This window comes from Amblyomma americanum, chromosome 1 (assembly GCF_052857255.1).
Source record: "Amblyomma americanum isolate KBUSLIRL-KWMA chromosome 1, ASM5285725v1, whole genome shotgun sequence".
Lineage (NCBI taxonomy): Eukaryota > Metazoa > Arthropoda > Arachnida > Ixodida > Ixodidae > Amblyomma > Amblyomma americanum.
In genome coordinates this window covers 232,129,902-232,201,990 of record NC_135497.1, presented here as the reverse complement: position 1 = coordinate 232,201,990, position 72,089 = coordinate 232,129,902, and the positions used below count along the sequence as shown (strand labels likewise).

The 72,089-nt window shown below is 45.6% G+C and overlaps 1 protein-coding gene across 1 annotated transcript; it reads right to left on the bottom strand.

Annotated features, from left to right (window-relative positions):
• Positions 1–43,032: 43,032 nt before the first annotated feature.
• Positions 43,033–70,666, bottom strand: LOC144114776 (uncharacterized). Its single transcript, XM_077648728.1, has 2 exons — positions 70,544–70,666; positions 43,033–43,832 (listed from the first exon to the last, which is right to left on the bottom strand). The coding sequence occupies exon 2, from the start codon at positions 43,633–43,635 to the stop codon at positions 43,207–43,209; it is 429 nt and encodes a 142-aa protein (XP_077504854.1). The 5' UTR covers positions 43,636–43,832; positions 70,544–70,666; the 3' UTR covers positions 43,033–43,206.
• Positions 70,667–72,089: the final 1,423 nt, after the last annotated feature.

The following is a 72,089-nucleotide window of genomic DNA, read 5'->3' as shown; positions in this document are numbered from 1 at the left end:
CCTCAGTCGTCATCGCCACAGTCAAAGGGGGATTCACACTGGTGAGTCGTCGCGCGGCCGGTTTTGGTCAGTTAGTTACGCTTTCCAAAGCAATAGGAAAGCAGGGAGGCAGCGCAACAAATCAATTTAAACCTGCCGGGCGTCTCCGCGACTCGTCATTGTGAAAGGCGGGTTCACACTGGAGTATAGCTGGTCGCGCGACAGGTTAAAATCGATTTTTACGCTCGGTCCCTCCCTGCTTTCCTAGTGCTTCGCAAACCAAAACCAATGAACTGAAATCAGTCGCGCGATGTTTGCGACTCCCTGGCCTTCTAACCGGTGACAACCGGCCACACAACGATGCCTGCCACCATCCCACGCGCCTCGCGGTATCTCATCGACCCCTGCAAAATTATTTGTGTATAATACGTTTGTCCGCAAAGTTTCGAGACTGATTAATTTTCTTCGCTAGAAATGATTCTCCGAAATAAACGTTGGTGCTGGTGCGTATGTGTAGCGCCATTTTCTCGGGCTACCCTGAGCTATTTATGTTAACTGCTGTGGCAGCTGCTAGATTTCACTACATGTAGAAAAATAAGTTGTCACTAGTCGCCTGCGCATTCTACTGTTAGTGAATGTGGAGAGAAGGACGTCTACCTCGAACAGCGTGTAAACATATTCAGTATGAAGCTTGGCAAGACAACCACACAGACGTATGAGCTCGTTCGTGACGCTTACGGCAAAGAGACATTATCGCGGGTGCGAGTTTTCGAGCGGCACAAGAGGTTCGTTTCGGGGAGAACGTCGGTGGAAGACGACACAAGGCAGGGGCGCCCTTCAACCTCACGGAACGAAAAAACGTAGCTAGGATCAGGGAAATCGTACAGAAAGACCGCACCATTACAGACCGCATGCTATCAGATGCTCTCGACATTAGTAAGACATGCCACGAAATTTGGCGTGAGAACTTCGAGAAGCGAAACCTGAATGCCAGACTTAATTGTGCCGCACTCCCTCAAACAGGACCAGAAGGATATGCGGGCATCAGTGATCGCTGATTTGCTCTCCGAGGCAGAGAAGGATACTGCATTCGACAGCATCATTGCTGAAGACGAAACATGGTGTTTGCAATACGATCCTCAAAGAGGCAGAGCACCGAATGGCGGTCCACAAGCTCTCCGGCATCGAGAAAGGTGCGGCGACAGAAGACCAAAACAAAGACCATGCTGATAGTTTTTTTCGAGGTCAGAGATGTCATACACCACGAGTACGTCCCACAAGGGCAGACGGTGAATCAGGAGTTTTATATCCGCGTGCTCCAAAACAGGCGTGATGCACTGGAACGCCGTCGCCCTGACTTATGGGCACCTAGACAATGCAGCCTTTTCCACGATATGTTATGTTATGGTTTGTTATGGTTAAATGTTATTTCAATGTGCAATTAATGTCCTTTTTTTCTAACGTTGCTGTAATGTTACATATAAACATATAACCTTCCCCAAATTTTAATAAAACATGTAAACAACCTAAATATAACATAAATGTAACAATCGCGAAAATGGTGAAGCAGCCCTCCACAAGCACGTAGGCCCGCCGGTTGTGCTGGAACACATCCTACAACGCTTTGGAAGAACCAGCAATGAGGGTGACACTTCAGTTCCACTGTATAACACAACATACAGCTTGTATTCACTCACCTCCGAATGGATGACATGGAGTTAAGCTTATATACCCATTACTAAGGAATGTCGCCCGAGTGATAGTGGCGAATGGGTAATAACCACAGTTTTCTGACAAAATAATGGGACTGTGCATGCAATCCAAGGTGAGTACTATTTAAGAGATGTGGTTGCAAAGTACTGCTAGTTTAAAAACATCTTTACAGTAAAAACACTGGGAAAGGTTCTGGAAGTCAGTGCGCCAAATATATTTGTAATGTTCTATAGTTATGACTCTAACATTACAACAACGTTTCGAAGACTCTATTAAAGCAGTTTCTTTAGAGCGTTAAAATAGCGTTTTCTATACAGCACACAATGTTACATGTTAATTTTTAACTTTATTGTAACATTGCAATGGAACATGTAACATTACTGCAAATTACATAACATTTTTATAACTGCTCTCAGGATGACAAAATTTCTCGCCAAGCACAGCATTACTGTACTTACTCATCCGCCGCACTCGCCTGACCTCTCCCCTTGCTGTTTTTTCCTGTTTCCTCGCGTGAAGAGAGCCCTAAAAGGACGCTGGATGGGAAGCGTGGAGGCCATTCAAGACGCCACGCCAAAGGAGCTGACAGCTCTGCCAAAAGAAGCGTTTTCCAACGGTTTCCAAGACCTCTAGAAGCCTTGGAAGCTGTGTATAGACTGCAAGGGAAACTATTTCGAAGGGGTGCTGCACAAATGATTTCAATGTTAAACGCATTTGTTTTAATCGAGAGTCTCAGAACTTTACGAACAAAGGTTGTATTCTCCCCCTTCCTTTCTACCTGTCCCCTCACCTCTTTCATTTCATTTCTCCATTCTGCCTGCTATTCTTTGTTTCCGCTGACCCAGCTCAGGTGCTTCCGAAGGGATGGCATATGCCGGGGCTAGCAAAATTCTTTTCGTTCCTTTTTATTTCGTAATAAACCAGTAGTGTTGAAATCTGGATCAGTTGGTACATGTTCAGGAGTAAAACCAGTCAAAAGACGGGACACAGCGAAGAGACGAGGCACACACACGACGACTGGACTAGCAACTGTGCTTGTTAGAAGCAAACAGACTTCCAGGAAAAGCGGCAAAGTTTGCGCAGCTCAGTTAACAACAATCTACATCAAAAGATAAGCTGTAATCTAACGTCGTTGCGAAAGGAAGATAAGTTCCTTCTGCATGAGGTAGATAGAAGGACTGCTGATACAAGGACTGCTGCAGACCTCATGCAGAAGGAACTTAGCTTCCTTTCGCAACGACGTTAGATTACAGCTTACCTTTTGATGTAGATTGTTGTTAACTGAGCTGTGCAAACTTTTCCACTTTTCCTGGGAGTCTGTTTGCTTCTAACAAGCACAGTTGCTAGTCCAGTCGTCGTGTGTGTGCCTCGTCTCTTCGCTGTGTCCCGTCTTTTGACTAGTTTTACTCCTGAGAATGGTAATAAACCACTTGCGTCAGCGGCACGCTACGCCGCCCCCCCCCCCCCCCCTCGCTCCAGGCGCGCGAGCCATCGGCGCCGTAATCACGCCGCGTTCTTGTGGCAAACCCGCCGCGGTGGCTCAGTGATTAAGGCGCTCGGCTACTGAGCCCGAGTTGCCGGGTTTGAACCCGAGCGCGTTTCGACGGAGGCGAAACGCAAAGGCGCCCGTGAGCTGTGGGATGTGAGTGCACGCTAAAGAGCCCCATGTGGTCGAAATTATTCCGGAGCCCTCCTCTACGAACCTCCTTCTCTCACTCCCAACTTCCTCGCTCGTACCCGCCGCGGTGGCTCAGTGGTTAGGGCGCTCAGCTACTGATCCGGAGTTCCCGGGTTCGAACCCGACCGCGACGGCTTGTTTTTCGGGAGGAAAAACGCTAAGGCGCCCGTATGCTGTGCGATGTCAGTGCACGTTAAAGATCCCCAGGTGGCCGAAATTATTCCGGAGCCCTCCTCTACGATACCTCCTTCTTCTCTCACTCCCAACTTCCTCGCTCGTACCCGCCGCGGTGGCTCAGTGGTTAGGGCGCTCAGCTACTGATCCGGAGTTCCCGGGTTCGAACCCGACCGCGACGGCTCGTGTTTATGGAGGAAAAACGCTAAGGCGCCCGTGTGCTGTGCGATGTCAGTGCACGTTAAAGATCCCCAGGTGGCCGAAATTATTCCGGAGCAATCCTCTACGATACCTCCTTCTTCTCTCCCAACTTCCTCGCTCGTACCCGCCGCGGTGGCTCAGTGGTTAGGGCGCTCAGCTACTGATCAGAGTTCCCGGGTTCGAACCCGACCGCGACGGCTCGTGTTTATGGAGGAAAAACGCTAAGGCGCCCGTGTGCTGTGCGATGTCAGTGCACGTTAAAGGTCCCCAGGTGGCCGAAATTATCCCGGAGCCCTCCACTACGGCACCTCTTTCTTCTTTCACTCCCTCCTTTATCCCTTCCCTTACTGCGCAGTTCAGGTGTCTAATATATGAGACAGATACTGCGTCATCTCCTTTCCCCCCAAACCAATTATTTTATTATCCCTTGGGGCGCGGTTCGAGTGTCCACCGAGATGAGAGACAATTACTACCCCATTTTATTTACTAAAAAAAAGCAGCTCTTCAGACACCGTGCGCAAACGAGTGGCACATGTAGCAAGGAAAAGAAAAACAAAGAAACGAAGAAGGAACGCACGCAGCTAATCGTGCTTTCTCCCGCCCTGCCCTGTTTTACGTGAGAACCCTACCATTTTTTTCGACTGCAGGTGCGAGTTTTCGGTGTCTCCTCGTTCGCTATAACTGAGTGGTGCGGACAGAGTTGTTCGGTGTATCTGAGATGTATCGCCATTACCCTGATACATATTTTGATGGTAGCACCGCCCTAGTGCGTACTGAGCGCTGGTTATAGCTGCGGCTGTTACAGATGGTCTCGACTGTACTTTTTTACTACCAATAGGTGCCTGATAGCAGTTACAGATTTGTAACCGCCGACAGTAGTAGTCATATCAGCTTTTAAAATTTAGAAAATGTGATTACCCTCGGCGCTGTGGCTCAACAAATTTGGGCCATTTCTCGCGCCATTGGAAAGCCCCGCGCCTGTGGGGAGCGCAAAGCGACATCAATTAAATCGCGCTGGTTAGGCGCTTGGCTACCGGGCCGGAGTACCCGCGCGCGTTGGCCACGTTTCGATGAAGACGAAATGCGAGAAGCGCCCGTGTGCATCCTAAGATGGTCTAAATTACTCCGGAGGTTTCCACTACGACTACTCGTTCACTCCCACCTTTCCCCCACAGCGCGATTGACGTGTCCACCAAGTAGCGAGCTAGAGCGTCTTTCCTTTTCTCAAAACCAATTTTGAAATCTCATCACTCCATGGAGGAAGGTTAGGGGAGGCCGTTACGCGACATTTTTTTTTTTTTTTGCAGCCGGACGCGAGAGCTTCCCCTCGCTAGTTCGCCGCAGTCTCAGCACGCTTGCACATACGCAGTAGCCACTGCGCTCAACGTTACTGTCGGCCGCGCCATTGGCCAGACTCCCAGTAGTCCTTGCGAGAGCTCACGACGTCCAGCACTTCTTTTTTATCGAGTCATTCCGTGCCACATTCCCTGCCACGCACGCGCTGGAGCGGCGAAGTAGAGAGGAGCGGGGAACACCGCAGCGCGGGCGGAGCAGTCATGTGGTACATGCAGCATAGTGACGAGATTTTAAGGACGCCGCTTAGCACTCCCCGCAGGAGCGCGGTTTTCGAATGGCGTCAGAAATGGCGCAAATTTTTTGCGCCACAGCGGCGAAGTTTTTTCGAAATTCTAAAAACTGATATGGCTACTACTAACGGCCAGCTACAAATGTTTAATTGGAATCATGTGCCTATCTATACCAGCTAAAAAGGCAACTATAAGACACCTTTCTAGTTACCGATTCACCAGTTTTCTGACATCCGTCAAGACTGGTATTGATACGCCACGAAAAGCCTCTCTTTATCCGAAAAAAAATTTATACCTTAGGGGCGGGCTGCCCTGAAACAACTTCGTAGATGCTTTGAACAAGCACCAGCAGACAAAAACATCCTTCAGCGGGAAAAGGCAGCCCTTTGCCAGAGAAAGAAATAACGCACCATTTTAAGTGCAGAAGAGTAAAGAAAATGCAGCATAATACACTGAAAAAAATTTAATATAAAGCAAACACCTGCACTCATGGTCAGTATGTTTGCTACGTTCGCACCACTGTTCCCAAGTAGAAAACCAAAATTGCTCACTAGACCTCGCATTTCAAATCTCATGTATAGAAACATGGTACAATGCAAGAGTCAGAATGCCCCTGTCAAACTATCCTCTTAGATCCCTTTGAACAAAACCTTGTAGGCAGACTGGTAGGCCATACAATGCACAATGGCAGCCAAGGACTAAGAAAGTAGATGAGATACTCCTCTCAGGTGTCTCAGGGAGGTAGCCTTCCACGTGCAATATACTTCTTGTGAAGAAAAAGTCAGAAAAGGCTATGTGGAGATATATGTGGAGATATTAGGTGCCTGAATGAGCTAGTTTCAGACTCACAGTCAAGACCAAAAGCAGACATTGTCTTCACAATGAAGAAAGTTGACGAGATGCTCCTCTGAGGTCAGGAGGTAGCCTTCCACCTGCAATGCACTTGTCTTGAAGACGCAGTTTGAATAGGTGCGTGAATAACCCGCTAGTTTCAGACTCACAGTGAAAACCAAAAGCAGACATTGTCTTCACAACGATGGAAGTTGACAAGATGCTCCTCTAAGGTTGAGAGGTAGCCTTCCACCTGCAATGACTTCATTCCATGAAGACGCAATATGAACAGGCTTCAGATATTAGGTGCCTGAATAGTAGACTAGTTTCAGACTCACGGACAAGACCAAAAGCAGAAATTGTCTTTGCAGCGAAGAAAGGTGAAGAAATGCGCCTCTGAGGTTGGGTGGTAGCCTTCCACCCACAAATACTTCTCTTGAAGACAGTTTAAAGAGGCTTCAGAGATGAGGTGCCTGAATAATAGGCTTGTTTTAGACTCGTAGTAAAGACCAAAAGTGGACGTTGTCTTCGCAACAGTTGCTTTAGCTAAGTTAGACATAGCTAAGTGGAAATTTACTGATCTCCATTTACAAGCGAGCTGAGGAGACAAAAATGCATTTTCATGTACATGAAGAAATGTTCCCCACTTCGTCTATTTTGTTATACAGGCCCTGCAGCACACTTCGCAAAGTTGAGGAGAGTTATATGGGCTCCACCATGTTGAACTGCATACCGATAATGTCCTGACTCCAATAGACACATGGGTAGAGCTCTAAGAGGTGTAAGAAGATGGCAATTTCACCATTCGGCCCATGAAGATAGGTTTCAAGGGTCTTTTTGGATGGAAAGAGCAATGGAAATGTTAGAAGCTGACAATGTCATCATTAGGTCCATGAATATAAGTTTGGAACATCTGGCTGGACCTTCTTGCTGGGCACAGGCCACATAGCCACATAAGTGTCTTGCGATCACTTAAAACTCAGAACATGCCATGGCATTACAGAACTTCAGAAGCATTTGGATGAATACTCTGCATATGGTGTTTCAGATCTTCCCTGCGTGCATATGCCTTTGGGCAAAAGCAACACACAAATGGTTTTTCAACCTTGTGGGTTTGTAAATGCCTATTTAGGTTGGCCTTCAAAGCAAAAGCTGTGGGACACAGGTTGCAGTGATATGGCTTCTCGCCTGTATGGATGCGAAGATGTTTTGTCAGGTCATTCCTTATTGCAAAGCTCTTGCCGCAATGTATGCATTGGTATGGCTTCTCGCCCGTGTGGATTCGGAGGTGTGCCTTAAGGCAGCCACTCTGTGTGAAGCTTTTTTCACAATGGCTGCACCGAAAGGGGCGTTCTCCAGTGTGTGTCCGCTGGTGGTTCTTGAAGCTGGTCCGGTCAACCGTGGTATAGCCACACTCAGGGCACGCATGCTGCCGTCTTCCTGCTGGCGACTTTTGCTGAGACTTTGAGCTGCACCCACTCCAAGTAACGACCAAACCTGCACAATGGGAGAAAGTACGTTTTCTAAAAAGTGATAGATACACCTCTCAAGAAGAGTTAATGCACGGTGAGGATGCTGCAACTCAAGTCTTGCTACTTTGCTGGCATGAGTCAATCTGAGCAAGCCAAAAGTCTGAGACAACCTGGTCTTAAAATAAGATGGTCTGTTTCAAAGTTGAAATGCATCTCCTATAAGCATGACAATTTAAAAAGAACTCATCAAATAATGGCCATTGGAATTGTAGCAACAAGTAATTGTGGCAACAAGTAAAAACCTACAGATGTTCCGAGCCAACACGAGACTTCCAATCATGCTTGTTCACAAAACATGCATGCAACAGCAAACTGCACACATCACATGAAAAAGTCCGAAAATCCCCAAACACTCCCAACAGCACCAATTTTACATGTGCAAGGTGCCATTTGCAATCCTGCAACCATTCTACATGCCTCAAAGATATATAATCAACAGCCCCAATACTCGAGGAAGGCATCTGTAAAGATGTGATTTCACCCTCTGAAAGACAGTTGCAACTATACTAAAAAGCATGACGTAGCTGGCAACAAGGCCAAAGTAGTAAATTTCTTCCCACAGGAGCTGGACGCACGTGCTGTAAACGTGAATAGGGCTTTGCTGAATTCTCAATCTTCCAAAACCAGACTAATACAGCATTAACACACACCACAAGCAAATAGTCTCACAAGACTACCCAAGTGAAAAATTTGTCACAAAGCCTAATGCAATCATCATCAGCCTGATTACGCCCAGTGCAAGGCAAAGGCCTCTCCTACATCTCTCCAATTAACCCTGTCCTTTGCCAGCTAACAACTATTACAATTACAATATGCCCAACCATGTGCTGAAGCCTACTTTTCACAACTGAAAAGTCGAACACACAAAAGCCCACAGGTGACACCTAGAAACCCAGGAAAAGTAAGCAAGAATTTCATTTTTCATAGCTCAATTCCTTGAGGAATGCAAATTGCATACATGTTCTACAAACGTGCCTGCACCCAGTGGCTACTATAAAGCCATAAAAGCTGAGTCTTGTTCTACCAAGTTTATATGTATGGGTTTTGCCACCTTATATGGGTGACTTCACTTTAAAGTTGATAAGTGGATCTATTAAAGGAATGCAAAAACAACTTAAAATTTACAAGCTCTTAGTAGCCATAAATGTACCAACTCTCAAATCTATTGCACACGCTGTGGAGGACAAAAAAATACAGAACATGCACATATATGCACCACTGGAACTGCATCATGGTGAAGCATTGATGCAGTTCCAATAGTGCATGTTCTGTAGCCTTTTGTCCACAGTGCATGCAATGAATTTGAGAGTTGGTACATTCATGGCTACTAAGAGCTTGTAAATTTTAAGCCGTTTTAGCATTGCTTTAATAGATTCAATTCCCTAGGTTTGAATGCAGAGTACAAATTGTACAAAATGCAACTTCCTCTGAGCAGCTGCACAAGTGAAGTTTGAATGTCTCAGAGGGTAAAGGGTGAAATGGCAGGAGTAATTGCTTCTGTGAAGGTAACATGAAAATATGCAAGGTAAATCTGTATAAACACAAGAATTTTACAAGGCCTCACATAAAATGTGAAACAACAGAGGCATACCATTGTTGCGAAAGTCTGAGCATGCAATGGAAAAGTCAGTCAATGCCGAGACATTCAACAACCTGCACCGCAGCGAGGAGAATATATGAGAGACAATAGCTGGGCTGTGAGTAATCTACTGATCAGTAAAATGGAGACTGGCAATTAAAAAATATCATGTGTTCGGCATCTAGCCTAAAATGAATGAGAGCACACATCTCTTGGCAGGAAATTCTTTCACCTCTTTCGATGCAATTTTTTTCATAATTATGAAGAACAAAAAGAGAACGTCAGAAGCTAAGGTTTCTTGGTGCCATTGAAGAATGCAACAGCAAACAAAAATGCACAATAGGAGGGGATGACTCCTGTGTTTGCTTCTGAATGCTTCGTGTTCCAGGGATGAATTCAAACACTAAAAAAAGGGGATCATTTGAGTGGCTGTTGAAGGACCCAGACACTTGGGCTATACAGACCTCAAGAACCGCCCCTCTTTGCAAAACAATTATTATTTTCCTCACTGCCATTCACAAAATTAACAAAACATAGTGCAAGCTCAATCCTCTTTGCCGGTATAAAATGGCAAGCACTGCCACAATGAAAAAAATGACACCAACTTGAAAATGATGTGAAGAAGCTAGAACTGGGCTAGCTGGTAGAACGCAAGGCGCCCACAGTACAGGATAAATGCAATATGAGAGAAGAACCTACTTTTGCTACTCCTTTTTTTTATCAGTGCACCCCTTATTAAAGAAACAAAGGCTACATTGCCACTTTGAAACAGCTGCAAAGCATTTGCTTGCTTTCAGTTGCCCCTGTTCCTCAGAAATATTTTGGCCACTGAGTACGAGTAACTAACACAAGCATAACAACAGAAGACAGCAAAAGTGTTAGAAAGGATCCAAAACAAGAGGTTTGTGAAATTAACAATAAAAAATGCCTTCAAATCGAGAAGTAGCACTCATATTTCACTATTCCCTGCATCAACAATCCCAACAAGACCAAGAAGCCAATTTTATGCTTGGTATGTTGCGAGAAACAGGTCCACTACAAGCCATGGCAATTGCCTCTCTCTCTCTCCAACTGATGGCATACCGTGACATCCACACATTTTTTTCGAATAAAAGTTACAGCATAAACACGGAACTAGGAAAAAGTAGCAGCACAACCCTAACTGAAAGGAATTTGGTTACGAAGTAAGGCAAATCTCAATAAATCAATAAGACAGCCATCTGCAAGAACGGCAGCAGTCACAAAAAAATCAAGACGAACTCTCTTGCACAGAAGGCAACACAAACAATAAGCTCATTCCACTAAACCTTTTCTTGTAATGGTACGGGCAAGATACCAGACATCATGAACAAATAAGAATAAGAAAAATCATACCACGCTTTATTGTATATTACTATGAAGATTAAGAACGCACCTCCAGATGCACTCATACACAAGACCATGCAGAAACAGTTGTGCAATGCCTACACATTGGTACCATTCTACATGCACGGCCACAGTAGTACCGTTAGCATAAAGCGATAAGCACACAAGTGCCCCACTGTGGCCACATACACTAGATGGTGCAATTACAAGACTAGCTATTTTACAGACCATGGCTTCCAGGCTATATAAGACCTAAAAAGATAGCCAGGGGTGGTTCGGACTATTGTTTTCCTGCCAAGTTTGTTTTTCCATAAGAGTGCCAGTACCTGCAAGAATAAAAACAGCATTGCAGTGTTTATAACATCACAAGCGCATGCATATTCTTGCCATTTAAGCAGATCCAAGGACCAAAATGACAGAGCTTCAGGCTTTTCCAGTGAGTCAGCTGCAACTATTAAAGCTAGAGTGAAGGTGAAATTCTTACCAAACAGCATGGCACTACTGAGCAGTGCCTTCCTTTTTAACAAGAATGCTCTCATGGAAAACCACAATAAGCATAAATTTTGCATGCGGCTGGCAATAACAACCGGCTCATGCTCACTGGTGCAATGCATCATCACCCACCATGGCAGCTTATTGGCTGCAACATTTGGCTGCTCAGCTTAAGGACACAGGACTGAATCCCAGCCACAGTGGCCATATTTTGATGGAGGTGATGTGCAAGAACACCCGTGTGTTGTATCATGTCAGTTCATATCAAAGACCGATTCCAAGGCATTTTCTGAACATCCAGGTGACAATCATGTCACATTCGTTAGAGTCCCCTCATTCTGGTGCCAAAGAAAACATTTTTCAAAATGGCGAGTAGAAACTTTTTAAAAGCGCAAAATCCAGGAAACCGAAACCGGTCATCAACCAAATGATGACTTCTGGACAGACCATCCTATGACATCATGGGTACTGTCACAAAAACCTGTCGTGCCTGCTTTGACTGGCCAAACAGGCGACTGCACATTTGTCTGAAATGACCAAATGCCAGTTCAATATTGACTTCTTCAGCAGAGTGAATATTGATGGCCACGCATGCATGCAGTGACGTCAGGCACGCAATGCAGCCTGTAGAAATCTCCCGAAGTGAGGTCACGAAATCGGAAATTTTAAAATTCATTTGCGACGCAAGAAAACATATCTCGACTGTGAAACTTGCCACAAAGGACCAGAAAAACTGCAGAGAACATAATGTGAAAGTTTCAGCAAGATGAGAGAGGTAGGAAAAAATGTCTGAGATGCCCTTTAAAGATCCTCACCTGGTCAAAATTAATCTGTAGCCATCCACTGCAACATGACTTACAGCCCATGTGCAGTTTTGGGATGTTAACCCCCCCCCCCCCATAACATGCACCACCACCTTAGTTCTTGATTTCATTAGGAATTTATATAACTGATATGTTCTAATCAACTTCCTTTGTCTTTTTGCACTATGTTACAAGCGACATCAAGTACGAGCACAAATGAAAAAGGGCTGGCTCCATAAGCACAATGCCACACGCAAGGCCCCTAGTTTCCTGTAATACTACAAAACATCGCAGATGTAAGCATTTTTCACTGAATCGTATGTTAGTAGCCCCATTCTTTTTTAGTGCTATTGTTTTGGACATCGATAGAAACGACAGTATGATGGGAAAATGACTTTTCTACCTTATCTGAACAAATGATGCGAGGGTGGAGTCAGGAAACTGAAAAATTTTAAGACAATTAGTATGATTATACTGCACCCTCAAACTGTTCACGCAGATAGACCACAGCCAAGTTCCCGCTCAAGAAACACATATGGCATGCTACAATATGGAAGCAGTGGACATCATTTATTTTATTCATTTACAACATACTGTTAGCCTCATCCTGGAGGAGTTAGCGATGCTTCAGATGCACGTGCCATAACTGAACAAAGCCAAGCTTCCAATACTTGTATGCACACAGCCTGCCACACAATAGCAGCCACCATAGCTTGTGTGCTGCTGCTACTCGGTGTTTCGAGCTGCCCAGTCTTATGTCATCTAGCGCTCCTCTGATTTCCAAACTCCAGTTAACTCTTCCAGTGCATTTTCCTTCTCAACGCCATGCACCATATTCTTTCCATATCCATTGCCGCCTTCTCCTTTGCACTTGCAAGCGAGTCGCTTTGCCTCCAAGGTGATTAAGAGGCTGACTTCTCCTCAGCAGCTCTCAAGCCAGGTGGGGAAGGTCGCTTTAGTCACCTTGAGAAGCTCAGAAATAAAAAAATAATCATACTATATTCATGCCTTTGTTCCGAATATAATAAGAGGTGCATTCTAAAGAATTATTTGATGTCACCTGCGAAAATTCGCAGATTTTTGTTCTCAATTTGCGGAATATAAATTTTTTTTGCCGCAGCAAGTTAGGGCCTTACCCATGCATGGCGCAGGTTTCTAGACATGCTCACAGAATCTGTCTCATTCTTCAACTTGCATTAGCCCAAAAATACTAAATATAATTGTAGACAACTATTTATAACACTAGCTACAAGTTATTAGCTAAATTATAGTCTCTGCATCAAAGCACCAATCAACACTATTTTTCATGCCCAGCATCTCCTGTGAAATGCCATTAGAACCGTCCCTAGTCCATTCAGCCTAAGCATATGGTTCACTGCAGAACAGCTGGCTAAAGCACCTTCATTCATACCTAATGACTTCAGCACATCACTATGACTAGTTTCATTAAACATAGGCATTATAAGAGACGAAAGAGTGCAGAACATGCACACTGTTGAAACTGCATGAATGAATGATCCACAACGAAACCCGTCACCACAGCGATAAGAATGGCACCAGTTCTCCCCTTTCTCATGCACAAAAACGTTTGTCTCACTTCCGTACAACCCATTTCAATTCGCTGGCTTCGAGTGCTGAAGAGAGCACAAATCCTTGCTTGGACACCATGCACACACCAACAGATAATTGCCCCTTTAAGCATGAGCACGAAATGAACAGGTCCAGCGCCATCTCAGTATTATAGAGTGCTGGGCCACCAGGTGTTGCTTTCACGCAATTTGGGCAAATGTTTTGTTCTTCACATCTGTAGTTTTCTGAGAGCACCACATAGGTCTAATACCGTACAGAGTAGAAGGGTTTGTGTAAGGGGTTTAACGTCCCAAAGCGACTCTGGCTAGTACACAGAAGGGATAGCTAACTTAAAGCTTTTGAGGAAAATTCTTCAGCCCTAAATACGAAACTAAAAAATGAAACTGAATTAGCACTACATACCTAAATTGTATTGACGGGGGGCACAATATTTCTTGCAAAAATACACACAGATACACATGTGCGCAGTCAGAACCATGCCAAATGTTCATTTCGAGTAATCTTTCTTCGCGTTATTGTCACAGCTCTGCCTACAACTTGTGCGCGTGCACTTTCTCTGTGTTCCCCAGGTCAGTGAAGTTTTTGTTTGTGTCTAACATTTACCCTCTTTCATCATATTCGTCCTCTGGTTTCCATGCTAGAAAATCGTGTCTTAAGCAATGGCTGGTCTTATCATCAAAAACGCTTTTTTGAACACATGTGAACACGTTCACGAGAATATGCGCAACTGCATTTCAGGTATACTTCATGGTACAAATTGGATGCTAAAGGGAGGGTAGAACATGATATGACTGTAGAGTAATAGGCAATTTGAAGTTAAAGTGATAGGATGTAGAACTATATACAGGAAAGCTGGGAAAGCATTTGTAAAAGAAAGCAAAAGAGGCAAAGGTTTGTTGCAACAGTCCATGAACACGCAGCACATATGATGGCAAATGCCAAGACTACAATAAACTGCACTACAGAGAGGACAGCAGGCAAGCAACAATGGTTAGACATGAGTAATCAAAGTGCAACTCTACACTTCAATCAAAATGTCAGGAGACAGGCTTCCGACCTAAAAAACATATTTAGCAAGGACTTTATATGATAAGAGATAGTTCCAGTGCCAAAAAACAAGGTCTGATAATGAGCTGAGCACTATAAATACTAGAGACTTCTGTTCACTGCACAGCATTCATAGTGTGTAGCTGGTCTTCAGTCTGCCTCTTAGTAACACTGGTTCCAAGTCACCATGCTTAAAGTAACCAACCAGCCCCACTTCAGGGCTCTTGTCCCTTCTAACATGTTTCTATTTTCAATTTTTTTCATGCAAAAACACAACAGAATGTGCCAATTCAAGATTACTCTACAATGTAGTAGAGTACTACAGAGAAAAAGGGGGGATAATGCCAGAGTGGACTGAAGGGATGAATTTAAACACCAAAAAGTTGTCCATGCCAACTAGCTTCCAAGGACTGCATTCATTTGAAAACTGTCTAGATTTACAAAACAATTTGTATCTTGGCTGTCAACACATACGAGATGCACATAAAAGAGTACAAACTATAACTCCTTTTAGATATAAGACAATGTGCACTATGAAAAAGAAAAAAGAATAAAGTCTCATTTGCCACTACCAAATACAAAGCATGTAGTAGACAAGAAATATGTAATTCCTTTCTTTCATTTCCACTGTTACTGATAACTGCTTGAACACTGGACATAGGTAATAAAAAAACCTGCCACCAGAAGACAGCAATATTTGTTCGTTTATGCATGTTCGTTTATGCAAAAAATAGTATGCATGATGTGATCTTAACAGCATTCCATTGCCACTAAAATTAAAATGTAGATTTTATCCAAGATTCTGAGAGAAAGGACTCTTAAAATTCAGGCCCATTTTATCCCTTCAAGTGTTTACATTCAGCAATGCCTACATAATCATTTGCTTCGAAGTTCAAAGAATAAGTATGATGTCAAACGAAATAGCTGGACAACATTATATGAAAATAATTTGATTAGATTGCAGGATAATTACAATGAATGAGCAAGAGGGCCATTTATGTTGTGTTTTGTAGGGTGTTATGGCACATAGGGAGAGCCATTTATGAAAATAACAGCACGAATAGTGCAAAAAAGGTAAAAAATTCCACACATTATGAAAAGACAAGGAAAACAATCACACCATGCTCTGTCGTACAGCATCAGAGGTTAAGTCCAATGCTTTTAAGTGCAGTTGTACATTTGATTTTACAAATACAATCGAGCAATTACTAGCTTCCTATAGCAACAAAGCTCTGCAAACACCCTTGGCACAAATTGATGTTAGCTGACACACGCCCAACTGAATTGTTATACATGAGATGATGTAATCACCAAACAAAATGTTGTACTGATTATGACTTCCATGCTATTACGTGCCTATGACGAACAGTTGCTTTGAAGAGACAATCACGAGAAAACTTTTCCTTTAGCTTCTCGACGTCAATTCTATAATGTCTGCAAGAATTAAAAGCTGTGCAGCGCAAATATGAATGTTACATGCAGTGGAGCTTAAGCACTCCGAGCATTTGACATGGACATTCTGGACACTCATCACCTCTCACGAAAGTAGATTCATGAAGCATCTTTCATGGCATCACTGTAGACTGCCTATTTTGAGAAGAATGTGGGATGCTAAAGCTAGCACCCATTTTATCATTTTGCTGCCATTAATCGATGGCTCATGCTTAGCAGTGTAATATAGCATTAACACTGTTCCTTCCACCAGAGTTTCCTACAGTTATCGGTATGTCTAGAGTGTTTTAATAAATGCCACCACAACTGCCTTCTCAACAACAGTTTCTCCAAGAGTAACCCCTATAAGAAATTGATGCCTGCACTGCCTAAAAGCCCGAGAGCTCAAATGACTGCATAGACCATAGAATATGTGAACTATTTTGCCTATTCTGAACTGCCTCCTCAGTAATGCAGTGGTGCCGTTTATGAGTAGTAAAGTCTAGTGAACCCTTGCTGTCTTGGTGTCAGTAACGGATTCAGTATGTCCGTGCTGATGCAGTTTTGAGCATACTGGTTGTGCAGTGTTGACAAGAGATCTCACCACTGCGGACAAACGTATGCACAGTGCCATTCTCTCTGAACTCTCGACAGTCTTTGCAGGAGTTTGATAAAGCACACAATGCTCATGTGTTGCCGCACATGCAGTACTCTCATGCGCAGTGCACAACAAGCAGTTAAATTTTCTCAATACAGCACGCTAATATAGTTAGAACTCTGTAGATTACTTTTGTGGGAGGGATCACATGTCAAACAAAATGCCTTAAATCGCATGCAAACTAAAATCTTTTGAAGAGACAGCCTTAGCCATAATAAAGCTAACTGCTTCTATGGCTAAGCATTTGAGGAGACTTCAGTCTTGTTATCAGAGGAAGTTTGAAAGAATGCAAAATTTGACACTGGACTTTTGTAGCTTGTAAAACACCGAGCAAAACTAAACTTAAACTAAACTCTGAGAACATTAAAGTTATGAGCATGCTCACCCAGCAACAGAGTAAGTGGGAATTTAGAATGTAGCACCCTTCAGACATTGTACTTTTAGTAGAGAATCCAATAGGCAGTTTTAGAAAACAAAAAAGGTGAGGGGGAGACCATTAGTTGGAATGAAAGAGAAGCATAGAAAACAGAAGGATGTTTTCATACAAGGATAGAATAATGATTATTATCCGTCGATGGGTGGCAGATTTTCAATGAAGCATTAAAAATGCTTCAAGAAAGGAATAATTTCGAATCCCTCCAAGAAAGAACAGAAAAAACGCACCTATTTAAGAACAAACTGCCATGCAATTCATCTGTGAGCAGTTGGGAGAAACCTTCGTATAGTGCAAAAGGCATAGGCACTATGACCATGACAAGGAGGATAATATATAACAAATAAACAGATGGAAATAAGGAAAAAAAATAAATTATGTGTGGGTGCCAGGTTTGAAACCAATGAGGCTATCAGTTTTCAAGCCAGAAATGAATCCAGAAAATGTGCTGAAAGTTCAGTGGCAGCTCTGAGCGAGCTCACACTGCCGTCCACTTATAAGTACACTTGAATAAGAACATCGCAAAAAAAGGCATAAGCTGCCAGGCACACTGGCAGCATATGGTGAGAAAAGGTTAGCATAAGATCTATTAATGATGCAAAACAGAATGAGCACAGTGCTCAATTAGTTCTTAGCAGGCAGTCATATCCAAATATGAAAACGAAAACAATTTGGTGTCTGCTTCCAGCATACAAATAGATAGCAAAAAAGAATACATGTTAGGCATAGAGCTTTATCTTTACAAGGGTTATTACAGACATAAATTTTCAGGAATATGGTGCCTGTATTCCTGGCCTATATAAAAAGAATGCCCCCTTTGCTGCACTACTCTTGGATATAAATTATCAGCCTTTATACACTACTGACTAACAAAGGCAGACATTTAACCTTAATGACAAATTCATCCTTTGTACTCAACCGAATGATCATGCTTCCACTCATGGCTATTGCAATATAGACACAAACCCTTCATATAACAGCACACAATGCTAGGCAGAAGGCATTCCTTATAGTGTATGCCCCTTGAGTGTTGATTTGTGCAATGGGTAAATGCTTTTTAGATATTTGTCTCTGATTGCATGACAAACAACACTCATCCAGTCTTTCCCATGTAACTGTGTAGCTTGCTGCATAGAGCTAAATCTACTGAAGGGGAGCCATATCCACCAATTTTGCAGAAGCAAAACGCTTGATGACCACCTTCCTCCTTGTCTTGGCTTCAGACATATCGCTAGGTGATGCTGCTCCCGAGTAGGTAAGTAGTGAAAAAAAGTCTGAAAAAAAAGCTGAAATGTTCAATTTACAATGGGCATTAAAGATTACTTTGCTTTTTTTACTTGCGTCACATCCTGACCTTGAAACGCTGCCAAATGATACACTGCTAGCCTCATACTACTGTCAGCTACGTGTTAGAGCACAAGTACCTATACCCAAGCAGTTACATGCAGAAGGCTAAATTTTGTATCACTAACAAGCTACTTTAGGTAAAAAAAAAAACAGCATATGGCAACGAATTGTAAAGGAGAATATCTCACACAAATCCTGCCTATAAAAAATATAGTGATTCTTCAGTGTTTTTTAACCTCAATTTCCTGCTCTTATAGTTTAGTCACATATCTGAAAAAAAAATTAAACAGCAAGACATGCATAAGGTTACTAGAATGAACGGTAGATATAACTAGTGCATTCTTGACAATGCTAACTGCAGTGGTAAAAAGGAAAAAAAACGAGCACACGAAACGATGGACAGTACCGAGAATGAAAATGTAGCATGACCAATGAGACTGCACTGTCCACTACGTCGACATCAGCATGCTGCATCAGTTGTATCTACAACCCCTTTAACCATAGTTTTTCCTCTCTTAAATGAAACCTGTGCTATAGCCTTTCGCATAAGATATTTTGCTGCATGAACACTGCACTGTTAGGAAGCTACACTGCCTACAGCTACATAGCGGAACTAAATAAAGCTAGTGGACAAATCCTTGCTGAGGACAACTATCTGTCAGCTGAAATGCACTGCTACTGGAATTCATATACACGACCCAAAGAGAAACACTGCACGGGCAGAGCGCAATTTTTTTTTTCTTTACGATCAAAATGCGGGAGTGAAGCACAGCGGGAGTGAAGCACAGTAGCAAAGAACGGCCTGAGTAGCCGCTGTGAACTGCCAGTAAAATCTGGCCTAAAGCCGATGTCGAAACGGCGCAAATGACAACCGGACAGGATAGTGCAGTTCCCTGTCAAAGGATGCGTGTGAAGCACTTTACAAATCAAATGACAGCCTGCTAGAAAGTTGCGCTAGTAAAACCATACGTGAAACTCGCATATTTTCACAAGTGGACGCCGGCAAAAATAGCTCCTGCGGCGGTAACGCGTGTGACCGGAATGCAGGGCCTAGCGATTGCAAGACTGCAAACACTCATTCAGAGCCTTGTATGCTGTTCTACAGTTCGCGTATCTACATGGGAACATGGCCGAAGCCTGCCTGGCGTTGCATGTCTCCTCGCCCAACGTCCCCTCTCCTCCTCCTCCCCGTTCCTTCCCTTTTTTTCTCTTCTTTCTCTCCTCTTTTACATCGTTTCACTCGCCCCTTCGGCAGACAGCACCCCTCCTCCTCTACATCGTTTCGGGGGTGGGGGGCAGTGGCGATGCCTTCCCTTCTGTCCTTTCAGGGTGAAGACACCGCTACTTGCGGGGACATGCTGAGTTTCACCCTCTTGTTCAGGTGCATTGAGCGCAATGCGGCGGCGCGCCATTTTGAAGAAAAACCTGCAGCTGCCGCGAGGAATTCAGAAATTTTGGTGTTCAACGTTGACAGAGTGGTACCACAGATAGTTTAAACAGTGAATCGGAGGTAGTTACTCTAAAGTAGACTCTTTCGCAGCTAACCTGCCGATAAAGTCGGCGCCTTATGAACAGTCGGTGCACTAATGCGTGTTGGTTCTCTTCTGTAGAGTTTATTCTGAGCAGTGTTCCTTCATAACAGCTTTCTTACAACTTGCGCAGCATATTCTAGTGCAACCTTTTGACCCGAATACTCTCCACTTCAATTACTTTTCCAACAATCAGGATTACTTATTTCGAGCTGCAGTTGCATATTGGCCAAAGGTTGCCATTCAGGCAGCTTTTCGTTCACCGTGAAATCAATGCGAGAAGGTGCGTTTCATGGCTGCTAATTTAAACAATTATGAGGATGTAAAGATAAGTAGCATTATCCCTCCGTCCCAAGCAGAAATTGTTCTGAAAAACAAGCGTTTCGCATGCCTTACCTCTCATACTTTGAGGTTTACTGTTGTTCACACAGTCTGGTTTGACCTGCAATTGGCATTTTTACGGCGCGCGCTGTCGCGAACAAAGCAAAATAGCCGGGTCATTTCAATAGTGCGGGCAGAACACCTGGGAACACAACAGACCCTCATAACTTGGTCTCTGACTGCTGCATCACGCACACTACGAGCTCACTTGAAGCAAAGGGGCGTGGCCTGTTTTCGGCTCGGTTTTGCAAGTTTTGTGCGTTCTTCGCCGCCTTTCTTCTTCAGATTAGAAGCCCGTCGTCGTCGTTACGCATCGCGGCCTTTCTTCTCCCGATTACAGCCGCCTCGGTACATACCGCACATTCTGCGCCACAGTGCCAAAAGTCGCATGTTTTGACCAGAAGCGCTTGCACTTGTGCGAGTGCTAAAACCTGCCAGGCCCCATCAAAAGTTGCCGAGCGGCTTTGGCTTCCCAACCTGATCGTAAAGGTGTTTCGCAATAAGGCAGCCGTATTATTTCTGCGCTCTTGTGGGTAAGCGCGTATGTGAAGCTCTCGTCGTAGCTTTTTGTTGAGTTTACTATTTCTTTTATCTTAATGCCACGAAGGCAGGAAGGCTCTCCTCTCTCCTCCTTTGCGCCAGCTCACTACGAATATCCTGGCGCCAAACCCATCTTCTGTGCGTCAGTAAGCAAAGAAGCCGTGGCTGCGTGACGTGAACGCAAGGTGGCTTTTTTTCTCCAGTAACGGTTAAAAGCGACTGTTATCCAGTAACAGCTAGCTAGTCGTTTTTGAAGATTTTTCTTCATGTTTTGAAAGGAAACAGAAATTGTTTAGTAAAATTTGTCCTCGAATAAAGCGACTTAATCACTACGAATTAGGAAGATGTCATCGCATCGCATCGTCAGTCTACGTGCAGTCAACACCATCCAAAGGGAAACACAACCATTTGCATTGTTTTGTTGTGGTACAAGCCACTAAGGAAAGCAGTTCAGAAAATATGACCATTTGGCTTCAGACGTGTCCTCCGCTTTCTACTCTAGAGCAGTGAGGTGACAAGTTACTTGGAAGAGAAATTTGACATTATTATGGGGAATTTTTCACATACGGTGCAGCAACAAGACAGTATGAGCTTTGGAAAATTGTTGTCGTGAGTTCTTCAGGCGAATACGCAGTAATTAAAATTTATTGCCGTGAAGTAACGGCAAATTAACGAGTGGTGCTTTTTTTCGGTAACGGTAATGGTAACGCGTTACCATTTTTTTTCTGGGGAATGTAGGGCGGTAATGGGTTACTTTTTTTTAGCCTAACAAGTAACGTATTTTGTTCCTTTTTTTCCGGTAATGCCTACAACACTCTTTATACCTCGTTATCACAATTGTTTTTATGACGTAACACAACTATTCTTACGTCGCCGCGCACGTGGAAGTGTGTGGCGCGAAAAGACTGTACCAAGTGTCTGCGCAAAGGCGACTGGGTGTAGAGAGAGGAACTCGAGTGAGAGACATTGGTAAGCATCATGCTTGCCCTGTCAAAGTGCGATTGGTGGCCCTGAGAGGGACCATTGAAAAAAAAAAAGCTGCCAAAGCAGCTTTGAGTCTTGGAGGGGGTCGAATATGGCAGGAAAATGGCCCACTTCACATTGGGTAGTGCCGTGCAATGGCCTCCACGAGTCGCAAGAAGGGGTCGCTGCAGCGCTGCCTTCCGTTCAAATGACTGCCACCACACCCACCCGAAGTAAGACTCAGTGAGTTTTGGGGTGAGCTTGCGCCCACTCCTTATGAGCTGGGCCTTAACCTTCTGCCAGCAACCCTCAATGTGCTACGTGTGGGTGCCGGTTGTGGGGTCCACAAAGTTCGTGGAGTGGTTAACGGTCTTGTGAGACAGGCCCATGGAGACGCCGTTCCCGTCAACCAGTCCTGGTACGCACCGGTAAGCGGCCCACGCGTCGCTGCTGCTGGTGGTCCCTAGGAGAACGTTTGCAGCGATTATGGTGCCCAGGGTTGCCGCGTCTCTTCGTTCTACATTGAACAGGCGCAGCTCCTTTGTGCACAGAAAATATACCAAAAATCCATGGCCCTCGGGCGCCGCCGCCGCCGTAGTTGTTCTGGCGATGCGGCGGCACGTTGTCGCCAGCCATAAGCCGGCCGCGGTTGTATTTTCGCCTACCTCTCATAAGGCATTCGTCCACCTGAATCTGGCATCAATCAGCGCCTGCTCTTTCAACACCGTCGAATTCAAGTTTGGAGAGGTCCTGTGCACCTCCGAAGAAACGCAAAGAACCATCTTGAATACTGCGAGTGTTGTTTTTTCTTGCACAAACTTCAAAGTTCTGTTATTTACATTGCAACCTCTGGGCGCCTACGACAGTGCAGTTAAAGGGACGGTGAGGAGAACTCTTATCATTTTTTTTTGTTAGCAAAATCTGATAGTTCGGCATTTTATGGCTTTGTTGCCGCTTGTTCGGGAGCGAAAGGTGCACTTATTTCAAAGAAATTTGGATTCGAGAAACCAAAACTACTTGTTGGGCGAGTTGGTGCTCACGATGATCCATTACAGTGCGACAGACGGGACAGAGAAGAAGAGACGCAACACAGAGCGCTGACTCGCAACTAAAAAGTTTATTGACCGCCAGCCAGTATAAATACTGCCCTGGTGGCCGGGAAGGATACAAGCACGCTTGACGCGCGACATTCAACATCGCCAGTACATCAGTAGCGGTGATATTTCCCACGTATCACTCTTACCTGTTGACACGTGCCTGATGTACTGGCACATGTCAACTCAAGTTCCTCACTCGAGTTCCTCTCTCTACACCCAGTCGCCTTTGCGCAGACACTTGGTGTAGTCGTTTCGCGCCACGCACTTCCACGTGCGCGGCGACGTAAGAATAGTTGTGTTACGTCATAAAAACAGTTGTGATAATGAGGTATAAACGGTGTTGTAGGCATTACCGGACAAAAAAGGAAGAAAATACGTTACTCGTTAGGCTAAAAAAGAGTAACTCGTTACCACCCTACGTTACCCACAAAAAAAAGGTAACGCGTTACCATTACCGTTACCGAAAAAAAGCACCACTCGTTACTTTGCCGTTACTTCAAGGCAATAAATTTTCATTACTGCGTATTCGCCTGAAGAACTCATGACAACAATTTTCCAAAGCTCATACTGTCTTGTTGCTGCACCGTATGTGAAAAATTCCACATAATAATGTCAAATTTCTCTTCCAAGTAACTTGTCACCTCACTGCTCTAGAGTAGAAAGCGGAGGACACGTCTGAAGCCAAATGGTCATATTTTCTGAACTGCTTTCCTTAGTGGCTTGTACCGCAACAAAACAATGCAAATGGTTGCGTTTCCCTTTGGATGGTGTTGACTGCACATAGACTGCCGATGCGTTGCAATGACATCTTCCTAATTCGTAGTGATTAAGTCGCTTTATTTGAGGACAAATTTTTCTACACAATTCCTGTTTCCTTTCAAAACATGAAGAAAAATCTTCAAAAGCGACTAGCTAGCTGTTACTGGATAACAGTCGCTTTTAACCGTTACTGGAGAAAAAAAGCCACCTTGCGTTCGCGTCACGCAGCCACGGCTTCTTTGCTTACTGACGCACAGAAGATGGGTTTGGCGCCAGGATATTCGTAGTGAGCTGGCGCAAAGGAGGAGAGAGGAGAGCCTTTCTGCCTTCGTGGCATTAAGATAAAAGAAATAGTAAACTCAACAAAAAGCTACGACGAGAGCTTCACATACGCGCTTGCCCACAAGAGCACATAAATAATACGGCTGCCTTATTGCTAAACACCTTTACGATCAGGTTGTGAAGCCAAAGCCGCTCGGCAACTTTTGATGGGGCCTGGCAGGTTTTAGCACTCGCACGAGTGCAAGCGCTTCTGGTCAAAACATGCTACTTTTGGCAGCGTGGTGCAGAACGTGCGGTATCTACCGAGGCGGCCATAATCGGGAGAAGAAAGGCCGCGATGCGTAACGACGACGACGGGCTTCTAATCTGAAGAAGAAAGGCGGCGGAGAACGCACAGAACTTGCAAAACCGAGCCAAAAACGGGCCACGCCCCTTTGCTTCAAGTGAGCTCGTAGTGTGCGTGATGTAGCAGTCAGAGACCAAGTTATGAGGGTCTGTTGTGTTCCCGGGTGTTCTGCCCGCACTAGTGAAGTGACCCGGCTATTTGGCTTTGTTCGCGACAGCGCGCGCTGAAAAAAATGCCAATCGCAGGTCAAACCAGACTGCGTGAACAACAGTAAACCTCAAAGTATGAGAGGTAAGGCATGCGAAACGCTTGTTTTTCAGAACAATTTCTGCTTGGGACGGAGGGATAATGCTACTTATCTTTACATCATCATAATTGTTTAAATTAGCAGCCATGAAACGCACCTTCTCGCATTGATTTCACGGCAAACGAAAAGCTGCCTGAATGGCAGCCTTTGGCCAATATGCAACTGCAGCTCGAAATAAGTGATCCTGATTGTTGGAAAAGTAATTGAAGTGGAGAGTATTCGGGCCAAAAGGTTGCACTGGAATGTGCTGCGCAAGTTGTAAGAAAGCTGTTATGAAAGAACACTGCGCAGAATAAATGCTACAGAAGAGAACCAACACGCATGAGTGCACCGACTGTTCACAAGGCGCCGACTCTATCGGCAGGTTAGCTGCGAAAGATAGTCTACTTTAGAGTAACTACCTCCGATTCACAGTTTGAGCTATCTGTGGTACCACTCTGTCAACGTTGAACACCAAAATTTCTGAATTCCTCGCGGCAGCTGCAGGTTTTTCTTCAAAATGGCGCGCCGTCGCATTGCGTTCAATGCAACTGAACGGGAGGGTGAGACCCAACATGTCCCCGCCGGTAGCGGTGTCTTAACCCTGAAAGCGGCGCTGGCCCATCGAGGCATCCTACGCCGAGCTGGCATCATGCAGCGCTGGAGATCCCGAGGGGACGGGTGGTCGAGAGGACAGAAGGGAAGGAAGCGCCGCTGCCCCCCCCCCCCCCCCCCAAACGATGTAGAGGAGGAGAGGCGCTGTCTGCCGAAGGGGCGAGTGAAGCGATGTAAAGGAGGAGAGAAAGGGGATGAGCGGAGAGGAGAGGTGACGTTGGGCGAGGAGACATATGCAATGCCAGGCAGGCTTCGGCCGGGAACATTACCACACAAGGGTGATAATACAAGGAATATAAACTTACCACTACATCGGGAAGGACAGCTCCAACGCCAAGAACCACAGAGCTCGCAGCATTGCACGCCAGTGCACTTGGCTTGCCTTTCCTTCAGTACAGTGCTCTAGAATCAAGGTTCTAGTTCTAGAGCACTGTACTTTCAGGGTATCAGGGACCAGCCCACCTTGCCGGATCAAGCCACCATAATCCAAGGAATTGGATTGGCTGCAAACAGCTGATATTGATGCTTTTGACGATGCGAATAGGGCTTTCGCTCCCCAGCATCTGGTTGCAACGCTGGCTGGCTGAACCCTTGCTCTCTCAATTATAGATTCATACGAAGCTGGCGTAACGCAACCTTCTTAACGCTGTGTGGAAGTGGAGCTCCATACCTTTCAGTTTTCGCATCTACAGACACGGGCATAATATTATGGAGCACGTTTCGTCGATCAAACACCTCTCACACCTTACCCACCGTAAAATTGGAGGTGCAGCCTTGGTCAAAAGTCTTAAATCAACAGCGTTCAGCGGCAGCGAAATGAATGTTCCTAGAATGCTCCGTATAGCGGATCATTGAAAACGCCAGTCAAGCAAGGAGCTTCTCTACCGCAAAAAGAAACCAAAGCCTTCTGCTAGCATTTCAAGATCATTCGCTCTTGTATAGTGCCGTAATGGCTCTTTTATGTGGCTGAAGCGAAAACCCCTATTAAGACTTTTGACCAAGACTATACGTTACATATACAGTAGGAGCCGCTAGTAATTAGCAATATATCGCTAGTGCTCCCGCGTATAAGCCCAGCTACCTTCATGATTTTTCTACGGAAAGCATTGCGAAAAATTCAAAAGTCGAAGCCTGTTCTGTATATCGATAGGCAATGACACGTAGGCATGCGGAACGGTCGTACTTTTTCTAGTGCGAAAGCACTCCTTCTCAGCGAAAGCCGTCGTATAAGTGAAGCCTCCTGCAGCGTGGCAGACACGCGGCACTCAAGAAATCAAGCGATTAAGAAATTAAGCCCTTATCCTTTCTTACTAATGCTCCCCCTTTGTTTGCCTCTCCCTGCCCTCTCTTTTCTTTTATTCCCGCTAGCCGCAGCTCAGAGGCTCAGGTACTTCAGGTTTCGATGGCAGATGCCACGGCTAGCAAATACTTTGTATCCATTATTATTTTATTAATAAATAGCCGCTAACAAATTAAGCCGCCGGCGTTATTGGATTTATTGGCATTGGCGTTGTCAGCATTGCAGATTCTTGAGGAAAGGAAAGGCGTACTAGGTAGGATCCCTGGCCCATTGGACATCTCAATCGCCTCAATGGCACTCTGAGCTATTCGGGGCGGTGGTGTCCACCTGCAAACAAAAAAAAAACTTGCTTTCGTGGGGTTCTGCAAGGTAACTGACTTTTCAGCCTAGTTCCAGCAGTTGCTGGTTCCAACAGCTATTGTCTCAGCAGTTGTTGGGAATGCGCCAGTAACCCAACACAGTGCGAACCAGCAGATTCTCAGTTCAAAATTTTCACCTGGGTATAGAAATGCAAAAACCGCCACCCATTTTTTTTTCATGCAAAAAGTTGGCAACACAGTTTTCATTTTTAGTTTTGTTTCATCTGCGCACGCGTGGCGACAGTTCTGCACTGTTCTACCCGGGTTACAACCCGGCCGCTGCGGCACCGTTTGTATGGAGGCGAAACGAAAGAGCTCGTATGCTGTACAATGTCGGTCAAGAGAGTGAGTGAGTGAGTGAAAAACTTTATTGAGCTCTAGATTCGCTGGTCTTCTGCGTTCTTCAGATGGCTTCGTCCATCTTCTTGCAGAACGGTCGGTTGCCCCTAGTCCAGAGCTCCGCTGGATACTGCTGCCAGTTGTGCTCGCCGAATCAGACCTTCTTGGTCAACCCGGTGATCGCTGGAGAGCACTCCCTCTTATTGCTCCGCACTCGGGTTTGATATAACGGGTACCACGCCTATCTTCTGGCATGCCCACGTTATGTGATACAGCGGTTGTGTTTCGTGGCACCAGGGTCATTTGTCGTTGTATTGTGTCGCCTCTTCCCCTCTTTCTCCTTCCACTCGATCTCTCCTTCGTCCCTTCCTTCACGGCGCGGTTGAGTCCACGGAGACGTGAGACAATCACTGCGCCATTTCCTTTCCTCAAAACCAATTTTCGATTTTTTTTTCGATGTCGTCAAACTGTGGAAATCATGAGAGCCTGGCGATCTCTACGTGAGCAATTAATTTTGGATTGGGAGTACTAATTATACGTGTGCTGCGTCAACTTCCAAAAGTCATTAGAGAGTTTTAGTTTCACGTACGTAGAGGCTTCACGTACGTAGAGCTCTTACGGGTGACCAGCGCGCATGCGCAGAACGCAAAGGGTATGCGCGAGTCTCACGTACGTACGTGAGATTCGGATTTTTACGTTGCGGTCCTTGCGTTGCTTGCGTACGTAGCGTTGACAAACATGGCGGCGCCCTGCCCGCCGCTTCACAGCGATAACAGCTTCGTCGCTAATCCCTCGACGCGATATCGTGTTCTAAACTGTTGTATTCGCCTTCGATTTGCCAATTCTTACCCTCGCATAAGGTTTCAAGCGACAAATAGCTTTTGTTTTTTTCAGACAGAAGGGTGATTTTTCAGCTGTTAAGCCTGATGATGTAGCGTTGGTGGTCGTCATAGCAACGGTCTCGCTTTGAATGGCTTGGCTTAAAGACTTGTCTTGGATGATTTGGCCTACAACCAGTGTCTGTGTTTCTTAGTAGATGGCGCTAGGCGTAACGCGCGGCGTGTTTCGCGTACGTGTAACTATAAGGGTTTCAAACCACCTGCGTGCAGGCTACGTAGACTTCTCACGTTTGCGTACGTGAACCCTCTACGTACGTGAAACTAAAACTCTCTATTAGAGAGTTTTAGTTTCACGTACGTAGAGCTCTTACGGGTGACCAGTGCGCATGCGCAGAACGCAAAGGGTATACGCGAGTCTCACGTACGTACGTGAGATTCGGGTTCTTACGTTACGGTCTTTGCGTCGCTGCGTACGTAGCGTTGACAAACATGGCGGCACCCTGCCCGCCGCTTCACAGCGATAACAGCTTCGTCGCTAATCCCTCGAGGCGATATCGTGTTATAAACTGTTGTAATCGCCTTCGATTCGCCCATTCTTACCCTCGCATAATGTTTCAAGCGACAAATAGCTTTTATTTTTCAAACAGAAGGGCGATTTTTCAGCTGTTAAGCCTGACGAAGTAGCGTTGGTCGTCGTCATAGCAACGGTCTCGCTTTGAATGGCTTGGCTTAAAGACTTGTCTTGGATGATTTAGGCTACGACCAGTGTCTGTGTTTCGTAGTAGATGGCGCTAGGCGTAACGCGCGGCGTGTTTCGCGTACGTGTAACAATAAGGGTTTCAAACCACCTGTGTGCAGACTACGTAGACTTCTCACGTTTGCGTACGTGAACCCTCTACGTACGTGAAACTAAAACTCTCTATTAAGCATTAGAAGAGGCACCGTATCGATCGGCTCTATCAGACCCCCGAAGCCAGCACCAGCAGTGGCAACAGAGGCTTTCATATGTGCACTATTTCGTTCCGTTCTGGTATGCGATCGCTTTCGTGCCGGCCAACGAAAGCCAAGAATTTTTTTCTCGAAAAACGATCCCTCATTCTCCCGAAAGAGTGGCAGTGAAGGATACGAGAACGAATCATGCGCTTTGTTCAGTCTTAATATGAAATCCGGTACGAGTAGGTTGGCTTAAAATGCACCTTCGTATTGCTTCTGACTATAAAAATTATTGGTGTTCTGGACTGGGAGGAATAATATATGTGCTCTCTGCTCCCCCGCGGCTGACAGTCAGGCCGCCCTTGTGCATTGCGGCGTAAGATGGAGTCCTCATGCAACCTACCAGGTGTCAGTTAAATTAATGATTGGTCGCGCGAGGTTGCTTGGGAAGAGCGATTAACGTGGATCGCACAAACCACAGCGGCGGCAGCACCGGCCATCGCTAGGGCAGTAGCGCACCGCCCAGCCGCTGCACCAGTGCGTCAGGATGTGGTATGAGCTAGGACTCCCAGAGATCTATGAATGTAAAGTTGAGAATGACCTCATGCAGAAGGACGGCGCATCCGAATGCAACCTGATGCGGCAGCTGGTGGGGGAGGGGGAGACTGCCTTCACGAAGTTAGCGCGCAGATGAGAAGGGGTGTGGCGACGTCGAGGCGGCGGCTACACACAGCCACGCAGAGGCATAATTTCCAGCTCCATCGGGTTACATCACGCCGCAGCACGCGGTGACTCCATTACGAAGTGAACGTGTGGGCTTTACGCACACGTAAGCAGCCTTAAGTGTACCTGCCGACATTTTCTTAACTGTGCACTGCGTGGAATTTTTGTTCTTCACTGCGGCGAATCTTGCTCTCATTGCATGTCCGTGAAACTAGAACTGTTATGCGCTCATTTCTTGATAGCGTCTACGATGCTTCAACGATAAAATCTGGTGGGCAGGCCGCCAAATGCCACAAAGTGGATGTCCCATTCAGAGCAATAGTGAATGAACACGGAACATGTCAGTACTTGGTGTCAGGTTTCCTGAAAAGGCACGTATCTTCTTTGAACATAAAGGACCCGTTCCTGGTGGAAAATTCTGTCATGGTTGTTAAGACGCTAACTTATACAGAACTGGCTGTTGTGTCTGCATTCAGCATCGACATAGAAGATTCATATTACTCGCTGCCACATCCGGCTCTCATGAAACATGTCACGGAATGTGTCACAGGAGACAACGACGAGAGTCGTTTTGTGATGGAATGCGGAATTTCAGTAGAATCATTACTGCAGCTATTAAGCGTGTATCTGCAGAGTACGTTGATGGCGTTTGGAGAGGGCACATACGTCCAGCGGTCCGGCATATGCATTGGCTCAAGCGTAGCTCCTGTTCTGAGCAGTATATGTTTAAGCGCAGTAGACAGGACACTGGAAAAAGAACTCAAGGATTGTACTTCTGCATACATAGATATGTGGATGACTATTATGTGGCACTACCGACGGAAGCCAGTCCTCAGGTGGTGAATGACATCATGGAAGTATTTTTAAGCACGGCGCCTGAACTAAGGTTGACTTATGAGATGCCTTCTGAAGACCGCTTGGAATTCTTGGATTTGAACTTCAAGTTTCAAAGGAACCATGTATGTTGGCGCTACGCACCAAGAACGCAAAAGCCACTTCTTGATTTTTACTTCTATCATTCCAAGCTGAAGCCGCCACGGTGGCTGAGTGGTTATGGCGCTCGGCTGCTGGCCCGAAAGACGCGGGTTCGATCCCGACCGCGGCGGTCGAATTTCGATGGAGGCGAAATTCTAGAGGCCCGTGTACTGTGCGATGTCAGTGCACGTCAAAGAACCCCAGGTGGTCGAAATTTCCGGAGGCCTTCACTACGACGTCTCTCATAGCCTGAGTCGCTTTGGGACGTTAAACCCCCATAAACGATAAACCATTCCAAGCTGGTCACGAACGGGATCGCCATGGCGTGCATGGGAGGGGCTATTGGGAAGTCATGCTGGCATGAGGTTGGTTCAAGCTCTGACGCCCAATGGTCTCGTTGCAGAGCGGCAGATTTTTCCGGAAAATGTAGTAATGTCTACGTGCAACAGGCTACTCCTGAAAATGAAACAAAGAAATAAAAAATAGGAGCGGAAGATGGCACTGGCAGTAAGAAAAACAAAGGGGCGGTGGTCCCATACGTTCATCGGCTATCCCACAGATGGAAGAAGATAGCGGAGAAGTTTGGTGGCAAGGTTCTGTTTTCTGCGCCAAATAAATTGAACAAGGTTCCGGCGTCAGTGAAACGCAAGAAAGAAAATGGTAACGCCCCAGAAGGGTGTGGAGTTCGTCACAGCGCTCAATTTGTGGAGTGCAGAGTAGGAGTGGTGTACAGGATTCCGTTCTCGTGTGCTCCTTTCAACGTGGGCCAAACAGGCAGGTGCCTATATAAACTAATTCTTTGAGAGGATCTTGTTCGTCAAAGTTGGTTGCACATTCCAAATCTAGCCTGTGCACTCCGTACTTTGACAACACTGTTGTGCTATATCGTAATAAAGAGCAACTTGTACGGAAAGTAGTAGGGGCTTATCATATCTTCACAGAAGGTGACTCGTGTGTGAGCAGCACTTCGATGGCCTTGTCTAAGCGTGAGATATGGCGGTTGGAAAAACGTGGGAGCCTGTAGGTGCTTAAGATTCTACAATTGTTATTTCCTTTCTTTGTATTTTATTACTTTGTGATGATGACATGAGGTTGTGACCCAGTGATTAGAGATTATTTATATGTGGTTTCCCGATTAAAACAGTCAACTGTAAGTCAGCGCTTGTCCGTGTCTCTCCTTTTCTGGTCCTTCGTTTTAGTTACACTGTTTCGTTCCTTAAGATGCGATACCAACTCGCCCACTATGCTATGTTGCTACAAGTTTCAATCCTCGGGAATAAATATTTTGAAAGTGAAGAGCCAGATCGACAGTCTCGACTCCAGTATGGTATCCCTAAAACAGCACGTAGAGGAGTTGCGCAAAGAAATTCCATCCTTGCAGCTGACAACCAAGTGTCGAAGTCTAAAAGCAGTGAGCTAGCAAGCAATATTGGCGGTCTTGAACAGTATTCAAGAATGAATAACGTTGAAGTGAAGGGTTCTCCTTGCACGCAAGGTGAAGATTGTGTAACCATCATACAAACCATTGGCGAAAAAATTGGATGCCCGGTTACTCCCGCTGACCTCGGTGTGGCTCATCGTGTTCCCACAAAAACAAATGTCAGAACAACATCCTGGCCCGCTTTCTATTGAGAACCAAAAAAGCAGATTTTGTGAGCAAAGCGCGGAAAGCTCGTCTCACCTTGTTCGAGATTGATATCGCGGTCTCTGAGGAGAGTCCCGTTTTCTTTGTCAACGATCACGTGACTGCGGAAAACAAAGCACTGTTCTCTAAGGCTTTCTCGCTGAAGAATGGGAAAAAGTGTAAATTCCTCTGGACGGACAACTGCATTATTAAGGCACGGAAAACGACAGACGGTACGGTGTGCCGCCTCACTAACGAGTCCGACCTGTCACAAATAGTCGAAACCATTGGCCTCGGCTACTAGATACCATAAACTGCAGCAGCTAATTCCATAGCTTTGGTTTCGATTGCAGTATCACGGTTCCTACTCGATGCACCATTTCTGGTAGTAACACACTCATTGATCACGCTTTGACAAATTTATTATCCCTAACAGAAACTGGTGACCTTGAAATAGACATCACAGATCATTTCCCGATATTCATGCGCTTTCCCAGTAAAACTCAAGACCATAGCAGAACGATATACTGTAAGATTGCCTTGGATAGAGAGAATTTCTTCACTGCTGTGGCTGAGGCTGACTGGCAATCGATTATGTTATTGCATGATCCTCAAAAAGCTTATTTGCAGTTTTTATTACTTCTGACGTCATTACTCCGTTTCCTCTCAGAAATAAGAAAGAGCAAAAAAAAAGTAGCTTCGCCACAGAACCCTTGCCTCGCAGAGAGCCTTCTTAAAGCAATGCGCAAAAAAGAGGACACCCTTCAAATTTAAACTTTCTGCTCGTTACAAGAAATATAAGAATACCTTGTCTGCATTATTAAAAAGAGCTAAAAGGACCTATTATGAACAAACATTTCATGAGGGTGGCAACAATATGCAGGAAAAGTGGGAAATAGATAATTCATTCTTAGGAAGAAACGGTAAGCGCCGAGAAATAACTTTGATCCAACATAACGGTATCGAGTACAGTAACCCAAAAGAAATTGCAACAGCTTTTAATTTTTTCTTTAATGAGAGCAACAAGCCTCCTAAGGAACCTCTCCGTACCCCTTTATCCAGTCACCTCCCCCTACTCCTTTTTTCTCTTTCCAACCACACCACAGGAAATAATTGACATAATCCGTAATTTGAAAATAACAAGTCCTGGCCTTGATAACATACATCTTGTTCATATAAAAATGATTGCACATCTAATTAGTGGCGTCCTAACTCATACTGTGAACCTGATGTTTAAATCTGGTATTTTTCCACATGAACTAAAGCGTAGAAATGTTATTCCGGTCTTTACGAAGGGTAATAGTTTTTTAATGACAATTTATCGTCCAATTCGTATTTTTCCTTGTCTCAACAAAGTAATTGAAAAACTAATTGCGAAGCTTCTCGTTAAATATTTGGAACAAGTTTATATCATCTCCATGTCAGTATGGTTTTCGTTCTGGGTATTCTACTTAACGTGCTCTTATAACTATTACAGACAAATTAAGAATTGCCTTTGATGAGGGAAAATTTGCAGGAGTCCTCTTTATAGACTTTTCGAAAGCTTTTGCCATCATTAATCATCCAGTTTTCTTCACTAGGCTAGAAGAAATTGGTATTGCTGGCCCATTGTTATTATAGTTATTATTGTTACAAAATTACTTGCAAAATAGATTACAAACTGTCACTATTTCTGATGTCTACTCTGATGTTGTGTTTACGAACTTAGGCGCACCACAAGGTTCTATTCTGGGTCCCCTCTTACTTTTAACTTATATTAATATCTTACCAAAGTGCCTCGGTTCCTCCAACTATATATTATATGCTGACGACACCACAATTTATAACTCAGATTCAAGTGTTAATAATCTCGTATCAAATCGTAATCATGACCTGAAAAACCTTCTATCTTGGTGCAATCAGCACAGTTTGACCATCAATTCCAGCAAAACGAAGTTTGTTGTTTTCAGCTCACATCAACGCCAGCCACTTTCCATTCCTCCTGTCTCAATTTGTCAGCATCTCATAGAGGCTAGCGATTTCGCCTTATTTCTGGGAGTCTATGTCCATAGCAATGTAAAGTTTCATAAACACATAACTAATATAAAGAAGAAAATGGCATACGGTTTGAGAATCCTTATTAAAGCCCGTCCATACTTCTCTAACAGCACATTAATATCCTTATATTACGCATTTATACACCGACACATCAGTTACTGAATAGTATGCTGCGGAACCGCGTATGCTACTCATCTAAAATCATTGAAAATAATTCAAAATAAAGTCATTCGTATACTTGTCTGCAGTTCTTATTACATCGATGCTGCATTTATTCTTCGGGATCATACCATCCTCTCCGTATCACAGCTTGATAAATACTCTCTTGGCATTCTAACGTACAAACTTGTCAACAATATAATCTCTCTTCCTCTCATACCGCAGTGTTATCTTGTAAACAACATAACTCGCTTTGCACTCAGTCACAATATTGTCCTACCTAAAGTACACACCCATTACGGGAAACAGGCCATTCATTTCTCATCAGTTGCTGTTTGGAACACTATACCATTAGAACTAAAAAAATGCTCATTCAATCTTCATCTTTAAAGCACACTTTAAAAGAGCAGTTCTTGGCTAAGAACCCTCATTGTGATAAATTCGTTTCCTTTTCTTCTTACATGTATTTTGCACTGCCTCCTGACCTTCGTTATAATTCAGTATGATATATAATTCAGTATGTTTCGGGGGTCTTTTCTAATAGCTTAAGAGTGTTTATTTCTCTCCCAAGTTTCTGCTTCAAGTTGTACCTCATATGTATATATTCAATTTCTCATATTCATGTGATCTGTCGCAGCTGTTAAATGTTTTACACGATGTATTTGATTAGGAGGTCCCATTACAGTCTTTGATTTCGGGACCTCCTTCTGTATGATATACTGTACGTTTGTAATATATTACCAAATAAAGATTGATTCCGATTCTGATATATAATTATACTACTGCAACCAATCCACCTTATTCTACCTACAAATCCCCACTAATCTCTACTGATCGACTTTAATCCACCCACTAAGCCTCGCTAATGCACCTTAATTCATTTTCTCGGGTGGGTCTGGTTCCAAAAATTTTTAGGTCCTTTAGAATTTTGGCGGTGGGCCAACTTCAAACTAAGGCCCCCAAGTTTTCTCCTGGGTTCACACTCCTTTCTGAACCAATATTTCAACCGGGGCACAAAACAAAGCGCTTGTGTGCTGCTATAATGGCCTTCTTTATATGCACTATATAGCGTGTTCGATCGCTACAGAAGTTCAAGCTTCAGGAGAACGCCAAAAAGAAAAGAAAACGAGATAGAATTTTTTTTTTACTTTCCTTGACGCGAAAAGCTATTAGGCATGTAGCAACGAGACACCTGAAGTTAGCTGTTCCTCCATACTTGCGTACGCTAAAATTGCTGAGTCGCGTGGACAGCAATGGACACGAGGCATGGCCCTGTTGCGCTTGAAACGTGTACGTAACAAGCGAACGGTCCAAGCTACGAGTTCCCCGCAAAGCTCACCACAGAACAAGCCATTGCATGAGCGCTGCGAGACGCTTGTCAGGTCGTAGTGGAGCGCACCGAGTAGATGTTGGTCGTGATGAGCCGTGAACCATTCCCGACCACATACAAAATTGATGGCAGCAGAATTTACCTGGAACTGCGAACCGGCCCCAGCAGAACTGATGCCTTTTCTCCCAACACCTGAGGCACGTAATGGAAGTTAGACGCGTTCATCCGAGCTCTAACCGCTCTCTTCTGTTTTTCTTTGTGCTTGAGTCTTAACGGTGTAGGTTCACGGTACGTAGCCTCTCTAAAAGGAGAAAAAAAGGAGCACAACAAACCTCCAGCCCCAACCATCCGTGCCGTTGCAGCCTGGGCGAAGTCCTTAAGGAGCGACGCTCGCCTCACTCGTTATTGTACGGTTGCCTTCTAGAGGCGTGACACCAAATCGCGTGAAGTAGATATAAAATGCTACCAACAGCAGCACCGTCACGACGGCCACCAACGCTAGCAAGACGAAAGTGGTCGAAGCGGGCTCTCGGGTGCAGTTTGGAAGCTGCCAGAGAGGATGAGTCATGGTCAGCGCCTCGATGGCGTCCACCGGAGGGCGAGGTCCCTCATCCTGTCGTGTTGGTGGCGGTAAGTTTACGGTCTCGGGGTGATGCTGAGATGCCGCGGCGTGCGATCCAACGCGCTGGCGCTGCGCGGACGGCACTTGACGCCGCGTCGACGGCGCTTGACCTTGCGTCGACGGCGCTTGACGCTGCGTCGATGGCACTTGACGCTGCGTCGATGGCACTTGACGCTCCGAGCGGCGGCGAGGCGGCACGTCGTACAAGGACGTACCGGCAGCATTTTCCGAAGTCTGGCTGCCATCTGCGAGCGCGGATGCATCGTCTCTGCTATGATGGTGGTTGGCCATGGCGGCTGTTCTTTGAGGGCAGATCCGTGCACAACTTGTTGTGGAGCGGGGTGGGAGGTTATTTTCTGCTTCTTCACACCTAGGCTCTGCTCGCTTGTCAGGGAGCTATAGTATACACGCCAACGACAGGCGCGAGTACCACAAAGATTTTGTTGATTTAGTGTAGCTGTGCTAATCATAGGAAGAATGCTGAAAGGATGAATTTCAGGAGCCAGGAATAACCGTAGCAATCCAGGTACATTTCTTTACCCGTCCAGCGTTCCATTCTGCCACGATAAAAAAGACGATAACGATCACACTTGCTTCTCACAGCTACAGACTACATTCACGACAAAGTCCCTCGTATCGATCCTATGAATCGAGCTCACTAATGCGTGTATCGTGTGCGTTGAAAAAAATGTTATGGGAAAAAAAAATTGAAAGTTATAATCGTGGGCACTAAAGATGGAAGCACTATATTAAATATGGCTCCGAACTTTCCTAATAAAGCGCGCAAAATACTGAGATCACTCCCGCTCTTAGTAGAACCTGTAATGCGGGATCGTGATTTCATGTAGCGGTGTATCGGGTCGGCGTCGGGCCACTAGGCAGCGACGACGCATGATACGGATGGCGTCAGGCACGAAGGCTGAAGATTAAACTTTACCTCCTTGGATGCCGCACAATACTAGGGATGATGAGGGGATTTGGTGACATGAAGGGGCATCTAACAACACGCGTAACAATCCCACACACAAATGCGACATGACTGCGATTTGGTCGCATTTCGTGCCGGAGACAAAATGTTGAAGGGCGCGCTCCAGCGGCGATAAACAAAATAAGAAAGCTTCTCAGCAGTATTTAATTACTAGGACCGACGAAGTGTCCGGTGTTATCGCACCTTTACTTAACATTTTTATTTTCGCAATCCACAGTCCTCGTAAATGTACCGGAGAAAGCGCAATCGCCCTGTGACAGTAGCTGCCTTTGAGCCCTTTTAACGCAAATGCTCGCGTACACTTGAGCAGGAACAGGAAGAAGCCGCCCTCGTGCGGCACGCCGTCCACGCCACCATACGGGCGCGGATCTTGCCGACACCGTACTGCACTGGCACGACGCAGTCCAGGAATTCGGTACTTGAGGACGTCGTAAACTTCGCACGCTTAGGCAAGACGGCACCGCCCATTCCAGGCGCTCAGATAACCCAGGTGCGCCTTGCTGAGCTCGTGGCTGTTCGGTACCACGCGCACCCGCTGTGCAGCAGCTACTGCCAGGCTCTCGCAGGTAATTAACTTGAGCAGGAACTGGAAGAAGCCGCCCTCGTACGGCACGCCGTCCAATCCACCATACGGGCGCGGATCTTGGTCTCGCCGTGCACATCTGGTTCCACTCCCTGCTTTCGATGCTCGATGGTGTCGACAACAGCCCGCAGAAAGGCCAGAGACCATCGCCCGGTCCAGTACTTGGGCGCGCCCTGGCAAGAATTTGCGTTTTTGTAGAGGCTTGTTATTACTATGGGCATTCGGCCTGCGAAGGCAATTACCTGGTGCTCGCCGCGTGGTCCGGCCGCAAAGAACGCCGTACACTTGACCAGCTGGCGGAAGAAACCAGACTTGAAAGGCGTGCCGCCGATTAGCACGATGCGGACGAGGATATTCAAGTCGCGCCGCTCCCCTGGCTCGACGGCAAATCCCTGGATTCGCTGGCCGGTCATGTCCACGATGGTAGGTTTGGCCGCCGAAGACCATAAAAGGCACGGTGGCTCGTTCTGCTAGCAGCTGGGACCCCGGAAGAAGTCAGGATGTGCCCTTGACGTGCCTTTTCGAGGTGCTGCGCCTTTGTTCGTCTTGGCATAACCTGATGGGTTTCTAAACCATTGCATGGGCAAGCGTGAACGCGGCGTTTCTTCTTCTTCTTCTTCTTCCTCTTAAAAGATGGCCCATACCCACATGAGGGGATTGGCTAAGATGCAGTGGCATAAGGAAGGAAATTTCCTTTTGTTGACTTCTCCGACTTCGCACAGGGCTTCTGTCTTGTATCCAAAATGCGAAGACGAAGAAATGGAACGCGACGATTACTCTCACGCATAATTTCAAGCAGCCCATGATATTTCGACAGGCGTGAAACTAAAGAAAAAAAACTGCTTATGAAGTTTGCCTCACAGTTTCAAATCTTTAGCTGACAAATCTGTTAAAGGTAATAGGTTCCCTTGAGACATCCAGATGACTGTCTCGGTAATTATGCCTTCCTGCTTTCAGGAGTTTTTATGCCGGTTCTAGCTTTATGTTCCCTTCAATTCGGCGACGCTCGCATTGTTGATAAGTGTAGCATTTTTAATTGACTAATGCAGTTTAATGTCTACAATTTCGGTTTTCGGTGTCTGTCTTGCCATTCCTGTCCGAGAGTTTAAGTTGTTGTCTACAGGTGGGATTAGCCTTGCGTTAAATGGGTCGCGTATGCGCTACCGTAGCGACACATTAAAAAATTGAGAAGAGTTCGTCGCACAGTCATGTGACTTAGCCAAGCAGACAAGCAATCAAAAGATTCAAGCTGCCACTGCCACCGTTTGAAGTCCACCTCAGTTTTCTGAAGAAATTGTAGGAGAATGAGAGAAGCCTGCCTCCTAACTGACCGGTTCCCACGCGAGTAAACCATGATCTGCAGAGAGGCATGTGACGCCCTTACCCTGTGGAGGGAGGCTTGCAGGACCCACCGCTCCGCGTCTTGATCGGTTCTTAGATTCAGAATGCACCAGTTTGCCCAGAAAGAAGTTTTAATGATTGGTGCAACCCATCAGGTAACGCTGTCAGTCACGACAAGCACCACAGGATTTATACAGCGCAGTTGATATCAGCCCTTTCTTATATATTCACGCTGGAGAACGAGTAGAACCAGTGTGCATGCGGTGTGGTATGGTGGCTTGAGCTCTCCTCATCCCCCTGGTCACGCAGATTTCGTTGGTTGGGCCAGTACCACAAAGATTTGAAATAGTTGACCACTGTTTCTTTGGAGGATCTCTTGTTATCTTGAAATACCTTTCTCGATGGCTCAGTAGACAGTGCAGCATGGGGAAAACGGTCAGCCACTTCGTTTCCATGGACGCCTATATGCGAAGGAATCCACTGAAAACGAACAGAAAACTCCTTTCTGTGCAGTTCCTGCACCAAACTCCGCGCGCTGAGGCATAACCATTCGAAATAGAAGCCATACTCTATAACCTTTGAAGAGCTTATTTCGAGTCCATCTGATTACCAGACGCCGAGCCGAGAAAGACCCAAGTTTGCGTAAGGCCAATTCGGTGCCAGGGCAAAGCACAGCACAGGTAAGGCGGGCTGACGACCCAGGAATCAATGATGACGTGTGAAAGCCCGCTGATCTAGCTCCGCTAACGTTATTCATTGGACCGTGGGTAAGAACTTTCAGATAACATTCACATTCTCTTTCAAGATGCTCGAGCACCAACGAGCGTGTTTCCGTCACAGGACCACTCCGCTTAGTGCGAATGCAAGCGCTAGTCAATGTGCAGTCGTGGCTCTTAGAGGACCATGGCCGGTTTAACCGTAAATGTGGTATCCGAAAATGAAGACCTACACTTTGATCTTAGCCAAAAGGCCGAGAAGCGATACTGAAAATGAAGACATAGTGCGCCAGAATCCTATGGTGTCCGAGATTAAGACCTCCACCCACAGGCAAAAACACCTCAACACAAGTTTCATTCATTCATTCAAGAGTGTTTAGTTCCATGCAAGACTTGAATCCAGACCTCCTTCAGATACGCAGCAGAAAAGCTCGCCGGCTGGCGGCTCTCCTTGGCGGCCGAGTTGCACCAATAACCCTTGAGAAGCCATAAAGATTAGTTATGGCAACAGCAATTGTTGTAGAGCTTGATCACTCGCAGCGGCTTCCGGAACACCGAGAGTTCTCCCGAGATTTTTTTCGGTGCAAAACTTACAGACGCTCAAACTGTTATTCAGACGGGTAAATTAAAGGTATACCTGATAAATTATACGGCTCACCACTAGAGTTTGGAAGAGTCTAGCCACTGAGCAAGGATGATCGCCCCATTGTTCGCCTGAGGCATTACGGGTCACATTTAGACGCGGTACTACGTAAAATGAGACCACTGTGTATACGGCTCGTCGCCACTGGAGACGAGTCAAGAACGACGCCAAGGAAGCGCATAGGTCTGAATTGGAGAATGGATGAGCTGCCGAGCTCTATCTTCACCCGCGCATGGAGTCTCCCCATACCTGGGAATAGGACGAAGTCGGACTTTAAGATGGGCATAGACAATCCTACAGATCGACCGTAAACTTCTATTTTAATAAGGGACTATCAGAGCCAGTCGCTTGTCCTGATAGCGAGTGAACCAAACGAAAATGTCGTCCTCGTATATTGAGATGTGAATTTGCGATTTCTCTTCTAGGCAGTCGGAAGACCAGCCTTTGCAACGTTAAAAAGCATGGGGGAGAGAAGACTTCACTGGGGTACATTTCACGATACAGACATTTTCCAACTTGAAGTGCTGCCTCATCTAACACGAATTTAACGACTACAGATAAACAAGTAGATAAATCGCAGGAGATCGCCTTGTACACTTATGCCTTACAAACGATTGAGTACAAAGCATTGACGGACGCTGTCATAAATTTTAGTCACGTGAAGGAAAATGGCTAGTGCTGAAAGGCTGAAAGCGCTTTTGTGTTCAGTGCGGCTTGCAAGGTCCAAAACGCTGTCTTGCGCACTGAAACCTAGACGGAAACCTGCCATGCACGATTGAAGTGCCTTCCTGTCCTCTAGTCCCCATGTAAAGCGTGTAATTTCCAGCTTTTCCATCAGCTTAGCTACAGGATGGAAGTGACGCAGGCCGATACGAGGACAGGCTTCAGCACCGGAAGAACGATGGCGACTTTTTACAGCGTCGGAACGTCGCCGGTCACTCATACGTAATTGCGGCTCAGACAGAACATTTGCAACATTTGTTTGGAGATGCTGTCGTAAGTCGGAACCAGCTGTACTTCGAAGCCGCCGGCCGCTCAGGGTTGTCTGCAATTTTCAAACAGTGAACGCGGTGTCCATTATAGAAGGATGCGAAGCCTAAGGAGAACTGGGCTCAATTCCAAAATTTCCACGCACGAAGAAAGCTGCAAATTCCTCTTCCAGGCCCTCCAGAGGTATCTGCTTGCGCAAAGCGAGAACATCAGAAGGCTTCAAATAACGGCGAATCCTCAATAAGATTTCCAGTAACTCGCCATATTTTTGTCGTCCGAGAAAACACAGACAAGCTAGCGCTAAAGAAGGCCCAATGCGACCTCTACAACTTGTTTGCGTGCCGCCGTATGACAGCGCTCAGCCTGTTAAATCTAGTCTTCAGCACCCTGTCATCCTTCATCCGCATGCGTTGCCACTCCTTTTACCTCCAAGCTGAGCAGAGGTTCCTGAGCCTGAAATCTGATGTCGTAAATGGTTTGGTAACTTTACCACCATTGCTGCCAATTTGCTTTAATGAATTTTACCGGCAATGTCTCCACAAGCGCATGGTATTTCCATGACTCGTCCCAGCTGATAACATGACTCATTCCTGAACCACACAGATCAATCGTAGGCCCGGGTTGAGCTTTTATAGAAGCCCCATCTTTTGAAAGCACACTGAAATTGTAAATGAAAAAGATGAAATTGTAAATAAAATTGAAAACGATGAAATTGTAAATGAAAACGACAGCGATCCCCCAGTGTGGGTATTGGCCATCTTTTGAAAGGCTAACAGCGACAGCAGTGGAAGATATATAGTAAAGAGCATCCGCAGTGAATTGGCGACACCATGAATAATACCACCTAACCATCGGTTTTTAGGCTGGCTGGCACATGTTCTTGGGCGATGCCTGTGATGTGTGTTACGCCGGAAAAGTATTTTATAAAACAGAATTTCGACGGGAACTGCTCCAATAAACCATGCTGCCTCATGCGACATTAGAAAAGCAGCTCGTAAATTTTTATATCTAATATAGCCCTCACACGCCTGCACTTCACTGCTTGTAAAAAATATCAGGGTCGGAGCTCTAGGCGACATATCCGAACAAGCGAAAACAAGCCATGTGTAACTGCCAGAAAGCCAGGACCACTAAACCAGCCATGTGTCGCGCTCCGATTATACCTACACAAACGTTCAAGAAAGATCATCGGCGCCTGTTGGTAACGCTTAAACACCTTCGAGAAGCATAATTCTAGTCGAACGGGCATGGCCCTTCAAGCACGATCAGACAAACTCTGAGAGACCACCAGCATTTTTATTTCTCTTTCCGGCTTGTAAAGGGGGCTCCGGGACACAAAACGAGCGCTGATCGAAATGCGGATCATTCAGGCGCGGCTTCCCTCCAGAAGAACTCTCCCCTTGTTCGGCAATGCTGCGGCAGGGGAACGGTAGGGAATAGCTAGAGTGTCCCGCCGCCACAAGGACAGTCACGGATATGCTGGCGAATATTTGGCGCTGAATCTCGTTTGGTAGACGTAGGCCGAGAACGCAATCAGCACCGCCACGAAGCCGAGTGACGCCCCTACGCAGAGCGCCAACAGCCCCATCAGTCCAGCACACTTCGGGGGTTCAGGGTAGGTCTCCATGGGGCCTGACTGCGCGATGTTCATTGCCTCGCTGCTAGCACCATTGCCGAGTGGTTCTAGGCCGGAACCGACCAGGACGCCGCCAGGGTTCTCCTCCTCGGCGGCTGCAGGATCTTCCAAAGGTCGGTGGAGCCCTTCCGCATCGTCTTTGTCCACCGACCATTGCTCGGGAGCGTTGTAGCTGTCGCTGTCCCCTCGATGGGTCGGCAGAAACTTGCCCGCAAGCTCAACCAAAGCCATTTCCTCGCCGATGTATTGTCCGCTGGCCATGGCTGGCGTTTCTTCCGCGGAATTGCACCGACAAATGAGAGGCGGCAGCTGCCGCGAGGCGGTGCGCTGGTTTCTTCTTCTTCTCCTTCTGCGTCTGCTCTCCCGATTCTTGTCTGCAAAGCCGTGCGAGAACGACGGCTGCGCCAGGGTATGCCGGTATGGAAGTCAGGTAGGCAACGGAATAACCCGGCATAAAACTGCGTAAATAGTAAAACAACTAAACTGAAGGCGTGTAAAATGAGGAAGCAAACGCACTAGCAGAAACGTAGAGAAGAGAAAGCATAACGAGGAGAGAGAGAGAGAAAATAAGTTTTTATTTGAAGGATAAGTCCAAACGAATCATATAAAACATAATAAAACTGAAAAAAAAGAAATGCGGGAAAAACACATGTCTAGAACGACCGAACTGTGTGCCGCCGCTCCCAAAGCCCCTGCAAACAGAACGGCGAAAAATGGCTATGAAATCTTTTGCGTTTAACTGCCCATGCTTACATCCAAACCATTTCTGACCAAATGTTATCGCTAGGTACCGCGTGTTTAGCCCGAAACACGCGTAGAACGTGTTCTAGGCAAGCGTCTTGCCCTATGGACGCAATCAAAACTAGACCACTGCCCGGGGCCAGTCCGGGCAAAAAAACTTACGACAGTTCTTTCTTTATGGTACGACTTTCCTGCCAAGAAGTCCCAGCAGCATGCACCAGGCAACGGTCACGTAAAGGGCTTGTGAGCATAGTTTCGACCCGCAACGAGACAGACAAAAGGCACAACGGCGGGTTCAGCTTATGGGCCCAGCGATTCCTGCTGACGTAATGCGCACCAACTTGGAGGCATTTAAACATCGCTTTCCGAGGCTGCTCTTGCCTGAGGAGCACGCCATACGAGGGTGGCGTCTTCCAGTTCCTGATAAACTGCACGACGTTCCGGTTGCTCAGTACGGCCTGCTTACGAAAGGCGACCACTATTGTTGGGGTCGTGAGCATATTCGTGAATCGCTACGAGAAAGGCAGGCAGTGTATCGGGTTCATCAACTCCTCGACTTCGCGATATTTCTTGTGGTTTGTACATCACTTTACATCCTACATTACATTACATTCCGGATTTTATGTAGAGCTCCTGTTAGCAGCACCTACACTGAACTATATTGTCATAGGTGCGAGAAACGAAAGCATGATAAAGCAAAAGAGAGATTAGTATTTTAAAACTGCAGGGAGGTGCATACGATTACACGTAAATAGTGTATTCATTCCCGGTCTCAACGTAGTGCATTATAATCACTGATTCCATTCACATTGCTTTTGGCACGAAAATACGACGTCTCACTGTCCTTGTTCAATTAAAAAGTATAAAGGTTTGGGTGAGTTCGTTAGACATATGTGTTAAAGGAGGAAGATTGGAAAGCTAAGGAAGCGCTCTGAAACTGTCCCTGACCCTGGCTCTAGAATGCAAAAGCAATTGTTGGAGACTGAGGGGCCCTTAGGTTGTCTGACTGGTTCAGCACCGCAGATCCCGTCTCCGGAGGATGGTGTCGGACTCCGTTAAGAAGGAGACTGCGCAGAAGGTTTATGTTTACATACTTACAGTCGAGAAAGGAGTGTCTCGGTAACAAACCAGAAGTTCATTAGATCCCTGACTAGGGAATAAAGTTCGGAGAACAATGTCCAATCAAGTGAGCAGTTTTAGACACTGGTGGTACCGCCCACGGCAGGGGGCGCTGCTGATGATATCTCACAGCTCGGTCGATGGAAAGGGGCAAAGACAGTCCTCGAACACTGTCGTGTCAATGTCACCACTGCAGCTACGTCTGTGCCTCCGTGGGAAAGGAATGGCACGCCGTTTCCCAGCAGGTGGAAAGGGAAAAGACGCATTGATCCCTGTCGTGTCAACTTCACCATTGTGGCGAGTTTGGCGCCACCATGGCAAAGACATATCAAGCTGTCTCCCAGCAGGTCAATGACCGGCCCTGTCTCCCCCGCCTGCAGTCCGAAGCGCGGGCCGCACTTCCTAAAAAAAGACAATGCATCACTTGAGGGCAGAGATTAGCTTTTTCCATTTACACTATGCAAACTAAAGAAAATGTGCCAAGATCGCCTGTGATGGTGGCTGCCTTACGATACACACAGTCATTAGTCACAGTATGCTAAATTATACCAGGTGTTTGAAGGAAGCCCGCCACTAATTTTTAAAAATAGATAGTTATGTGACATCACTTAGATTGCCTCCTTATAAATACCACTGAGGTTCATCGTAGCGATAGTCCCTGATTGGTCGAGAAGGTCGTGACGTCATCATAAAGTTGAAAACCTGGAGACTAGAGTGAGTACCTTCCATTGAATTATCGTTTGGGATTATATTAACCGCACCCAATCTTCCACCTTAATCCACCCACTAATCCCCAATAATTAACCTATATCCAACCACTAATCGTCATTAATCCTCCATTAATACTAAACCAATTTTCTGGGGTGGGTCTACTTCCTAAATTTGGGGTGTCGTTTGGATTATTTGGGTGCAGGCAACCTTTTTGCCCGCGTAGGCGACCTTTCTGCATCGGAGTAGTTATGTTAATTTCTGAACAGGTGTGATGGAACCGCAGCCAAATACGAGTGCTAGTCTGGAGCAGCGTCTGCGTTGTTTTCAAAGGCCTGCTAGAGTCCGAGCGATTTGTCCAAAGGGCAAGGCGATAGCGTTCCGTGGACTCCCTGGCAGTGCTGCAACACGCAGTCGCGTTTCACTATTAAAGGGCCCGAGAAAAGGGTGTTTGAGGTTGGCTCTAATACGCTTGCATTATGTAGAGTATAGGCGACCAAGCGTCCATACCGCGTACAAGACCTCAAAATTGCGCGCCGCTCATTTACAATTTTTTTTAATTCGCGTTTCTACGCCTCGGTGCGACCAGCGGGGCAGTGTTTTCGTCCGAATCCGCGCGCAACGCGTCATGCACTGCTCTTTACTTCAGCAGAGGACGGCTATCATTGGTTCGCCGCGCCAACTCTTTTTGAAATCACGCAGCAACCATGGCCGCGGCCGGAAGCTCTACCCTCAAGGAACTCCCGCGCGCGTCGGCAGCCGGCGGAGGGGCCGAGTGGGTGTGCCGGCGGCGCAGCACTGACATTTTAATGTGCAAAAGTGACGAGAGGAGAAAAAAAGACGCGAAAACGCGGAAATTCAAATTTTAAGGACAGATAACTCAGCTTCCACGCAACGGAGTAGAAAAATTCTTGCTTGAGGATATTTGGGAAGCGGTGTCTTTGAACATCCTAGGCATGCCGCAACATTACTTTGAGCACCTTTCAGTGCCCCTTTAAAGGCGAAGCTTAAGGGTCCTCCCATTTTTTTAGGTCACCATGTTCTTTCCTGGTTGGAAGCGGGTTTCAACACGAGGATTAGGAGCTCTTGAGGCGGAAAAGCCTCCGTCGTCATTGCCACATTCTAAAGGGGGATTAACACTGGTGAGTCTTCGCGCGACCGGTTTCGGTCAATAAGTTACGGTTTCCAAAGCACTAGGAAAGCAGGGAGCAGCGCAACAAATCAATATAAACCTGTCGTGCGACCTCAGCGACTCGCCATTGTGAAAGGCGGGTTCACACGGGGGTATAGCTGGTCGCGCGACAGGTTAAAATTGATTTGTTACGCTCCGTCCCTCCCTGCTTTCCAAGTGCTTCGGAAACCATAACCAATGGAGCGAAATCAGTCGCGCGATGTTTGGTACTCCCTGGCCTTCTAACAGCTGACAACTGGCCACACGACGATGCCTGCCACCATCCCACGCGCCTCATGCTATCTCATCGACCCCTGCAAAATTATTTGTGTATACAACCTTTGTCCGCAAAGTTTCGAGACTGATCTATTTTCTTTACCAGAAATCATTCCCCAAAACAAATGTTGGTGCTAGTGTTCCTGTATATATGCTCCCTGCGGGAGAGCTGGTGCGTATATGCAACGCCATCTTTTCGGGCTAACCTGAGCTATTTATGTTAATTGCTCTGGCAGCCACTAGATGGCACTACACGTAAAGAATACTGTTGTATCGTAGTAATGATAATTAGCAATGAATCAGTACACGTAGCATACGGTCGAGCCGACCTGTATTCTCCTACTTCGTCGTCTTCTCTCCCCCCATGCGCGCGAGTGCATGCAGCGCACTTGCCACACTTCATCTTTATCACGAATACGTTGTCACTAGTCTGCGCATTCTACTGTAAGTGAATGTCGAGAGAAGGACGTCTACCTCGAACAGCGTGTAAACATATTCAGTATGAAGCTTGGCAAGACAACCACACAGAAGTATGAGCTCGTTCGTGACGCTTACGGCAAAGAGACATTATCGTGGGTGCGAGTTTTCGAGTGGCACAAGAGGTTCGCTTCGGGGAGAACTTCGGTAGAAGTCGACAAAAGGCAGGGGCGCCCTTCAACCACACGGAACGAAAAAACGTAGCTCGGATCAGGGAAATCGTCCAGCAAGTTCGCACCATTACAGACCGCATGCTATCAGATGATCTCGACATTAGTAAGACAACATGCAACCAAATTTTGCGTGAGAACTTGGAGAAACGAAACCTGAATGCCAGACTTAATTGTGCCGCACTCCCTCAAACATGACCAGAATGACATGCGGGCATCAGTGAGCTCTGATTTGCTCTCCGAGGCAGAGGATACTGCATTCGTCGACAGCATCATTGCTGAAGACGAAACATGGTGTTTTCAATACAATCCTCAAACAAAGAGGCAGAGCACGGATTGGCGGTCCACAAGCTCACCTGTGTCGAGAAAAGTGCGGCGACAGAAGACCAAACCAAAGACGATGCTGATAGTTTTTTTCGAGGCCAGAGGTGTCATACACAACGAGTTCGTCCCACAAGGGCAGACGGTGAATCAGGACTTTTATATCCGCGTGCTCCAACACACGCATGATGCCCTGCAACGCCGTCGCCCTGACTTATGGGCACCTGGACAATGCAGCCTTCTCCACGATAACACATGGCCGCGCACTGCTCTCAGCGTGACAAAATTTCTCGCAAAGCAAGGCATTACTGTAATTCCTCATCCGCCATACTGGCCTGACCTCTCCCCATGCGATTTTTTTCCTATTTCCACATGTGAAGAGAGCTCTGAAAGGTCGCTGGATGGGGAGCGTGGAGGCCATTCCAGACACCACGATAAAGGAGCTGACAGCTCTTCCAAAAGAAGCGTTTCCAAGACCTAAAGAAGCCTTGGAAGCAGTGTATAGACTGTAAGGGAAATTATTTCGAAAGGGTGCTGCACAAATGATTTCAATGTTAAACGCATTTTTTTAATAGACTCAGTCTCAAAACTTTACGAACAAAGGTTGTATTGCTTCTCAACGATACTTTCTACCGGTCACCTCACCTCTTTTATTTTATTTCTCCATTCTTCCTGCTATTGTTTATTTCCGCTGAACCAGCTCAGGTGCTTCCGAAGCGATGGCATATGCTGAGGCTAGCAAGATTCTTTTCTTTCCTTGTTATTTCGTAGTAAACCACATGCTTGCGTCGGCGGCACGCTCTGTCCCCCTCCCCGCTTCCGGCGCGCGAGCCATCGGCGCCGTAATCACGCCGCGTTCTCGTGAAAAAAGCCGCCGCGGTGACTCTGATTAAGGCGCTTGGCTACTGAGCCCGAGTTCCCCGGTTTGAACCCGACCGCGTTTCGATGGAGGCGAATCGCAAAGGCACCCGTGTGCTGTCTGATGTGGTACCGGTACACGCTAAAGATCCCGATTAGGCCAAAATTATTCCGGAGCCCCCCATTACTGTACCTCCTTCTTTAACTCCCAACTCCTCGGGCGTACCCGCCGCGGTGGCTGTGATTAGGGCGCTCGGCTACTGATCCTGAGTTCCCGGGTTCGAACCCGACTGCGGCGGCTGCGTTTTTATGGAGTCAAAACGCTAAGGCGCCCGCGTGCTGTGCGATGTCAGTGCACGTTAAAGATCCCGAGGTGGTCGAAATTATTCCGGAGCCTTCCACTACGGCACCTTTCTTCTCTCACTCTCCTTTATCCCTTCCCTTACGGCGCGGTTCAGGTGTCCAATGAAATATGAGACAGATACGGCGCCATTTCCTTTCCCCATAAACCATTATAATAACCGTTATAATAATGGTTTATGGTTATTATTAATATTATCATCCCTTGCGGCCCGGTTCGGGTGTCCACCGAGGTGAGAGACAATTTCTACGCCATTTTATTTCCTAAAAAAAAACGGCTCTTCAGACACCGTGCGCAAACGAGTGGCACATGTAGCAAGGAAAAGAAAAACAGAAAGAAACGGAGAAGGGACGCACGCAGCTAATCGTGCTTTCTCCCACCCTGCCCTGTTTAAAGTGAAAACCCTACCATATTTTTCGACTCGAGTGCGAGTTTACGGTGCCTCCTCGTTCGCTATAACCGAGTGGTGCGGGCAGAGTTGTTCGTTGTATCTGAAAAGTATCGCCATTACCCTAATACATATTTTGATTGTAGCACCGCCCTAGTGCGTACTGAGCGCTGGTTATAGCTGCGGCTCTTACAGGTGGGCTCGACTGTTAAGTTTTTTTACTACCAATAGGCGCCTGATAGCAGTTACACATTTGTAGCGGGCCGACAGTAGTAGTCATATCAACTTTTAGAATTTAGAAAATGTGATTACCCTCGGCGCTGTGGCTCAACAAGTTTGGGCCATTTCTCGCGCCATTGGAAAGCCGCGCGCCTGTGGGGAGCGCAAAGCGATATCAATCAAATTGCGTTGGTTAGGCGCTTGCCTATAGCGGGCCGGAGTACCCGCGCGCGGCGGCCACGTTTCGATGAAGACGAAATGCGAAAAGCACCGGTGTGCATCCCAAGCTGGTCTAAATTTCTCCAGAGGTCTCCAATATGACGACTCTTTATTCACTCTCACCTTTCCCCCACAGTGCGATATAGGTGTCCACCAATTAAGTAGCGAGCTACAGCGTCTTTCCTTTTAATAATAATAATAATTGGTTTTTTGAGGAAAGGAAATGGCGCAGTATCTGTCTCATATATCCTTGGACACCTGAACCGCGCCGTTAGGGAAGGGACAAGGGAGGGAGTGAAAGAAGAAAGGAAGAAGGAGGTGCCGTAGTGGAGGGCTCCGGAATAATTTCGACCGCCTGGGGATCTTTAACGTGCACTGACATCGCACAGCACACGGGCGCCTTAGCGTTTTTCCTCCATAAAAACGCAGCCGCCGCGGTCGGGTTCGAACCCGGGAACTCCGGATCAGTAGTCGAGCGCCAAAACCAATTTTTAAATCTCGTCACTCCGTGGAGGAAGGATAGTTAGGAGAGGCCATTACGCGACATTTTTTGCAGCCGGACGCGAGAGCTTCCCCCTCGCTAGTTGGCCGCAGTCTAAGCACGCTTGCACATGGGCAGTAGCCACTGCACTCAACGTTACGACGTTACTCTCGGCCGCGCCATTGCCCAGACTCCAAGTAGTCCTTGCGAGAGGTCGTGACGTCCAGGCACATTTTTTTTATCGAGTCACTCCGTGCCTCATGTACCATGCGACATTCTCTCCCCCCACGCGCTGGAGCTGCGAAGTAGAGGAGCGCGGGGAACAACGCAGTGCGGGCGGAAGAGTCAAGTGGTCCATGCGGCATAGTAACGCGATTTGATGGACGCCGCTTGGCACTCCCCGCAGAAGCGCGGTTTTCGAATGGCGTCAGAAATGGCCGAAATTTGTTGCGCCACAGCGGCGAAGTATTATCGAAATTCTAAAAACTGATACGGCTTTTACTAACGGCCAGCTACAAATGTTTAATTGCAATCATGCGCCTATCTGTAACAGTTAAAAAGGCAACTATTAGACACAGCTTACTAGTTACCGATTCACCTGTTTTCTGATAACCGCCAAGACTGGTATTGCTATGCCACGAAAAGCCTCTCTTTATCCGAAAAAAAGTTTTATAACTTAGTGGCGGGCTTCCCTGAAACAACGTCGTAGATGCTTTGAACAAGCATCAGTAGACAAAAACATCATTCAGCGGGAAATGGCAAAACTTTGTCAGAAAAAGAAATAACGCAGCATTTTAAGTGCAGAAGAGTAAAGAAAATGTATCATAATACTCTGAAAAAAAATTTAATATGAAGGAAACACCTGCGCCCATGTCCAGTGTGTTTGTTTTGTTCGCATCACTCTTCACGAGTGATGCAATCCTGCAACCATTCTACATGCCTCAAAAATATATAATCAACAGCCCCAATACTCGAGGAAGGTATCTGTAAAGATGTGATTACACCCTCTGAAAGACAGTTGCAACTACACTAAAAGGCATGACGTAGCTGGCAAGAAGGCCAAAGTAATAAATTTCTTCCCTCAGGAGCTGGACGCACGTGCTGTAAACGTGAATAGGGCTTTGCTGAATTCTCAATCTTCCAAAACCAGACTAATACAGCATTAAAACACACCACTAGCAAATACTCTCACAAGACTACCAAAGCGAAAATTTGTCACAAAGCCTAATGCAATCATCATCAGCCTGACTACGCCTACTGCAAGGCAAAGGCCTCTTCCACATCTCTCCAATTAACCCTGTCCTTTTCCAGCTAACCACAATTACAATTACAATATCCCCAACCATGTGCTGAAGCCTACTTTTCGCAACTCAAAAGTGTAACACAAAAGCCCACAGGTGACTCCTAAAAACCTGGGAAAAGTCAACAAGAAAGAATTTCATTTTTCATAGCTCAATTCCTTGAGGAATGCGAATTCCATACATGTTCTAATCAACACTACTTACTCCTTCTTATGTTAATCACTACAACTGCATGAGGCATCAAGCATGAACACATACATTCACAGAATGACCAAAACTAGACACAGGTTTTGGTCATAGATTTGTGTTAGCAGTATCAGATAATTGTAATAGTTAATGCCATTTAGACGTAAATAAGTCATTAGCTAGCTTGATACCTCCAGAGCTACCAATGCTGTGCCTTCACCCAGCGGCTGCTATAAAGCCATAAAAGCTGAGTCTCGTTCTACTAAGTTTATATGTATGGGTTTTCCACCAAATATGGGCGACTTCACTTTAAAGTTGATAAGTGAATCTATTAAAGGAATGCAAAAACAACTTAAAATTTAAAAGCTCTTAGTAGCCATAATTGTACCAACTCTCAAATCTATTACACGTGCTGTGGAAGACAAAAAAATACAACAAACACATAAATGCACTATTGGAACTGCATCATGATGAAGCATTGATGCAGTTCCAATAGTGCATGTTCTGTAGTCTTTTGTCCTCCTAATGCGTGCTATGAATTTGAGAGTTGGTAAATTCATGGATACTAAGAGCTTGTAAATTTTAAGTTGTTTTTGCATTGCTTTAATAGACTCAATTCCCTAGGTTTGAATGCAGAGTACAAACTGTACAATATGCAACTTCCTCTGAGCAGCCGCACAAGTGAAGTATGAATGTCTAAAAGAGGATAAAGGGTGAAATGGCAGCAGCAATTGCTTCTTTGAAGGTAAAATGAAAATATGCAAGGTAAATCTGTATAAATACAAGAATTTTACAAAGCCTCACATACAATGTGAAACAACAGAGGCGTACCATTGTTGCGAAAGTCTGAGCATGCAATGGAAAAGTCAGTTAATGCCGAGACATTCAACAACCTGCACCGCAGCGAGGAGAGCATATGAAAGACAATAGCTGGGCTGTGAGTAATTTACTGATCAGTAAAATGGAGACTGGCAATTAAAAAATATCATATGTTCAGCATCTAGCCTAAAAAGAATGAGAGCACACGTCTCTTGGCAGGAAATTCTTTCACCTCTTTCGATGCAATTTTTTTATAATTATGAAGAACAAAAAGAGAACGTCAGAAGCTAAGGTTTCTTGGTGCCATTGAAGAATGCAACAGCAAACAAAAATGCATAATAGGAGGGGATGACTCCTGTGTTTGCTTCTGAATGCTTCAGGTTCCAGGGATGAATTCAGACACTAAAAAAATGGGATCATTTGAGCGGCTGTTGAAGGACCCAGACACATGGGCTATACAGACCTCAAGAACAGCCCCTCTTTGCAAAACAATTAGTATTTTCCTTATTCTCACACACAAAATGAACAAAAACAAAGTGAAAGCTCAATCCTCTTTGCAGGTACAAAATGGCAAGCACTGCCACAATGAAAAATTGAAACCAAATTGAAAGTGATGTGAAGAAGCTAGAACTGGGCTAGCTGGTAGAACGCAAGGGGCTCACAGTACAGGATAAATGCAATATGAGAGCAGAACCTACTTTTGCTACTCCTTTTTTTATCAGTGCACCCCTTATTAAAGAAACAAAGGCTACATTGCCACTTTGAAACAGCTGCAAAGCATTTGCTTAGTTTCGGTTGCCCCTGTTCCTCAGAAATATTTTGGCCGCTGAGTACGAGTAACTAACACAAGCATAACAACAGAAGACAGCAAAAGTGTTAGAAAGGAGCCAAAACAAGAGGTTTGTGAAATTAACAATAAAAAATGCCCTCAAATCGAGAAGTAGCACTCATATTTCACTATTCCCTGCATCAACAATCCCAACAAGACAAAGAAGCCAATTTTATGCTTGGTATGTTGCGAGAAACAGGCTCACTACAAGCCATGGCAATTGCCTCTCCCTCTCTCCAACTGATGGCATACCGTGACATCCACACATTTTTTTCGAATAAAAGTTACAGCATAAACACGGAACTAAGAAAAAGTAGCAGCACAACCCTAACTGAAAGGAATTTGGTTACGAAGTAAGGCAAATCTCAATAAATCAATAAGACAGCCATCTGCAAGAACGGCAGCAGTCACAAAAAAATCAAGACGAACTCTCTTGCACAGAAGGCAACACAAACAATAAGCTCATTCCACTAAACCTTTTCTTGTAATGGTACGGGCAAGATACCAGACATTATGAACAAATAAGAATAAGAAAAATCATACCACGCTTTATTGTATATTACTATGAAGATTAAGAACGCACCTCCAGATGCACTCATACACAAGACCATGCAGAAACAGTTGTGCAATGCCTACACGTTGGTACCATTCTACATGCACGGCCACAGTAGAACCGTTAGCATAAAGCGATAAGCACACAAGTGCCCCACTGTGGCCACATACACTAGATGGTGCAATTACAAGACTAGCTATTTTACAGACCATGGCTTCCAGGCTATATAAGACCTAAAAAGATAGCCAGGGGTGGTTCGGACTATTGTTTTCCTGCCAAGTTTGTTTTTCCATAAGAGTGCCAGTACCTGCAAGAATAAAAACAGCATTGCAGTGTTTATAACATCACAAGCACATGCATATTCTTGGCATTTAAGCAGATTCAAGGACCAAAATGACAGAGCTTCAGGCTTTTCCAGTGAGTCAGCTGCAACTATTAAAGCTAGACTGAAGGTGAAATTCTTACCAAACAGCATGGCACTACTGAGCAGTGCCTTCCTTTTTAACAAGAATGCTCTCATGGAAAACCACAATAAGCATAAATTTTGCATGCGGCTGGCAATAACAACCGGCTCATGCTCACTGGTGCAATGCATCATCACCCACCATGGCAGCTTATTGGCTGCAACATTTGGCTGCTCAGCTTAAGGACACAGGACTGAATCCCAGCCACAGTAGCCATATTTTGATGGAGGTGATGTGCAAGAACACCCGTGTGTTGTATCATGTCAGTTCATATCAAAGACCGATTCCGGGGCTTTTTCTGAACATCCAGGTGACAATCACGTCACATTCGTTAGAGTCCCCTCATTCTGGTGCAAAAGAAAACATTTTTCAAAATGGCGAGTAGAAACTTTTTAAAAGCGCAAAATCCAGGAAACCGAAACCGGTCATCAACCAAATGATGACTTCTGGACAGACCATCCTATGACATCATGGGTACTGTCACAAAAACCTGTCGTGCGTGCTTTGACTGGCCAAACAGGCGACTGCACATTTGTCTGAAATGAACAAATGCCAGTTCAATATTGACTTCTTCAGCAGAGTGAATATTGATGGCCACGCATGCATGCAGTGACGTCAGGCACGCAATGCAGCCTGTAGAAATCTCCCGAAGTGAGGTCACGAAACCGGAAATTTTAAAATTCATTTGCGACGCAAGAAAACATATCTCGACTGTGAAACTTGCCACAAAGGACCAGAAAAACTGCAGAGAACATAATGTGAAAGTTTCAGCAAGATGAGAGAGGTAGGAAAAAATGTCTGAGATGCCCTTTAAAGATCCTCACCTGGTCAAAACTAATCTGTAGCCATCCACTGCAACATGACTTACAGCCCATGTGCAATTTTGGGATGTTAACCCCCCCCCCCCCCCCCATAACATGCACCACCACCTTAGTTCTAGATTTCATTAGGAATTTATATAACTGATATGTTCTAATCAACTTTCTTTGTCTTTTTGCACTATGTTACAAGCGACATCAAGTACGAGCACAAATGAAAAAGGGCTGGCTCCGTAAGCACAATGCCACACGCAAGGCCCCTAGTTTCCTGAATTACTACAAAACATCGCAGATGTAAGCATTTTTCACTGAATCGTATGTTAGTAGCCCCATTCTTTTTTAGTGCTACTGTTATGGACATCGATAGAAACGACAGTATGATGGGAAAATGACTTTTCTACCTTATCTGAACAAATGATGCGAGGGTGGAGTCAGGAAACTGAAAAAGTTTTTAAAATTAGTATGATTATACTGCACCCTCAAACTGTTCACGCAGATAGACCACAGCCAAGTTCCCGCTCAAGAAACACATATGGCATGCTACAATATGGAAGCAGTGGACATCATTTATTTTATTCATTTACAACATACTGTTAGTCTCATCCTGGAGGAGTTAGCGATGCTTCAGATGCACGTGCCATAACTGAACAAAGCCAAGCCTCCAATACTTCTATGCACACAGCCTGCCACACAATAGTAGCCACCATAGCTTGTGTGCTGCTGCTTCTCGGTGTTTCGAGCTGCCCAGTCTTACACCATTTTGCGCTCCTCTGCATTCCAAACTCCAGTCAGCTCTTCCAGTGCCTTTTCTTTCTCAATGCCCTGCACCGTATTGTTTCCATATTCATTGCCGCCTTCTCCTTTGCACTTGCAAGCCACTCGCTTTGCCTCCAAGGTGATTATTTATTTATTTTATTTATTTAAATACCCTAAAGGCCCAAGTGGGCATTACATAGGGGGGGAGGGCATGAAAACAACACAATACAGATTATTGGCACACAGTACTTAACAAATACAAAGAATAACTATATATACAAATTGCAAGTACACATCACTGCAGTCGCTGACAGATACATAGGTTGAGCGTATGAGACTTAATGCTTCAACAATACTGAAAATATCACGGTGAATTTTCTAGGCCAAGGTGCGATGAAAGTTTTGTTTGAAAATGTGATAACTCAGTTTCAGAAACTATGTCAGCCGGTAACGAGTTCCACTCTGCCATAGATAATAGTAAGGGTGATGTTTGATATTTCAGTGTTCGTGCGAAGATGGGTTGCACTTTGTGGGAATGATCAGACCGGGATGAAACATGATGGGCAGGGGCGATGCGATCAGCTGTGAACGGGGAGCCATCGTAGTACAAGGAATGAAAAAACGATAAACGAGAGAACTTGCGTCGAGTGATAAGGTCGGGCTGACTTCTCCTCAGCAGCTCTCAAGCCTGGTGGGGAAGGTCGCTTTAGTCACCTTGAGAAGCTCAGAAATAAAAAAAAATCATACTATATTCATACCTTTGTTCCGAATATAATAAGAGGTGCATTCTAAAGAATTATTTGATGCCACCTGCGAAAATTCGCAGATTTTTGTTCTAGATTTGCGGAATATAAATTTTTTTTGCCGCAGCAAGTTAGGGCCTTACCCATGCATGGCGCAGGTTTCTAGACGTGCTCACAGAATCTGTCTCATTCTTCAACTTGCATTAGCCCAAAAATACTAAATATAATTGTAGACAACTATTTATAACACTAGCTACAAGTTATTAGCTAAATTATAGTCTCTGCATCAAAGCACCAATCAACACTATTTTTCATGCCCAGCATCTCCTGTGAAATGCCATTAGAACCGTCCCTAGTCCATTCAGCCTAAGCATATGGTTCACTGCAGAACAGCTGGCTAAAGCGCCTTCATTCATACCTAATGACTCCAGCACATCACTATGACTAGTTTCATTAAACATAGGCATTATAAGAGACGAAAGAGTGCAGAACATGCACACTGTTGAAACTGCATGAATGAATGATCCACAACGAAACCCGTCACCACAGTGATAAGAATGGCACCAGTTCTCCCCTTTCTCATGCACAAAAATATTTGTCTCACTTCTGTACAACCCACTTCCATTCGCTGGCTTCGAGTGCTGAAGAGAGCACAAATCCTTGTCTGGACACCATGCACACGCCATCAGATAATTGCCCCTTTAAGCATGAGCACGAAATGAACAGGTCCAGCGCCATCTCAGTATTATAGAGTGCTGGGCCACCAGGTGTTGCTTTCACGCAATTTGGGCAAATGTTTTGTGCTTCACATCTGTGGTCCTCTGACAGCACCAATATGGGTCTAATACAGTACAGAGTAGGAGTGTTTATTTACGGGGTTTAACGTCCCAAAGCGACTCTGGCTAGTACACAGTAGGGATAGCTCATTTAAGGCATCTGAGGAAAATTCTTCAGCACTAAATACGAAACTAAAAAATTAAACTGAATTAGCACTACATACCTAAACTGTATTGACTGGGGAACACATTTATAGCAAAAATACACAGATAGACGTGTGCACAAGCAGACCAAGCCAACTGTTCATTTCGAATAATCTTTCTTTGCGTTATTGTCACAGCTCTACCTACAACTTGTGCGCGTGCACTTTCTCTGTGTTCCCCAGGTCAGTGAAGTTTTTGTTCGTGTCTAGCATTTACCCTCTTTCATCATATTCGTCCTCTGGTTTCCATGCTAGAAAATCGTGTCTTAAACAATGGCTGGTCTCAACATCAAAAATGCTTTTTTGAACACATGTGAACACGTTCACGACAATACACACAACTGCATTTCAAGAATACTCCGAGGTACAAATTGCATGCCGAAGGGAGGGTAGAACATGATATGACAGTAGAGTAATAGGCAATTTGAAGTTAAAGTGATAGGATGTAGAACTATATACAGGAAAGCTGGGAAAGCACCTGTAAAAGAAAGCAAAAGAGGCAAAGGTTTGTTGCAACAGTCCATGAACACGCAGCACATATGATGGCAAATGCCAAGACTTTACAATAAACTGCACTACAGAGAGGACAGCAGGCAAGCAACAATGGTTAGACATGAGTAATCAAAGTGCAACTCTACACTTCAATGAAAATGTCAGGAGACAGGCTTCCGACCTAAAAAACATATTTAGCAAGGACTTTATATGATAAGAGATAGTTCCAGTGCCAAAAAACAAGGTCTGATAATGAGCTGAGCACTATAAATACTAGAGACTTCTGTTCACTGCACAGCATTCATAGTGTGTAGCTGGTCTTCAGTCTGCCTCTTAGTAACACTGGTTCCAAGTCACCATGCTTAAAGTAACCAACCAGCCCCACTTCAGGGTTCTTGTCCCTTCTAACATGTTTCTATTTTCAATTTTTTTTATGCAAAAACACAACAGAATGTGCCAATTCAAGATTACTCTACAATGTAGTAGAGTACTACAGAGAAAAAGGGGGGATAATGCCAGAGTGGACTGAAGGGATAAATTTAAACACCAAAAAGTTGTCCATGCCAACTAGCTTCCAAGGACTGCATTCATTTGAAAACTGTCTAGATTTACAAAACAATTTGTATCTTGGCTGTCAACACATACGAGATGCACATAAAAGAGTACAACCTATAACTCCTTTTAGATATAAGACAATGTGCACTATGAAAAAGAAAAAAGAATAAAGTCTCATTTGCCACTACCAAATACAAAGCATGTAGTAGACAAGAAATATGTAATTCCTTTCTTTCATTTCCACTGTTACTGATAACTGCTTGAACACTGGACATAGGTAATAAAAAAACCTGCCACCAGAAGACAGCAATATTTGCAAACAGGCCGCCAAAACACTTATTGGAACCACTGAGTATTAGCATGTTCGTTTATGCAAAAAATAGCATGCATGATGTGATCTTAACAGCATTCCATTGCCACTAAAATTAAAATGTAGATTTTATCCAAGATTCTGAGAGAAAGGACTCTTAAAATTCAGGCCCATTTTATCCCTTCAAGTGTTTACATACAGCAATGCCTACATAATCATTTGCTTCGAAGTTCAAAGAATAAGTATGATGTCAAACGAAATAGCTGGACAACATTATATGAAAATAATTTGATTATATTGCAGGATAATTACAATGAATGAGCAAGAGGGCCATTTATGTTGTGTTTTGTAGGGTGTTATGACACATAGGGAGAGCCATTTATGAAAATAACAGCACGAATAGTGCAAAAAAGGTAAAAAATTCCACACATTATGAAAAGACAAGGAAAACAATCACACCATGCTCTGTCATACAGCATCAGAGGTTAAGTCCAATGCTTTTAAGTGCAGCTGTACATTTGATTTTACAAATACAATTGAGCAATTACTAGCTTCCTATAGCAACAAAGCTCTGCAAACACCCTTGGCACAAATTGATGTTAGCTGACACACGCCCAACTGAATTGTTATACATGAGATGATGTAATCACCAAACAAAATGTTACTGATCATGACTTCCATGCTATTACTGGCCTATGACGAACAGTTGCTTTGAAGAGACAATCACGAGAAAACTTTTCCTTTAGCTTCTCGACGTCAATTCTATAATGTCTGCAAGAATTAAAAGCTGTGCAGCGCAAATATGAATGTTACATGCAGTGGAGCTTAATCACTCCGAGCATTTGACATGGACATTCTGGACACTCATCACATCTCACGAAAGTAGATTCATGAAGCATCTTTCATGGCATCACTGTAGACTGCCTATTTTGAGAAGAATGTGGGATGCTAAAGCTAGCACCCATTTTATCAATTTGCTGCCATTAATCGATGGCTCATGCTTAGCAGTGTAATATAGCATTAACACTGTTCCTTCCACCAGAGTTTCCTACAGTTATCGGTATGTCTAGAGTGTTTTAATAAATGCCACCCCAACTGCCTTCTCAACAACAGTTTCTCCAAGAGTAACCCCTATAAGAAATTGATGCCTGCACTGCCTAAAAGCCCGAGAGCTCAAATGACTGCATAGACCATAGAATATGTGAACTATTTTGCCTATTCTGAACTGCCTCCTCAGTAATGCAGTGGTGCCGTTTATGAGTAGTAAAGTCTAGTGAACCCTTGCTGTCTTGGTGTCAGTAACGGATTCAGTATGTCCGTGCTGATGCAGTTATGAGCATACTGGTTGTGCAGCGTTGACAAGAGATCTCACCACTGCGGACAAACGTATGCACAGTGCCATTCTCTCTGAACACTCGACAGTCTTTGCAGGAGTTTGATAAAGCACACAATGCTCATGTGTTGCCGCACATGCAGTACTCTCATGCGCAGTGCACAACAAGCAGTTAAATTTTCTCAATACAGTACACTAATATAGTTAGAACTCTGTAGATTACTTTTGTGGGAGGGATCACATGTCAAACAAAATGCCTTAAATCGCATGCAAACTAAAATTTTTTGAAGAGACAGCCTTAGCCATAATAAAGCTAACTGCTTCTATGGCTAAGCATTTGAGGAGACTTCAGTCTTGTTATCAGAGGAAGTTTGAAAGAACGCAAAATTTGACACTGGACTTTTGTAGCTTGTAAAACACCGAGCAAAACTAAACTTAAACTAAACTCTGAGAACATTAAAGTTATGAGCATGCTCACCCAGCAACAGAGTAAGTGGGAATTTAGAATGTAGCACCCTTCAGACATTGTACTTTTAGTAGAGAATCCAATAGGCAGTTTTAGAAAACAAAAAAGGTGAGGGGGAGACCATTAGTTGGAATGAAAGAGAAGCATAGAAAACAGAAGGATGTTTTCATACAAGGGTAGAATAATGATTATTATCCGTCGATGGGTGGCAGATTTTCAATGAAGCATTAAAAATGCTTCAAGAAAGGAATAATTTCGAATCCCTCCAAGAAAGAACAGAAAAAACGCACCTATTTAGGAACAAACTGCCATGCAATTCATCTGTGAGCAGTTGGGAGAAACCTTCGTATAGTGCAAAAGGCATAGGCACTATTAAGCTTGATATAAACCATGACAAGGAGGATAATATATAACAAATAAACAGATGGAAATAAGGAAAAAAAATAAATTATGTGTGGGTGCCAGGTTTGAAACCAATGAGGCTATCAGTTTTCAAGCCAGAGGTGAATCCAGAAAATGTGCTGAAAGTTCAGTGGCAGCTCTGAGCGAGCTCACACTGCCGTCCACTTATAAGTATACTTGAATAAGAACATCGCAAAAAAAGGCATAAGCTGCCAGGCACACTGGCAGCATATGGTGAGAAAAGGTTAGCATAAGATCTATTAATGATGCAAAACAGAATGAGCACAGTGCTCAATTAGTTCTTAGCAGGCAGTCATATCCAAATATGAAAACGAAAACAATTTGGTGTCTGCTTCCAGCATACAAATAGATAGCAAAAAAGAATACACGTTAGGCATAGAGCTTTATCTTTACAAGGGTTATTACAGACATAAATTTTCAGGAATATGGTGCCTGTATTCCTGGCCTATATAAAAAGAATGCCCCCTTTCCTGCACTACTCTTGGATATAAATTATCAGCCTTTATACACTAGTGACTAACAAAGGCAGACATTTAACCTTAATGACAAATTCATCCTTTGTACTCAACCGAATGATCATGCTTCCACTCATGGCTATTGCAATATAGACACAAACCCTTCATATAACAGTACACAACGCTAGGCAGAAGGCATTCCTTATAGTGTATGCCCCTTGAGTGTTGATTTGTGCAATGGGTAAATGCTTTTTAGATATTTGGCTCTGATTGCATGACAAACAACACTCATCCAGTCTTTCCCATGTAACTGTGTAGCTTGCTGCATAGAGCTAAATCTACTGAAGGGGAGCCATATCCACCAATTTTGCAGAAGCAAAACGCTTGATGACCACCTTCCTCCTTGTCTTGGCTTCAGACATATCGCTAGGTGATGCTGCTCCCGAGTAGGTAAGTAGTGAAAAAAGTCTGAAAAAAAAGCTGAAATGTTCAATTTACAATGGGCATTAAAGATTACTTTGCTTGTTTTACTTGCGTCACATCCTGACCTTGAAACGCTGCCAAATGATACACTGCTAGCCTCATACTACTGTCAGCTACGTGTTAGAGCACAAGTACCTATACCCAAGCAGTTACATGCAGAAGGCTAAATTTTGTATCACTAACAAGCTACTTTAGGTAAAAAAAAAACAGCATATGGCAACGAATTGTAAAGGAGAATATCTCACGCAAATCCTGCCTATAAAAAATATAGTGATTCTTCAGTGTTTTTTAACCTCAATTTCCTGCTCTTATAGTTTAGTCACATATCTGAAAAAAAAATTAAACAGCAAGACATGCATAAGGTTACTAGAATGAACGGTAGATATAACTAGTGCATTCTTGACAATGCTAACTGCAGTGGTAAAAAGGAAAAAAAACGAGCACACGAAACGATGGACAGTACCGAGAATGAAAATGTAGCATGACCAATGAGACTGCACTGTCCACTACGTCGACATCAGCATGCTGCATCAGTTGTATCTACAACCCCTTTAACCATAGTTTTTCCTCTCTTAAATGAAACCTGTGCTATAGCCTTTCGCATAAGATATTTTGCTGCATGAACACTGCACTGTTAGGAAGCTACACTGCCTACAGCTACATAGCGGAACTAAATAAAGCTAGTGGACAAATCCTTGCTGAGGACAACTATCTGTCAGCTGAAATGCACTGCTACTGGAATTCATATACACGACTCAAAGAGAAACACTGCACGGGCAGAGCGCAATTTTTTTTTTCTTTACGATCAAAATGTGCCTAGATATTAGCGGGAGTGAAGCACAGTAGCAAAGAACGGCCTGAGTAGCCGCTGTGAACTGCAAGTAAAATCTGGCCTAAAGCCGATGTCGAAACGGCGCAAATGACAACCGGACAGGATAGTGCAGTTCCCTGTCAAAAGATGCGTGTGAAGCACTTTACAAATCAAATGACAGCCTGCTAGAAAGTTGCGCTAGTCAAACCATACGTGAAACTCGCATATTTTCACAAGTGGACGCCGGCAAAAATAGCTCCTGCGGCGGTAACGCGTGTGACCGGAATGCAGGGCCTAGCGATTGCAAGACTGCAAACACTCATTCAGAGCCTTGTATGCTGTTCTACAGTTCGCGTATCTACATGGGAACACGGCCGAAGCCTGCCTGGCGTTGCATGTCTCCTCGCCCAACGTCCCCTCTCCTCCTCCTCCCCGTTCCTTCCCTTTTTTTCTCTTCTTTCTCTCCTCTTTTACATCGTTTCACTCGCCCCTTCGGCAGACAGCACCCCTCCTCCTCTACATCGTTTCGGGGGTGGGGGGCAGTGGCGATGCCTTCCCTTCTGTCCTTTCAGGGTGAAGACACCGCTACTTGCGGGGACATGCTGAGTTTCACCCTCTTGTTCAGGTGCATTGAGCGCAATGCGGCGGCGCGCCATTTTGAAGAAAAACCTGCAGCTGCCGCGAGGAATTCAGAAATTTTGGTGTTCAACGTTGACAGAGTGGTACCACACATAGTTTAAACAGTGAATCGGAGGTAGTTACTCTAAAGTAGACTCTTTCGCAGCTAACCTGCCGATAAAGTCGGCGCCTTATGAACAGTCGGTGCACTCATGCGTGTTGGTTCTCTTCTGTAGAGTTTATTCTGAGCAGTGTTCCTTCATAACAGCTTTCTTACAACTTGCGCAGCATATTCTAGTGCAACCTTTTGACCCGAATACTCTCCACTTCAATTACTTTTCCAACAATCAGATTTCGAGCTGCAGTTGCATATTGGCCAAAGGTTGCCATTCAGGCAGCTTTTCGTTCGCCGTGAAATCAATGCGAGAAGGTGCGTTTCATGGCTGCTAATTTAAACAATTATGAGGATGTAAAGATAAGTAGCATTATCCCTCCGTCCCAAGCAGAAATTGTTCTGAAAAACAAGCGTTTCGCATGCCTTACCTCTCATACTTTGAGGTTTACTGTTGTTCACGCAGTCTGGTTTGACCTGCGATTGGCATTTTTTTCAGCGCGCGCTGTCGCGAACAAAGCCAAATAGCCGGGTCACTTCACTAGTGCGGGCAGAACACCCGGGAACACAACAGACCCTCATAACTTGGTCTCTGACTGCTACATCACGCACACTACGAGCTCACTTGAAGCAAAGGGGCGTGGCCCGTTTTTGGCTCGGTTTTGCAAGTTCTGTGCGTTCTCCGCCGCCTTTCTTCTTCAGATTAGAAGCCCGTCGTCGTCGTTACGCATCGCGGCCTTTCTTCTCCCGATTATGGCCGCCTCGGTAGATACCGCACGTTCTGCACCACGCTGCCAAAAGTAGCATGTTTTGACCAGAAGCGCTTGCACTCGTGCGAGTGCTAAAACCTGCCAGGCCCCATCAAAAGTTGCCGAGCGGCTTTGGCTTCCCAACCTGATCGTAAAGGTGTTTCGCAATAAGGCAGCCGTATTATTTCTGCGCTCTTGTGGGTAAGCGCGTAAGTGAAGCTCTCGTCGCAGCTTTTTTGCTGAGTTTATTATTTGTTTTATCTTAATGCCACGAAGGCAGGAAGGCTCTCCTCTCTCCTCCTTTGCGCCAGCTCACTACGAATATCCTGGCGCCAAACCCATCTTCTGTGCGTTAGTAAGCAAAGAAGCCGTGGCTGCGTGACGTGAACGCAAGGTGGCTTTTTTTCTCCAGTAACGGTTAAAAGCGACTGTTATCCAGTATAACAGCTAGCTAGTCGTTTTTGAAGATTTTTCTTCATGTTTTGAAAGGAAACAGAAATTGTTTAGAAAAATTTGTCCTCAAATAAAGCGGCTTAATCACTACGAATTAGGAAGATGTCATTGCAACGCATCGGCAGTCTACGTGCAGTCAACACCATCCAAAGGGAAACACAACCATTTGCATTGTTTTGTTGTGGTACAAGCCACTAAGGAAAGCAGTTCAGAAAATATGACCATTTGGCTTCAGACGTGTCCTCCGCTTTCTACTCTAGAGCAGTGAGGTGACAAGTTACTTGGAAGAGAAATTTGACATTATTATGTGGAATTTTTCACATACGGTGCAGTAACAAGACAGTATGAGCTTTGGAAAATTGTTGTCGTGAGTTCTTCAGGCGAATACGCAGTAATTAAAATTTATTGCCGTGAAGTAACGGCAAATTAACGAGTGGTGCTTTTTTTCGGTAACGGTAATGGTAACGCGTTACCATTTTTTTTTCTGGGGAATGTAGGGCGGTAATGGGTTACTTTTTTTTTAGCCTAACAAGTAACGTATTTTGTTCCTTTTTTTCCGGTAATGCCTACAACACCGTTTATACCTCGTTATCACAATTGTTTTTATGACGTAACACAACTATTCTTACGTCGCCGCGCACGTGGAAGTGTGTGGCGCGAAAAGACTGTACCAAGTGTCTGCGCAAAGGCGACTGGGTGTAGAGAGAGGAACTCGAGTGAGAGACATTGGTAAGCATCGTGCTTGCCCTGTCAAAGTGCGATTGGTGGCCCTGAGAGGGACCATTGAAAAAAAAAAGCTGCCAAAGCAGCTTTGAGTCTTGGAGGGGGTCGAATATGGCAGGAAAATGGCCCACTTCACATTGGGTAGTGCCGTGCAATGGCCTCCACGAGTCGCAAGAAGGGGTCGCTGCAGCGCTGCCTTCCGTTCAAATGACTGCCACCACACCCACCCGAAGTAAGACTCAGTGAGTTTTGGGGTGAGCTTGCGCCCACTCCTTATGAGCTGGGCCTTAACCTTCTGCCAGCAACCCTCAATGTGCTACGTGTGGGTGCCGGTTGTGGGGTCCACAAAGTTCGTGGAGTGGTTAACGGTCTTGTGAGACAGGCCCATGGAGACGCCGTTCCCGTCAACCAGTCCTGGTACGCACCGGTAAGCGGCCCACGCGTCGCTGCTGCTGGTGGTCCCTAGGAGAACGTTTGCAGCGATTATGGTGCCCAGGGTTGCCGCGTCTCTTCGTTCTACATTGAACAGGCGCAGCTCCTTTGTGCACAGAAAATATACCAAAAATCCATGGCCCTCGGGCGCCGCCGCCGCCGTAGTTGTTCTGGCGATGCGGCGGCACGTTGTCGCCAGCCATAAGCCGGCCGCGGTTGTATTTTCGCCTACCTCTCATAAGGCATTCGTCCACCTGAATCTGGCATCAATCAGCGCCTGCTCTTTCAACACCGTCGAATTCAAGTTTGGAGAGGTCCTGTGCACCTCCGAAGAAACGCAAAGAACAATCTTGAATACAGCGAGTGTTGTTTTTTCTTGCACAAACTTCAAGGTTCTGTTATTTACATTGCAACCTCTGGGCGCCTACGACAGTGCAGTTAAAGGGACGGTGAGGAGAACTCTTATCATTTTTTTTTGTTAGCAAAATCTGATAGTTCGGCATTTTATGGCTTTGTTGCCGCTTGTTCGGGAGCGAAAGGTGCACTTATTTCAAAGAAATTTGGATTCGAGAAACCAAAACTACTTGTTGGGCGAGTTGGTGCTCACGATGATCCATTACAGTGCGACAGACGGGACAGAGAAGAAGAGACGCAACACAGAGCGCTGACTCGCAACTAAAAAGTTTATTGACCGCCAGCCAGTATAAATACTGCCCTGGTGGCCGGGAAGGATACAAGCACGCTTGACGCGCGACATTCAACATCGCCAGTACATCAGTAGCGGTGATATTTCCCACGTATCACTCTTACCTGTTGACACGTGCCTGATGTACTGGCACATGTCAACTCAAGTTCCTCACTCGAGTTCCTCTCTCTACACCCAGTCGCCTTTGCGCAGACACTTGGTGTAGTCGTTTCACGCCACGCACTTCCATGTGCGCGGCGACGTAAGAATAGTTGTGTTACGTCATAAAAACAGTTGTGATAATGTGGTATAAACGGTGTTGTAGGCATTACCGGACAAAAAAGGAAGAAAATACGTTACTCGTTAGGCTAAAAAAGAGTAACTCGTTACCACCCTACGTTACCCACAAAAAAAAGGTAACGCGTTACCATTACCGTTACCGAAAAAAAGCACCACTCGTTACTTTGCCGTTACTTCAAGGCAATAAATTTTCATTACTGCGTATTCGCCTGGAGAACTCATGACAACAATTTTGCAAAGCTCATATTGTCTTGTTGCTGCACCGTATGTGAAAAATTCCACATAATAATGTCAAATTTCTCTTCCAAGTAACTTGTCACCTCACTGCTCTAGAGTAGAAAGCGGAGGACACGTCTGAAGCCAAATGGTCATATTTTCTGAACTGCTTTCCTTAGTGGCTTGTACCGCAACAAAACAATGCAAATGGTTGCGTTTCCCTTTGGATGGTGTTGACTGCACATAGACTGCCGATGCGTTGCAATGACATCTTCCTAATTCGTAGTGATTAAGTCGCTTTATTTGAGGACAAACTTTTCTAAACAATTTCTGTTTCCTTTCAAAACATGAAGAAAAATCTTCAAAAGCGACTAGCTAGCTGTTACTGGATAACAGTCGCTTTTAACCGTTACTGGAGAAAAAAAGCCACCTTGCGTTCGCGTCACGCAGCCACGGCTTCTTTGCTTACTGACGCACAGAAGATGGGTTTGGCGCCAGGATATTCGTAGTGAGCTGGCGCAAAGGAGGAGAGAGGAGAGCCTTCCTGCCTTCGTGGCATTAAGATAAAAGAAATAGTAAACTCAACAAAAAGCTACGACGAGAGCTTCACATACGCGCTTGCCCACAAGAGCACATAAATAATACGGCTGCCTTATTGCTAAACACCTTTGCGATCAGGTTGTGAAGCCAAAGCCGCTCGGCAACTTTTGATGGGGCCTGGCAGGTTTTAGCACTCGCACGAGTGCAAGCGCTTCTGGTCAAAACATGCTACTTTTGGCAGCGTGGTGCAGAACGTGCGGTATCTACCGAGGCGGCCATAATCGGGAGAAGAAAGGCCGCGATACGTAACGACGACGACGGGCTTCTAATCTGAAGAAGAAAGGCGGCGGAGAACGCACAGAACTTGCAAAACCGAGCCAAAAACGGGCCACGCCCCTTTGCTTCAAGTGAGCTCGTAGTGTGCGTGATGTAGCAGTCAGAGACCAAGTTATGAGGGTCTGTTGTGTTCCCGGGTGTTCTGCCCGCACTAGTGAAGTGACCCGGCTATTTGGCTTTGTTCGCGACAGCGCGCGCTGAAAAAAATGCCAATCGCAGGTCAAACCAGACTGCGTGAACAACAGTAAACCTCAAAGTATGAGAGGTAAGGCATGCGAAACGCTTGTTTTTCAGAACAGTTTCTGCTTGGGACGGAGGGATAATGCTACTTATCTTTACATCCTCATAATTGTTTAAATTAGCAGCCATGAAACGCACCTTCTCGCATTGATTTCACGGCAAACGAAAAGCTGCCTGAATGGCAGCCTTTGGCCAATATGCAACTGCAGCTCGAAATAAGTGATCCTGATTGTTGGAAAAGTAATTGTAGTGGAGAGTATTCGGGCCAGAAGGTTGCACTGGAATGTGCTGCGCAAGTTGTAAGAAAGCTGTTATGAAAGAACACTGCGCAGAATAAATGCTACAGAAGAGAACCAACACGCATGAGTGCACCGACTGTTCACAAGGCGCCGACTCTATCGGCAGGTTAGCTGCGAAAGATAGTCTACTTTAGAGTAACTACCTCCGATTCACAGTTTAAGCTATCTGTGGTACCACTCTGTCAACGTTGAACACCAAAATTTCTGAATTCCTCGCGGCAGCTGCAGGTTTTTTCTTCAAAATGGCGCGCCGTCGCATTGCGTTCAATGCAACTGAACGGGAGGGTGAGACCCAACATGTCCCCGCCGGTAGCGGTGTCTTAACCCTGAAAGCGGCGCTGGCCCATCGAGGCATCCTACTTCTTCTTGTGGCTATGTGGGGGGAATGTGCTCGATTTCTGCCACCCATTTCGCGGGGGCACAGCTTGGAGCGGGGATGGGGAAAGGGGATGTGGGGAGGGGGATGTCCGCTTGCAACGCGCGCTGGTGGTCCGTGGTGTCCAGGAAGGCAGGTCCCAGCAGCAGCAGTAGCCACAACTGGGGAGGGTGAACGGCACGCACTGGGAGTGGCGCGTGCACGTCGGGGGCTTGCAGGAGGCAGGCAGCTCATTTCCCCGGTCCGGCCGAAAGGCTGGGCGGAGGTGGGCGATGACTACAACTCAGCCGGGTTGGCTGCAGGAGGCCACCATGTGGCAGCCGATGAGGACCGCGGGGTAAACTGCTACAGGGTAGCAGCGCGGCGGGGTGCGCTAAGGAAAACCGCCGTTTCCGGCGGCGCGCAGGAGCTGTGGTTACAGCTGGGGCGCCAGCTGGCTGGCGCACAAGGGACCGGCGGCCGTGTCCAGGATCTCGGGATGCGGGCCTGGTCGTACCGCCGGGGGGCTGCTTCAGGACCATCCTACGCCGAGCTGGCATCATGCAGCGCTGGAGATCCCGAGGGGACGGGTGGTCGAGAGGAGGACAGAAGGGAAGGAAGCGCCGCTGCCCCCCCCCCCCAAACGATGTAGAGGAGGAGAGGCGCTGTCTGCCGAAGGGGCGAGTGAAACGATGTAAAGGAGGAGAGAAAGGGGATGAGCGGAGAGGAGAGGTGACGTTGGGCGAGGAGACATACGCAACGCCAGGCAGGCTTCGGCCGGGAACATTACCACACAAGGGTGATAATACAAGGAATATAAACTTACCACTACATCGGGAAGGACAGCTTCAACGCCAAGAACCACAGAGCTCTCAGCATTGCACGCCAGTGCACTTGGCTTGCCTTTCCTTCAGTACAGTGCTCTAGAATCAAGGTTCTAGTTCTAGAGCACTGTACTTTCAGGGTTTCAGGGACCAGCCCACCATGCCGGATCAAGCCACCATAATCCAATGAATTGGATTGGCTGCAAACAGCTGATGATGCTTTTGGCTAGTACACTCTATTTTGGCGATGTGAATAGGGCTTTCGCTCCCCAGCATCTGGTTTCAACGCTGGCTGGTTGAACCCTTGCTCTCTCAATTATAGATTCATACGAAGCTGGCGTAACGCAACCTTCTTAACGCTATGTGGAAGTTGAGCTCCATACCTTTCAGTTTTCGCATCTACAGACACGGGCATAATATTATGGAGCACGTTTCGTCGATCAAACACCTCTCACACCTTACCCACCGTAAAATTGGAGGTGCAGCCTTGGTCAAAAGTCTTAAATCAACAGCGTTCAGCGGCAGCGAAATGAATGTTCCTAGAATGCTCCGTATAGCGGATCATTGAAAACGCCAGTCAAGCAAGGAGCTTCTCTACCGCAAAAAGAAACCAAAGCCTTCTGCTAGCATTTCAAGATCATTCGCTCTTGTATAGTGCCGTAATGGCTCTTTTATGTGGCTGAAGCGAAAACCCCTATTAAGACTTTTGACCAAGACTATACGTTACATATACAGTAGGAGCCGCTAGTAATTAGCAATATATCGCTAGTGCTCCCGCGTATAAGCCCAGCTACCTTCATGATTTTTCTACGGAAAGCATTGCGAAAAATTCAAAAGTCGAAGCCTGTTCTGTATATCGATAGGCAATGACACGTAGGCATGCGGAACGGTCGTACTTTTTCTAGTGCGAAAGCACTCCTTCTCAGCGAAAGCCGTCGTATAAGTGAAGCCTCCTGCAGCGTGGCAGACACGCGGCACTCAAGAAATCAAGCGATTAAGAAATTAAGCCCTTATCCTTTCTTACTAATGCTCCCCCTTTGTTTGCCTCTCCCTGCCCTCTCTTTTCTTTTATTCCCGCTAGCCGCAGCTCAGAGGCTCAGGTACTTCAGGTTTCGATGGCAGATGCCACGGCTAGCAAATACTTTGTATCCATTATTATTTTATTAATAAATAGCCGCTAACAAATTAAGCCGCCGGCGTTATTGGATTTATTGGCATTGGCGTTGTCAGCATTGCAGATTCTTGAGGAAAGGAAAGGCGTACTAGGTAGGATCCCTGGCCCATTGGACATCTCAATCGCCTCAATGGCACTCTGAGCTATTCGGGGCGGTGGTGTCCACCTGCAAACAAAAAAAAAACTTGCTTTCGTGGGGTTCTGCAATTGGTGACTGACTTTTTAGCGTAGTTCCAGCAGTTGCTGGTTCCAACAGCTATTGGTCTCCGCAGCTGTTGGGAATGCGCCAATAACCCAACACTGTGGGAACCAGCAGATTCTCAGTTCAAAATTTTCACCTGGGTATAGAAATGCTAAAACCGCCACCCATTTTT

Bases quoted from the DNA above. Each gene is read 5' to 3' on its own strand.
- LOC144114776 (XM_077648728.1), bottom strand. From the start codon at position 43,635: ATGGCCAGCGGACAATACATCGGCGAGGAAATGGCTTTGGTTGAGCTT.